Source organism: Lactuca serriola, chromosome 7 (assembly GCF_051521515.1).
Source record: "Lactuca serriola cultivar US96UC23 chromosome 7, Lser_US96UC23_V15, whole genome shotgun sequence".
NCBI classification, from domain to species: domain Eukaryota; kingdom Viridiplantae; phylum Streptophyta; class Magnoliopsida; order Asterales; family Asteraceae; genus Lactuca; species Lactuca serriola.
Window position 1 is genome coordinate 80,011,632 of NC_136414.1, and position 72,089 is coordinate 80,083,720.

The window sequence follows — 72,089 nt, forward strand, 5'->3', positions numbered from 1 at the left end:
TAGGGGTTAGACACCGCTTGCAAACGGGGTGTTTTGGTTAATTTGTTCAAAATAGATTTTGTCATATCTCAAAAACTCTACACAAATATAGGAATGTCATCCAAAAATTAAGCAAAATTCAAGTAGAGTTTTCAAAGTATGATGTCCTAATAAGAAAAAAATATCGAAAATTTAATGCTTTATCGATTTGTTTATTTTAGCATCATGTATTAAAACATTATACTTTGTTCAATCTATCTGGAATATTTTTTATAAATTATCAAGAATCATTTCATCAAATCATTAAGCTTGTATTGTTCCGGTTATATATCTATAATATTATAATAGAACTGAATTTAATTATAATGGACTTTTGGTTTGTAAAGATAAATGTGTAAAAGCAATTTCATGGTTTTAACATTCATAAAGCATGAAACCGAATATGTAATCTTTTTTTGAAAAAGAAGTTGAAAATAAAATATGAATATGTAAAAATTGAAATTCTAAGGGTGTGTTTGTTTGTGAAAAAATTTCCAGTTTTCTAGGAAAATTTTCCAATAAAAATGAAAATTTTGAAAACACGTTTGTGTAACACCCAAAGTTTTGAAGGCCAAGAAAGGAAAGAAAACCCTAACTATAAGGGGAGACTCGGCGAGTCCAAGGAGGAACTCGGCAAGTCCGAGCGGGATCCGGGTCGAGGAGTAAGTGACCGACTCGGCGAGTCGGCCAAGGGGACTCGGCGAGTCTGTTCTGTGCGAGGAAAACCCTAAATTCGGGACTTGGAGCCTATTTAAACGTCTCATTCTCTCCCCTAGGGTTCCTTTACTGCCTCTTTCACCCAGAACATCGAACCCTAAGCCCCATTGTTGCCCATTCAAACTTTCAAGCCATTTTTGAGTGATTTGAAGGAAGAAGAAAGAGAGGAATCATTGAAGCTTCAAGGACTGGCCTTAGATCTAAAGATTGGGGAAACTTTCTGAATTATTGAAGGTATTAAGTCGTTTCCCTCCTTTAGATCTATTATGGTTGTGAGTTTTGGGGGCTTTTAGCCATGATTAGCTACCCCTTTTGAGTTAGAAGCCAGATCCGAAGTTGCTACTTCAGATCTAAGCATATTATGGTCTTGAGAAGCATAAAGTACCTGCCCTTGAGTTGATTATGGAGCCTCTTTGCCTTAACTCCTAGTTTATGGTGTATTTTGCCTAGATCTCCTTCCCTACACGTAAAGTTTGCAACTTTACGTGAGGAATAGGCTTGGGAAGGGTAGATCTACAGTTTGGAGTCCATGCATGACTCAAAAGTCCTCTGCATGTATGGAGATCTGAATGGACTCGACGAGTCCTTTGAGTGGACTCGGCGAGTAGCATGAAGATTTGGAGGAACTCGACGAGTGGGATGAACAGCTCGTCGAGTCAGATGAAGTTGGGCAGAAACTCGGCGAGTTGGATGAACAACTCGGCGAGTTTGTTGAAGGTTGTCTCGGACTCGGCGAGTCAGGTCGCGAAACCCCAAACCCTTCGAGTTGAGACTCGAATCAGTGAGTCGAATGGAGACTCGGTGAGTTGGACAGGTTAGGACTCGGAAATCGGTAGACTCGGCGAGTCATGGACTGACTCGGCGAGTCGAGTTGCGAATAGAAGGACTCTGAACATATGAACTCGGCGAGTCAATAGGGTGACTCGGCGAGTAGGGTTGACCTGGAAGGTTAACTTTTACCAGGACTTGGACTTTGACCAGAGTTGACTTGGTTGTCTTTCGGGGGTCAATTAGACTCAGTGTTGCATTGATATTGGAAGCTTGGGGAGCGAGTGAAACAGGAGTTCAGAGAGTTGCCGGGCAGCAGCTAGTGGGTTCATCAGCCAGTTCAGCCAGTGCAGGTGAGTTTCCCTTTGTATGAATGGGTCTACGGCCATAATGTCGGCCCATGTAGTTATGAGTAGAAGACCCGGGGGTTAGCCCTAGGCACAGTATGCTAGTATGATATTTGGGACGAGGTTCAATGATAGAGGGCGGGTGCCCAAGGAATGGTTTATGTGATAGTTTATATTTGTTGTCTGTGTGATACTTGTATGTGCCTGGTAGGGAGGTGAGTGTGAGCGAGGTCCCGTATCTCACCAATAGCAGAGTGTGGATGGTGTTCCACATCTCAGTAGCAGCAGATCAGGGGCGAGGCCCAAGTTAGGGAAGGAGTGAGGGTGGGTTGGGCCCGTACCTCACCATCAGCAGGAGTATGGACGGGGTTCCATGACTCATCAGTAGCAGGACAAGGGCGGGGCCTAGAGATAGGCGAGGCCTTAGGACAAGATCCGTTAGTATGTGTGTAGCTTAGGTGATGTGATGTGATATGTTTATGTGCTATTATATGTTAGTGGGCGAGGCCCTGTGACAGGCGAGGCCTAAGTGAAACAGATTTGTATCCGAGCGGGGCCTGGAGCGGCGGGGCCGTTGTAGCGGGCGAGGCCCGAGGTAGGGGCGAGGCCCATGATAGCGGGCGTGGCCCAGTATGTTCAGTATGTGGTTATGCATGGTATGTGGTAGGGTGGGAAATGATGGGTTTTAGGTAAAACAAATAAACTAGAAAAACAATTCCTAAGTTCACATGCAACCTACTTTGGATTTATGTTTTATCTATTGAACATACAACTTTGAATTGCATAACAAGAACCCTAGAGGAGAGAGGCTATAATCGAAATTTACAACCTAGGGTTTAGTAATTACATACCTTTCAATTGTTATAGTAAACAATTGATAATTCCCTTGATCTTGATCTTGATCTTCTTGGAAGCTTAGCACCACAAGTGTAATGCCTCTAATGGAATCACACCCAAACTAGCAAGAAGGAAAGTAGAGGAGAGAGGGGAGCGGGAGTATGCAAAATTTCGGCCCTTAGGGTTTCTTCAAAAGAAAGAGTGACCAAAATGTGAACCAGGAGGCTCCTTATATAGTTGAGGGATCTAGGGTTTAGGAAAAACCCTAATGCTCCTTGCTTAGGGCCTAAGCAAAGCCAAAGGCCTTATCCAAGCCCCCCTTGGACGAAATCCTTAGGGTTTCCCCTATAGATTTCGTCCACCTCCTTCCAAGGAGGTTCTGGAGCCTTCCACTCAACTATTAGATAATTGCAAACTAGTCCCTGCACTTTATAATTAATTCTTTTAACCCCAAAATTAATTCTAATTAATTTCTGGCTAACAATTAATTAAACAAAATGATTTCTTATTAATATATTAATCTTTTAACATATTAATAAATTCATTTATATTAATTTATTAATCTTATAATAAATTAATATCTCTCCTTTCATAATTTCCTTGTCCGGTTGCTAGGTTTGAGGGCAACCCAAAAGGACTGTGCTGCTATCAATTCAAGTATATACCAATTATAGTTATGGGCTTAGACACCTAATCCAACAGTCTCCCACTTGGATAAGTCTGTAACTATAATTGCTAGTATGCCTTCTAAATTTGACCAGCAAATTGTAGCTTCCAAAAAGCTGCTGCCGAACTCTGACCCAGTCAGTTACGAGTCCTAAGATAAGAGATCACATGACCCTTCGTTCTACTAGATATCTCTAGACATAAGACATGGAATACAATCAATCTCTTTGTCCAGAATCTATGTTTCCCGATTTCTGATTTGTGATGATATAGGACTTCTAATCGAACACATCAATTAGTCCTGGCTGGGCCCAGCACATAAGTCAACACCAAATCATTGAGGGGCCCACAGATATCGCTTTTTCGGTTAGGGCAAAAGGAACGAATAAACATTGACTCATATGCTTGTATCTTTTACTCATCAAACCATACATGACAATACGTTTTATAACACCAAGTTACTGATGCGTTTTCGTATCACCAATGTATAGCCGACTTGCAAATTACAACTCATATATCTCTGTTTCAAGATCATAGATATTATCGTCTCAGTATTACTCGTGATGAATTCCATGAAGTAATACTCTGAGCGTGGGTTTATCCAATACTCAAATCTCAATTTCTGAGTACTCATGAACGTTGCAGCAAATCTATTGCCATGTCTATCCTTAGACAATTCTACAATCCAGTTCATGACAATCTTGATTCACTACTTACTTCCAAAAGTACGAGCGACTGTGGAGTTAGAATAATCTTATTATTCGGGAAGTCAAAACATGCAAAGTGAAACGCAATAATAATATTAATCCTATATGGCCCCAAAGCTTTTGAGCGTAAATAAAAACACTTTTATTTAAACACCATATTGATTACTCATTATTCATTGCTTACAGTTTCAGAAAATCAACTTATTACTTGAATTATAACCACAATTGTCCCATGCTCCAAGCATGCACACTTTGGTTTCCTATGGTCCATACTTTGCGAAATAGATCAATTGAAAAACCTTTCCAATGATGCTCATTTCACAATTCTCAATCCCTATTATTAGTGTTAGAACACAAGGTTCTTGCAACTACTAGAATATGCTAGATTCTAACATTTTATGCAACGATCCTTTCGCAAAGTCACAACACAAAAGTCACCAAGACTTGGCAAATGAAATTACAAAGTACTCTATCGAAAATTGTTACAAGATAATTCCATAGACGTGAAGTCTCACATTCAAAGTACATTCCTTTGAACATCCTTCTTGCATAAAAGTTTCTAATCTAGACACAGACTCTCAACATCCAACTCCCAATATGGAGACATTTCCATATTTGCCATATGACGACTTATTCTTAATAGAATCTTATCTATTCATAATAATGTCGACATGGCCCATTCATTACTATACTTCCAACTACTCAAAAGTGACAAATCCTGAGTGAACCTCCGATTTTTCCTTTGATAGTTGTTTAATTATTTTAGTCAGAACCGATTCTAGATCCTTTTTCCCTCTTAATACCCTAGGCATTTGGAAAATTTTAGAATGGTCAAATATTACAGCATATGCAATCAATCCTATACCCGAAGCGTATTGGACACAATGCATAATGTCTCACATAAAGACGTGATACTTTATCATCCTTCTGCCATAATATTTTATGTGTCCTGTTCCCACAATTCGATCTATGAAGAGGGATGCCGTGATCATAATCGAATTTGAGAATGCACTATATATCCTTGACTAAATTTATTAATGTTTCTCGATCTAAGCTTTAGAATTTTGAAACGAAGTATAATATTCTCTCCCTTAATTATAGCAAAACAACTTTTCAAACATTACAACTTTGCAAAGTGAATCTTTGTTTTCTATAATTAATATTGCTAACTCGCAATACTTTACCATAATAATCATGCTCCCACTAACATGACGATTATTTTCTTACCAGCATAACACTTATGCTCCCACTAGCTTTGACATGTATTCAGAAAACAATTAAACTTCCAGAGAACAATGCTTATTGAATTCCTTAAGTTCATATTTCTAATACCTAATGCTTTGATAAGCCTTTATCAAAGCTTCTTAAAATCATACACCTTTGCCTTAGAAAGCTCATATGTGTGTCTAGACAAATTCAGAACTTATGTCACTAAGTCCCAAATGTTCAAACTAATTGTCAAATCTCATAATTCAAACTATGGAAAGGGATGTCGTAACCATAATCGAACTTGAGAATACAATTTCCACAATCGCTATCTTCTTAAAATCTCTCTTAGTGAAAGCATTTCCTTACCGTCATTTTCATGAAGGAGGTAATCTTATGACACTTAGATTTTTGTGGTGTATAAGTTCCTATCCATGTGAATTTGTCAAAACCAAAGTTTGTGACAAATCCAAACTCATATGGACTGAACTTTCTTAATCTTGATTTCTTGCCTTATGGTAACACGAGTGCCCACCATATCTTCCAAGTGGTTTAGCAACTCATTCCTATCAATGTACTTTCCATTGATCAAGGTGCTTTGTCTTTATGCATTCACATGAGAACTCATAGAACTCACATGCATAATTAACTCAATTGGAATGGCACAGAAAAGGAGTATGTCATCCACGATAGGCTGTAAACCTCAAGTCGTGTGCTAGTGATGATTCATAAGGTTTATTCTTGATTTGTTCTTGAAACCTTTTTCAAGATCATTAAAACTCCCACTGACCTCTTGACATATATGATTCTCTTGTCAGGAAACTTTCCTCGACAAAACAAATATTCAAGAGTTAGTGTAGTTCTTATCAAGACAAAACACTTCACAAAATTTGTCCTGGTTGGTCTTTGTATTATCCAAGACATCACAACTTACCAATTTCAAATGTGCAAGAATAAAAAAAAAATTTCAAAATTCCACATTTGATGAGTGTTATAAACCTTATCGAGACTTGTCACTCAATTCACAATCTTGGAGTATAACTCTAAGACTTGATGTTGGAACGAAGTATGATTGACTTCTTGATTTTAACCATTTCCACAATTCTCTATTCCTCTTCTTAGACATGCAAATGCACTAAGACTTACTTAGAGGATCAATTGAGATATGGTTCCTAATCATTAAGACTTATCATAAAACACAATAAAAGGTACTCTCCCTTCTTCTTAGAATAGAGAAACTTTTATCTTTCTGCCTACTTGATTCTTCTTATTCGTTCTGCTATTGATTGAAACTCTTTCGATCAACTCAGAATTATACTTAATCTTATAAGTATAACCATATGTACTAAACTTTAGTAAATCATGATGAATATCTTTATCACTCTTGTGGTGGACTTGATCAATGTACAACCTAGTGTACTTGATCTCCTAGTCCTTCTCTTGACACTTTGCCAAAGAATTAGTCGAATTTCCAAGTATGAAGTTTCTCATTCATCATGCAATCTAGTTGTATGATTTCAAGTTTCTTTCCAATTGAAACTTGGGCGATGAGAATCTTTCCTTATTTGGCAAATTCTCGACATTTCCACAAATAACATAATTAAGAATCAAATCCATTCATTGTAGTAATACACACACATCAATTTTTCACAACGATTTCATTGCAAGGATATGTATATATAAATTTATTCAAACCAAAATTTCTTTTATAAAAGCAGCGGAAAACTTGTCCTTACAATGCAAAATCAACTGAAAAACTATGTATTTATTCCTAACAAATTTATCATAACTTTCTAAGCTCAAAATCAGATCTACGAATCCATGCGACGGTGATCCATTTCTTCGTGATCAGACTCATCTTGCTTTTCCATCAAGCTTCCTCTCTTTTCTCTGATCCTGCAAAACATTCAAATGTAATCTTATCACGTTATGTATTAAGAATCAATGAATAGGAACATGATGGAGTTAGATAGTGGATTTTATACCCGATGAGGAGTCATAACACTAGACTCTCCCATCTCTTAGATCTCTCAGGTAGATAGGGCAGCTTCGTCTCCAATGCCCCTTCTCTTGGCAATAAAAGCAAATGGACTCTTTTGGAATGACACAAGGAACTATCTCAGAGTTTACCTTTTCTGGATCTCCAATGTCATCATTTTCAATGTCCATTGAATTTTGGGAGTTTGATTCACCAGACAAATTTGCTTGATCAGCACGCCAAATCATTGCTGATTCAGCAGCTATAAGCAAATAGGTGAGATCAATGAGGGTCACGTCGTGATCCATCATATAGTACTCTCTAACGAACTCACTATATGATTCAGGAAGTGACTGAAGAACCCAGTCAACAACCAACTCACTTGAAATCTCGACACCAAACATGCTTAACCTATCAATGTGTGACTTCATCTCTAAGACGTGTGCACACACAGGTTTTCCATCTTCGTGTTTACTTGCCAAAAGGGCTTAAGTGAGCTTGAACTTTTCAAGCCTTCGAACTTGTAGGTTTGGGAGAACAACGGGAGGAGGTGGAGGAAGTGGAATCAAGTTAGTCCACATGGTAGGGATTGATCTTTCACCTTCATAGTGGAACAGACTTTGAGCAGGAATACTTTTTCCTTTAGATTCGGGAAGACCATGGTTAGATTCAGACATCTACAAAAACAGGAGAAAATTCAAGTTAGTTGATAAGAATCCTTGATGTAACACCCAAAAGAAACATCGAGGCTAGGATCCAACACAACATTCCACAAATTGGAAGAGGGATGCCGTAATCCAATTTGCAGAATATTTGAAGGTAGGTAAATGACGATTTACCAATTTCCACCATGAAAAACGAAAAAGAAGGTTAAGTTTTAAATGTATTGGAAACTCCTAGATTCTTTGAGATACATTGAAACTATTCAATGGCATGTTTTAATCTCGGATTATGCTCTTCTATTTGTGACTGGGATGTCGAGGATCACAAACAAGATGTGAATAACCATGCAGATGTGCTTGGTAACCTCATTGTCTTTATCATTAACTATTGATGTGCCGGTAAACCACACACGCTCCATCAAAATGACAATTATGAGATACCCTTTACTACTCTTTATTAGTACCTTTTAGTGTGCCGGTTAACCACACACGCTCCACTAACGACCAATAAAGCATTATGTGCAATTTCATGGATTAGCATACTTTTCACATTTTTTCTAAAGTAACTAGAGTTGGGATTTTATAAAATAATGTTCTAGTACTTTCTTTAATAACATTATACTTTTAATGAGATGTAGTTGTCCTATCAAATCCGTTCTGCTAACGACCCTCCACTAATCAAGGAAGCGGTGGGTGAGAGTGGACACCCATTCAACTACCATTTTATAGGCAGTTTCCTTATACCCCCTTATAGATTAGCTTCGTGAATGAGGCATACTAGCGATTTGACTGACCATATTCTTATACATATATAATATTTAACTTTTAATTATAATATATATATAAGGTGTTTTTTAAAACATTTTAAAACTCCAAGGGTTTATATAATTTTTTTGAAATTTAAACTATTAAATTTTAAATTTAAGTAAACCAATTAATTAGATTTAATATTTATCTATTAATTAACTTTTAATTAATTTATTAAATCTTTTAAGGATTATCTAATGAAATTAAACAATTAACTTAATCCTAATCCATATCCCTTCTAGATTTCGAAAATATGGGGATAGGATAATTTCCTTATTTATCTCAATAATACAATAAGGCAACTATTATCCAAAACAAATAAAAGAGGGAGCATATTTCGAAATTACAAGGGGAGGAGGCTACGGTTTTGGAAACCCTAACCCTAATTTCGACTAGGGTTCATGGAGGCTAGGGTTTTCGAAAGCCCTTTGCACCAAAACCCTAAAATCAAAAATTTTGGCCTTTATGGTTTAATGGCTATAAACCCTAATTTGCAATTCAACTATTATAGCAATTCAATTTAAAAACAACAATGGCTTTGATACCACTGATGGGTTTTAGGTAAAACAAATAAACTAGAAAAACAATTCCTAAGTTCACATGCAACCTACTTTGGATCTATGTTTTATCTATTGAACATACAACTTTGAATTGCATAACAAGAACCCTAGAGAAGAGAGGCTATAATCGAAATTTACAACCTAGGGCTTAGTAATTACATACCTTTCAATTGTTATAGTAAACAATTGATAATTCCCTTGATCTTGATCTTGATCTTCTTGGAAGCTTAGCACCACAAGTGTAATGCCTCTAATGGAATCACACCCAAACTAGCAAGAAGGAAAGTAGAGGAGAGAGGGGAGCGGGAGTATGCAAAATTTCGGCCCTTAGGGTTTCTTCAAAAGAAAGAGTGACCAAAATGTGAACCAGGAGGCTCCTTATATAGTTGAGGGATCTAGGGTTTAGGAAAAACCCTAATGCTCCTTGCTTAGGGCCTAAGCAAAGCCAAAGGCCTTATCCAAGCCCCCTTGGACGAAATCCTTAGGGTTTCCCCTATAGATTTCGTCCACCTCCTTCCAAGGAGGTTCTGGAGCCTTCCACTCAACTATTAGATAATTGCAAACTAGTCCCTGCACTTTATAATTAATTCTTTTAACCCCAAAATTAATTCTAATTAATTTCTGGCTAACAATTAATTAAACAAAATGATTTCTTATTAATATATTAATCTTTTAACATATTAATAAATTCATTTATATTAATTTATTAATCTTATAATAAATTAATATCTCTCCTTTCATAATTTCCTTGTCCGGTTGCTAGGTTTGAGGGCAACCCAAAAGGACTGTGCTGCTATCAATTCAAGTATATACCAATTATAGTTATGGGCTTAGACACCTAATCCAACAGGAAACTCACTAAGCTTCGTGCTTACGGTTTTCAGTTTTGGTTTCAGGTACTTCCGGTAGCGGAGGGAAGAGCTTGGGGTGATCGCATGGCACACACCATAGATTAGACAGCTTGGGAATGTTTTACTCTGATAATGAACATGTGTTTTGAAAATTAATACTTTGATTATATTTGGATTGATGATTTTTCTTTAAGTAATGTTTTATTAAAAGAAAATTTTTAGTCTTGAATTTTAGGATGTTACAGTTTGGTTCGTTCAATTTTCCAAAATTTTCCAAGAAAATGAAAATTTTCAGTTTTTCCAAATTGTATGTAAATTAGAAAAAGTGATTTTTACAGTTTTCTAAATTTTTAAAATGGAAAATGAAAACTCTCCTTGTTTCAATCAACCACGTTTTCTAAAATTTTCATTGAAAATTGAAAATAAAAACTCAACTCTATTTTCTAAAAACATTTTCTTAGAAAAATGAAAACAATTTTCCACAACCAAATGCACCCTAAATGTTTTTTAAGAACCATTACCCATGAAAACTGAATATGTAAATAAAATTTAGAAAACGAAGTTGGAACAAAGAATCTTGCCTCACCACCACCACTACCTTTAGAAGTCCAGATATACTATTAAAGAGAAGGCTTGTTCATACTTTGTTGTTCCGGTGAGCATTGTTCATCCGACGAGTTCACTATTATGGCAAGCATTGTTCATCCGTGGAGTTCATTGTTTCGGCGAGTATTGTTCATTCGGCGAATTCACTGTTTTGGATCAGGGCACCTTGTGTGTAACTTCCCAATAAAAAAACAGTTTAGTTTAAACAATTAAAAACCATTTTTTAAAAATAAAACATAAATATCAATTAGGTTCAAACATCATAAAAACATATCATGGAGTCAAACAAAAGTCTGAAAAACATAGTCACAACATAGATACAAAACATGCCGCTCCCTTACCCTTCTCACCCGAACAATTTGAAATTTTTTCTATATATAATGAGTAAGCACAAAGTTTAATGAGTTCTCCACTACATGTCTACACCATATATTTCATTACACGTACTTTGCATATAAAGCTTAATAAGTGGATGCATAAATTTATGATCAAAATCCTTTTCAAAACGGAAGAGATTGTCCTAATTCTAAAACTATTAAAAAAAAAACTTTTTTTTTGAACTCCAAATCTACTCTACTCCTAAACTATTCATAAATCCACATATGTTCCTAGCGGGACTTGAACCCTCGACCTCAAGGAGGGAGAGCATATAGCATATAGTATCTTAAGTAGTAAGTGCACATAACAAATCAAATCAAGGAAAAAGTTCATAGTACAAAATGTAATAGGGACATGTATTATATTCATATTCTAATAAATGAATAGTTTTACTCTCCATTTGACATGTATCACTCTAATACAATTCTTCATAAATATCATGTCACATGTCAAAGAGATATATTAGGCAACACTTTGAAATTCAAATTTACTTTTTCTAATTACATGTTAAATTTGAAGTAATTGATAAATAATTTATAAATTTTTACTATAAAAGTTTAATTTATTTTGTAACCGTGGTTCCAACGGGTTATAAACTAGTTGGATAATAAATTAATTGTAGGTTATCCTCCAAATTAGTTCTTATAAGTGATAAAAGAGACATTGGACAACTACATGATCATAATAAGCCTCATAATTAATGCTAATTAAATTCCGACATGCTAATTAGTTTTTAAAACTTAGTTAACCTATATAGATTTATTAACACTCGACACATAGAAGAAGCAACCAATTGACCACCAAAAGTCCTGATGTAAAAATATAAACGTTGTGAATTTTGACAAAAGAAAATATGGTCTATGATTTTTAATGTATAGGAAAACAAGACCCGTGTTTTTGTCAATTTTAGCACTTTGAGCAAAAACCTTAAAAAATGGTTATTTAGCTCCTTCAACTCGACTTAAATATTTATAAATCCAATTATAATGATTTAATATTATTAAATAGAGTTTGAAGATTGTTTCAAGTGCCTAATTAAATATAATTAAATTCATTAACAACACAAATATATCAAATTAAGAGATCATCCATTGAATTCCAATTTCAAACTTCAAAACATAAGATATGACTACTAAATTGAAATATTTCATATGATTTTAACTTTAGAACACATTAATCTAGTTACAAATCATAAGAGAACAAAAATTCCATAGTCACACTTTATTTTGGATAGATCAAGGATGATATACCATTGTTAGAGCTCATAAACTTCACCAAGGCTTCATAAAATCAAGTTTGACCAAATGAAAATCTCAACACATGATTTGCGTTGGTGATACACCTAAAACACAATTCTAAACCTAATACATACATAGAAATTGAATTCTACCGAATTCAATGATGAACTCATGAAACTATGGTTTTAAATACACAATTAAAGCTTTATTACTCCATTTTTATTTTTTGCCAAAGAGATAAACTTATATCATTAACTTAAAACACCATTATATCTTCAACTTTATTCCCAATCTATGTCTATATTAAAAAATGGACTATCGTGGGCTTTATAGTTATGAAATTTGAATAAGAAAAAAGAAAGAGAATTAGGTTTTAACTCAGAATTTATATAATGGCAAAATTGGTCTCGAGACTTTTAAGTTTCTCAATGTTCCCCAACTAACTCCGATTTAACCAATAAGTGTTAATACTTATACATCAACTCCAGAAAGTTAATTTTTAAGATTTTAGGTCCAAACCTAGTTAATTCAAGATCATACTTAAGTTTTTTTATATCTGACAAGTTTGGTCCCTAAATCTTAAAAGTTTTATGTTTTACTCATTTGACATGTTAGTTAACATTTTTGGTTTTATAAATTCTAATAAAAAAACTAAATGATAAAATTTCTTGCAAATAAGTCCATATCATAATTAAGTGAATGTACTCAAATTTTATTCCTTAATTCTTAATCTTAAAGATTTTTAAGTTCAACTTTCTCTTAAACCACATTAACTAACTTTTATTTAAGTTTTATAGTGCTAAGCTTTGAACATTTGAAATCTGTTGTTTTATTTATTTTTGTTTAATTAACTATTATTATTATTTATTTAAAGGTCCACCTAAAGGTTAAAACTCTAGCCCTAAGTTTGTGAGTGTTACACAACATGTGTAACCTTGGCAAATAAAAAACATATTTATAAGTTTATTGAACATGCCAACATTGTTTTGGTTCAAGGTGAAATGTAGATAAACCTCACATATGATGGAAAAAATTCACAAAAAGTTGAATTAACATTGCTTAGGCAAATGCTAATGTTGATAATGTTATAGCCATGATGAAGGCTTCTATTACAATCTTGGAAGCTCTGAAGAAGATTTCCAACAAGAAAGTAACAAAACTAAAGATGATTCTGTTGGGACAAGATGAGAAGACTTGCAGTTGGAGGGAGATGAGTTTGTCGGAAGGGGATGAAAAGATTTGTAGTTTGAAGAGAACGTGTTTTTAGATTTATTATTCATAAAACAAAGAAATAAATTGTGTTATTGTCTGTATCAGAACCAATGTGGTCATAAAATTAATAACATAAAGGGAATAAATAATTAGTAATATGTATATGTATAAACCTAAGAGTATGATATACCTGATAGATATGGGTGTTCAACTGTGACAACCCAAAATTATTTCCGTCATTATAACCCGTTTCCGTTAATGGAAATTTCTATTGTATAAAAAGTTCCGTTAAATTAGGGTCGGCAAATAAATAAATGTTTTATTTATTTGTGTTTTATGTCAGTATCGTCGTAATAAAATTAATAAAATCAAGTAAATTTACATTTCCATTTAATTGGAAAAAGTTATTTTATTTACAACCATTTATCCGGGTAAAAAGTTTAAACTTCGTTAAACATAAGTATCGGGTAGACGTATGCCGGGTGCAACACCCAAGACTTATATATAGGGAGTTGGACACTCCATAGAAACCCTTTTACCACTCTAGACCCACTTTCTCTCTCTACTCTCTCTCTCTCATCAAGTTCGATTTCGCCTCAAAACCGTGAGTTTCCGCCTCCAAAACGTAAGATCTTCTACCCTAACTTGTTCTAGACATTAATTATTGTGGTTTTAACCCAAAAATCGAACTTAAAGGTTGTAAAGGAGGAGTTTACGGCCTAAGAACCTCCTTAGGCCGTAAACCCCTAAAATGAGGCCAAAAGTCCCAAATTTCTTCCCTTTAAGCTTAGAAACGAGTTTTGGACTTAACCTAAAAGTGTTTGAACCCCAAATCATCAAGTTTTAGGGCTTAAAAGAGAGTTTACGGTCCAAGCACATGCTTAGACCGTAAACACCCTCTAACCTTGCAAACCAAGCCCAAAACACTTCCAAACCACATTTAGACTTAAGATATGGCTTAGGGACTTGCTATTGCGGACTTGGAACACCTAAGCATCAACATTTAAGGGATAAACTAGAGTTTACGGCCTAAGCATATGCTTAGACCATAAACTCCCCTAAATCATGCCAAATAAGAGTTTAAGTCCCTTAAAGAGCCTTATACCCTCACTATAACATGTTAGGATCGAGCCAAGAGCCTTAGAATCAAAGATTGGAGGTGTACAAGAGTTTACTACCGTAAACCATGGGGTTTACGGCCGTAAACTCCCAAGGAGTGGTCTTTGGACCGTAAACTCCAAGGGAGTGCACTCTTGCAACCTTAAGCACCCCTAAAACCTTGTATAATACCTTAGAACCACTTCTAAAACCACATGAGACTTGAAAACACTCAAAAACACTCCTCCCATGAGTTTACGGCCGTAAGCTCATGGGGGATAAGGTCCTCTAACCGTAAACTCGCTTAAGGTGAGTTTTAAGAGAGTAAACTCTATGGTGAGGTCTTATACTCCTTCCTTGCAATCCATTAGCCTTCTAGCACTCAACCATAAGACCTTTAATCACATTAGGATGTATATATGTGTATAAATCGGGTCTTAACCTCTAATTACTTGTAAACATATGTCTTCATATGTTACTAGGGTCATAAAGGGTGTACAAGCCTCTACTTGACACCAAACGCTCACCCGACACTTCCACCCGATCTACTCATTGCAGGTGAGTTCATACCCCTTAATGAACCTTTTTAAATGTTTTTACATGTTTTAGGGGGGGGATACAAGTATAAATTCTACAAGTTTTATTATTAAATCATATATGATTCACAAATTATCATCAAAAAGGGATTTTGTACACTTTTAGCTGCTTTCCAATAAAATTGTTTTAGTTGATTATCAAATGCATTTTAAGATTAATTTGTTATTAAACTGCTTTTAAAATTGTGTTTAAATTACTTTCCTTTTTAAAATATATCTACACTAATATATTTATATAAGTAAGACTTGAAGGACTTAGGACCGATAGCTCGCCTTACTTCTTGTTCTTGTTTGATGTGGTCCTAGGGTATCTGTTATCCGTCCGACTGTCGTTGATTTCTTAGTTATATATCATATATATTAGTGTTAGATATGAAAGTCTTCATACCATACAATACCTTTGTTATTCAAAGGCCGGAAATCATACACTCTAGTTAGCTATAATATGTATAGCTAAGACTACTACTTGTTACCTCTACTACTGTTATACTCACAATAACGACTATTACGTCAAGTTAATCACGTATAAGAGAACACTCTAAGAATTATACAAAAGACTATTATACTATAATACCGAAGAATACACGAATCCAGAGTATAACACACTATCCCTCTATAAGACACTCTACTACGCTTACCCTATGTGACCAGGGCTTTCCGGATGGAAGGCATCACTACATGTATAGATCTATACGGGAAGGACACTATTACATCCCGACTGCTAGCTACAGTTTGAACCGACTAGGCTCAGGGGTGGCACTACATCACTACACTAGGCATGACCGGGAAGGTCATCGGGTTCTCTATTACTACTTCAGTCTGGTCACCTGAGGGGTTACCCCCTTTATCCAACATAATACACTAAGACTTAAGTCTAAGCTAACATCCCGAAGTAAGTAAATATCTATTACTAATGGAAGTTTGCACCACTACTACCGATGAAAGGCATAACTTCTCTTCACATATGTTACTCACACAAGATTTATTACTGTACTTTTACAACTGAAGGTTTTCAATGAAAATACTTACACACAACTCAAGGGATTTAACTTACAAAGTACTTTTCTGGAAAATATAGGATTTTCTAGGGATTTCTACTACTTATAAACATAATTTTTCAGTTTTTATTCTATAAGTTGGAAACACTTTTATACAACAAAGTCACTAAATTCTTATGAACTCACCAGCTTTATGCTGATACTCGTTTTCAAAATAACTTATATCCTCAGGTCAAAGATAGACAGGTATAGGTGCAACTTTTGGAGAAGATGGAGCACATACAAGATCCATCTTTTATTTTGTTATACATTTTGGTGTCTATGAAACTTTACAAAACACTTTTGTAATTAAATTTACTATACATATATGCAATGGTTGTTGTCGCTTGCTTTTACTATTATGCAATTGTTATGATACTGTACATGACGTCCTCCACCCCGGAACGTATTCCGCCGTTATTGGTTTTGGGGTGTGACATCAACGTCATAACTAATTGGTGTAACTTTGAGAATAATAATAAAGTCATTTTAATGTTTCCATTAAGAGCTAAAATAGCTAGAAAATGATTTAAGATAGTGAGATAAATGGTTTATTAACTTATTACAGGTTAATAAATTAATTAGCAACTAGTTAGAATTAATTTGGTGTTAATGGAACTAATTAGAATTAATCAAAATTTATTTAAAGGTATAAAGACTGAATGTTAATTATTCAATAGTTGATCAATAGTAACATTCTAGAAACCCTAAGAAGGTGGACGATTTTGGAGAAGGTCTAGGAGCCTTCTGGAATCGTTCCTGGTAACATATAATGAAATGATTTGAATTATGATTAAATATGATTATTTCATTAATTCAAATCAATTTTATCTGTAAGTTATCTCAGCTATATAAAGACCTCACTAACCTTCAGAAATCCAATCCTACACTTTGCAAAACTAAGAACTTGGTTCTTATAGCCCTATCTCTTCTCTCTTTAATTTTCTAGGGTTTTAGACTTTTGGGTGTAAGCCTTTAAAGACATTCATATTTTGTGTGATAGATCATTCCAGAAGAAACCAAGAGTTCAAAATCTTCAAGGGAAACAAAAGTATATATGATTATACTTTAAAGCTTAGTAATCTTATCTTATTGGTAGTTTATATTTGTAGTTTTGAAAGTAGGTTGCTATAATAGTAAAACCTAGATCTAAGGTGCATGTACACTTAGGTTTATTATTAAATGCTTATGTTGCCTAAAATTCGTGTATAGATGCATACCAAAATCCTTAATCCATGCATGGGGTAAAATGACCATTCTACCCCTGGCCCAGTATGATCCAAAACTAAGGCTCAAACCTAAAACAAAAGCCCAACACTCTAATGTCCATTAGTCCTTTAATGGCCTAAATCCAGATTGGGCTCAAAACCATAATGGGCCTCCACAAATAAATATAAATCCCAAACCTGACGGCCCAACAGGGCCCCAAAACACAAAGTCTATTGCTTGGCCCAACCCGAGGCCTAAAACACACCAAACCCATAACTGATGAGTACGCGGGGCGTATTCTTCTGTACGCTAAGCGTACTGGCTGAATGGAGTGTACATTGCGCGTACCTGCATGTACGCCCAACGTATCCTCTGTTAAGCAACTTTTCCATTAAGTGCTTAATACTGCACTCCAGAAGCTACAATTGCAGATCCAAGTCCTCTTCAATGTCTTAAACCATAAAGTTGCTTACTCGATGGCTTTGCATGACCCACATAAGCTCAAACTCCAAAAATGATAATCTACTTCCATGGGAATGGTCTTAACTTATGCATGAACCCATTAAGACCTCCAAGATGGCAACTTTCTGCCTTAGGGACTCATTTAACACAGATAGTGGCAACTCTAAGCCTATGGATCGAATTTCAACCATAAAGGTTCCATCCTTGGGACCAAAATGAACTAAAACTCACAATGATAGATCTAAGAGATGAATGATCAAGATCAAAGCTTTATACCTTCATCAAGCTGAGAATAAGTCCAAAATGCCAGATCCACAAGCTCTTCCTTGATTTCCATCTTTGCAACAAACTCCATATTCTTGAAATGCACCAAAAACCACCCAAAATGCACCCACAAATCTCACAACACTCTTAGATGAAGCTACCACTCGAATTTAGGGTTTAAGGCTATGAGAATGAAAGGGAGTCGCATCCCTAGGACTTAAGGTGCTTTAAATAGTGAGCCAACCCTAAAAGTTAGGGTTTTGGAGATCCTGGGCATACGTCTTTAGCACCCGCGATTCCTTATCCAACACTACACTAGGCGTACCCCAGCTTACGCTGGGCGTACTCACCTGGCTGCCACCTTGCATGCATGGGCTAAAATGTAAACTTTTCCATTAAGGGACCAATTCTGCCAACAACTTCGAAGTACTATAACTCCTTCGTTCTAAGTCCGTTCCCTACGAACTTCATATCCACGAAAAGGTGATGAGAAACCCTACGCTCCCAGCTCCACACCCGAGCCCTACAACCTTCCGAATAAGACCCGAGACCCATAAAAGACCGAATCGTCAGATTACGCTTTACCCTTGGTCTCCGAAGACACAATCGAACACTTTCAAAACGGGGTGTTACAACTTGTGCTCATTTTTAATAACATTCAAAATCATTTAAGGGTAACAAACTTCAAATTTTGTTCATATTTAGTCATTAAACTTTTTCGTGCTTGATTTACCCCTGAATTATTTAATATTGTTTACATTTTACCTTTATGACCGGTGTTAATTATTTAATATTGTTTACATTTTACTCTTATGTAAACAATATTAAATAATTCAGGGGTAAATCAAGCACGAAAAAAAATTCAAACGACTGAATATGAGCAAAGTTGAAAGTTCGTTACCTTTACAACTCGTTGTCTCAAAAAATAACTAAATAACTAATAACTAAAAGATTAATATACGAAGATCAAACTAAGCCTGATTAAAAAAGTATCGTTACAAACTTACAATGGATTGGAAATTATCATATTTTTCATTTAAAATTTCTACCCCGGATCTCCCTCCATACCCTCCCTAAACCCTTCCCTCGCTCTACTACAGTTACTAGACTAGGTTTTCAGCACAAACCCTCCGTGGCTCCACCACGATCGATGGCAGCTCGGTCATCTTTTGCCGGTATGGAGGTTCCGATAATCGGCAGCGATTCTATCAAATGGTTCAACATCGCTGTCCCTTCAATCTCTACTTCTATGCCGCCTCCACCATCGCCTGAGCCCTTTGCTCCTCTTACTGTCGACGTATCATCATGCTGCAGTATTGGAGACCCTCCCACCTATTTCATTTGGTAAACCTAAAGCATTTTTACTGTGTTGCTGCAAAATATATACTTTCATTCGCTTTGTTTTTCTTAATAGTGTACGGCTAAACCTTGCCCCCTTGTCCCTTGCTCCTTGCATACTCTGTGTTCAGTAAAGAGATAAACATGTCGATTTGACTCCATAGCAGCTTTATGTATGCTGTCAATTCTAAAATTGGACCATGAAAAGTCAACATAACCAGTCATATAAAGATTCATACAACTTCGTTTTTGATTTAACGCTCCTAGTTGCCTTGTAACCAGATACTTTCTTAAAAGTTCATGTAGAATGATCAATAATGTTAATGCTGGTAATGTTTAGCAATCTGTTCATTGCAATTGTTGATGTTACATAGGCAAGTGGATGGAGTATAAGAGGGGAATGTTGCTCCTGATGAGTTTGATTGTACCTCACAGGTTCACATACATTTTTGCTCTAGTCAGTTCCTTCTCTTGCTATGAAGCCACAAGTTTCAACATAACCAAATTGTCATAGTAAACACTAAGCAACTATTGAGATTTTAAGTATTGGGGTACCTACTAGCAACACATACCTGCTAATAAAAGCTCCAATTTTGTTAGCATCTAGAAGTGCCTAATTGCCTATGGTTCAAATAAGATTATAATTGCAGTAGATCGTGACACATGGGTGGGACATCCATCATGAATCTATCATCAAGTTGTAATATATTATAAAGGGTACTCAATAAGAAACTTTGAATTAAAACATAATCATATAAAAACCATCAAAGTTAGTATACAAAGATAAATAGTATGCATACGTGTCTCATGCTGATGACTTGTGATATAACAGGAGAATAGACCAGAGTTATCCAAATGTCTTGGAGATAGTCGAATTCCATAGTTTTGAAGAATTTCCAAGGGTTGGATTGCGGCTTGAATTCGCTAATGCTCTATGTCCATTTGCTTTTATATGCAAAAAAGAGGTTTTTTCTTTTTCTTTTTCTTTTATATGTTTGGCAGCCCCTTTTAATTTCATTTCATACTTATGTTTTATGTGCAAATATATCATAATGATGTGATGTCTTCTTTTGTAGGTCCCTACTTCACTTGAGAACCCATACATGCTTTATGCATTGACAATTGCTGGAGTTGCATACCTTATTAGACTGACTGATATAACTAACTATGCATCATGCACTGCTTTCCCACCAAGTGATGTTGTTGAGTTTTCTATTCAAAATTATGGTGATTATGGAGCAATTACAGCCATATCAGCAACCATGGGGTGTCTTGTAATAGGTGGAAGGACTGGATTGGTTGGTTGTTTCCGACTTGGCTTTCTTGATTCTAGTGATCCAGGTTATAGGCTACTTTTCTCTAACATTCTCATTATACATATTTACATAAATTTGCTTTCAGATGTGTTTAATTATACAGTTTCCCTATATTTAGTCTTGATTTACCTTGTAATACGAAAGCCTGAAAGGATGTGCTATTGTGTGTGGTCTTGTCACATGCTACTATCTGTCATGTTGTTTATTAACTTCCATGGATTCTTATGACATGTGGAAAATTAATATAGTTTTTAACGATACTTCAATTAAATCTTAGGTTTTCTGCATGAACTACGAGATGATTCCAGTTTTGGTCGATTGTGGAGTTTAATGTCGAGGTAATTTTTAACTTCTATTGTTTAATTTTCTTTAGAAAATATGCTTTGAGACTGGTTTAGGCAATCTTTTATCTTTTTAGAATGCTGTAAAAGTTCACTGAATCATCATGATGTATCTGAATATTGGAGTTGCAGTGTTTCTGCACTCCGAGTTATATAGTAAAATATAAACTATATACTATTGTTTTCAAATTGATTAAACTGTTTTCTTAATTATCATACAGGAGGACCATAGCTCCTGTGAAGGATCTGGTATGTTTACATATTCAAGGGAAAAGGTTTCTCCTTGTGCTACATTTAGATGGAGTTTTACAATTGTGGGACCTTTTGAGCTTTAGCAGACTTCTGAGTTATACCATGAATGCTTCCACATTGGAAGGCAAGTCCTCTTATCCTTTTTTTGCAATATCAATCTTTGTTAATGGAATTTCTCAATCCATGAATTCTTTATCTGAGCAAAGGACCTTCTAAATGCAACATTATAGTTATTTTGAGCCCTTTTCTGCTTTCCAGCAAGGGCAATAGTGGAAACATGTTCTGATGTTAATCTGTTATCGTGGTTATTGTCAATCTGTCATTAATTTCTTTTTGTATGATTTTAGGAGCTACATTCATGAGGTTATGGGCAGGAGAAAATATCCATGATACAAGTATAGTACCTCTTGCAGTTCTGCATAAGCCTAAGCCGGTATTTCCAGTTCTTTTAAACTAATAACTGTCTTCAATAATGATTTCATTCTAGATATTGTTTCATCCTATTAGTGATTTTATTGCTACTTAATTCACCCTTATTATTATAATAGTAAGGGCCAGATTCAAAGTGACTTCTATATTATGTAAGTTAATTGCTTTGAGTTCTCTTTAAGGACACTTATAAACATATACATTTTTTCCCTCTTAAACTTTTAGGAAGTTGATAGAGAGGTGATATCTGTATACAATTTGCATTTTAGTCTGGGAGGGAAGACTAATTATTTTGTTGAGCCTTCAACAATGAACATTTCCATGGAAGGGGTGAGTCATATTATCAAATATCATTGCTCTAATTTAAAATTTTTGATGTAAAGTGTCTAACTCTTATCATTGGGATTTTGTTAGGGTCCACTCATTGATGTCAAACTTTCTTCAAATAAAATTTGGATACTCAAAGAACAGGGACTGGTTTTGCACAACTTGTTAAGTCCACGTGAGAGTGGGTAAGGCTTCTATTACAAAGACTTGCTAGATTTATTCATTTCTACTGTTTTTATTAGTGATTTTATTGACTTGTGTCACACTTTTGGTTTGAATTTCTATTTTTAGTTGATCATAATGTTTGATTAATTTTGCAAATGTTGTTAGGGAATTCGAGCAACGCTTTTGCTTACAGGAAACAGTTGTTGCTGAACAACTATTTCAAACTTCTAACCATGCTGCATATGATCTTCTTTGGCTTGCTCATTCACTATATTCATCCACAAAGGTGCTGTGAAGTGTGAAGTTTTTGCCATTTAATTTTTTATATACCATATTTACCCTTAATAGCAATGTATTTACAGTTTTTTTACTGATAATAGCAATATATAACAAGAAGCTTGTACAATGCTTACAAGTTTTATGTTACATCTTCTATTATGAGTAAAAAATGTATGTATTATGGTTAAAAAACACATTACATTGCCTATATTGGTAAAAAGAGTAAAGTGTGTTGCTATTTCCTGTAATTTGTCCCTGTCTTCTTTGCCATGCGGTGAAATTATGATAACTAGAAGTTATTTGTATGTTCCAACTTTTTGCAGGACCAAATTGCCCCTCATGTGTCTTCAGTCTTCATGCGTATGCTATTTCTTCCAGGCATTTTCCATAATTCTGTTATCCGAGAAACACTACAAGATCATAACAGACACTTCACTGATTCTGAGTTTCACTCTTTAACTGCTGATGGACTAAAAAAGGAGATTATTTCTCTAATTGAGCATGAGGTTTGAAGTTAAAAATATAGTTATGTTATTATTTGTTATTCTTTTTATGAAGGTAGTTTTGTTAACCATGTTCATTGTGATAGGGTGTTTCCAGGAATCCACTTTCACTTATAAACTGCTGGAGAAGCTTCTGTGAACACTATTTTTACAATTGGGATAAGAAGAATGCAGCATGTGGATTACTTCTTGATTCATCAAGTGGTGCCATTGGTTTAATAAGAAAATCATCAGTTTCTCTATTGCGTTGTTTGGAGGATATAGAGCTTCTTGCCCTTGGTATGTTTACATATAAAGTTTTTTTTTTTTTTTTATAGATTTACATATTGAGTTTTTTTTATACATTGATTACCCAAAAAAATCTAAGAGTTCAGTTAGTTTGTACTTAGGGCATGCTCTACTGTATAACCAAAAATTGGAAGAATTGCAAAACTTAGCCAATAAACTGTGAAAATATTTTTCTACATTTTGGCTTTTTAGCTTTTTTAGAAATCAAAATGTAGTTGTGATTTCAGTTAAAGCCAAAACAACACACTATTTTTAGCTTTTTTTTTTTTTTTTTTTTTTTTTGTTCTGTATGGATAAAGTGCTTTATGCATAGAGACTGCTTCCCTTTTGTACTGAATGAACTGTCTGAAGCTGAGTAAATGACCATTTTACCCTTTTGTTTATAAATAACTGTTCATTTTATATTAATAACAACACAAATCGAATTGTTTTTAATGACAAACATGATTAGTAACATAAATTTAAACACAATGTTTAATTTCTATATAACATTCTCAACATTTCCTTTGCTATATAGGATCTTTTGATGAACTTGGTGAATCTGCAAGCTCAAGGATCAACTTATCAAATGATCTTGAACAGGAATTACTTTGTGAGGTTTTGTCATGCACAAATAGTCTTAGCCAACAGCTAGGAAAAGGCACCCCTGCTTTATTTTACGAATCTTTCTTCAGTGAACAATCTATGTCCCCTGAAGACATTGTTACACGTTTCTTGAAGGTTCTAGAAACCGGATACACTTCTTCAATAGCAGCTGTTCATGTCTCAGAGTTAGGTGTTGATAATGCTTGGAAAAAGGAAATTGATGACCACAAAGCATTAAGGAAGTTCTCTGTGGATATGTTCTTATCTCTTCATGGTCTCTACAAAAAAGCTTCAACATGGGACAAAGTTGTAGATGTTGTATTGAAATACTTGAACTATTTAGTGCCTCAAAAGAATGAACAGAAATTGGGTTCTGAAGCTGTTTTTGATATTAGTACTTGCATAACAGTTCAAGCAACTTCACAAGTTGCTCAAGTGATGTTTGAATCTGCAGTGGGGATACTATTGCTGCTGAGCTACATGGTGAAGTTGGGTGGCCAGGTCAGCACTTGATGTTTTATTCTATGTTTATGCATATATACATACATACATACAAGAGTAAAGTCAAAACAAAGCTAGAATCTTATTCTTTAAACTTACATATGCAGATAAATATGTCACCTGATGATGTTTCCAGGGTGCAACTTGAATTATTTCCATTGATTCAAGAAATTATTACTGAGTGGCATATAATACATTTCTTCTCAACCACACCTTCTGAATCACCTGCCATAGAAGATTTCAGTTCTCAACTCTCCTTATTACAAATTGGTAACCATATTTTACAAACTGTTCACCTAATCATATTTTTAGTCTATATTTTTAACTTTAACATTTCATGTGCTCCATCAGATAGCAGCATTGATCGAAGATCATGGAATGACAAGCTTGGAAAATGTGACTTTACATTGGCTTTTATTCTGTTGCTTGATCATCAAAGTTTTTTCAAAGATCAAAACCGTGTTGATTCAAAACACCTTCCAAATCCCACCTCTTTCATTGCTCCAGTAAGAAACTTCATAAGCCGGATAGTTTGGGGAAGGAGTGATGACGTGTCATCTTCTTTTTCTACTCACTCAACTATGCTTGCTTTGATCTTGCTTAAACATGGGCAGTTTGATGCTGTTGAGGTTTGTTTCTTTGTGTCATTACAAACAATTTTTTATAATATCAAGAAACATAGTAAAAGTTTGTATATATCTTTGTTTTTGAAGCATCTTCTTACTATGGTGAACCAAAATATACTGAAGGAGAAAACATCTAGTGGTATTCAGGGTGTAAACAATGAATGGTGCACACTTCTTCACCTTCTTGGCTGTTGTCTTCTTTCACAAGCACATCGTCAAGCACCACGGGGTTCTACTGAAAAGAAAGTTAATGAAGCTATTTCTTGCTTTTTTAGGTATGTATTATGTGACATATCATCTATTAATGTATCATTTATCATTCATCATCTTTTAGTTTGATGGGTACAGATACAGAAGGGTCAAATGGTCATTTACTCACATTCAAACAGCTCATTCATTTAGTCAAAAAAGGGACATATATATATATATATATATATATATATATATATATATATATATATATATAGGTGTGTTTCTTTTTGACCTAACACATACAAAAGGGTAGAATGGTCATTTACTCGCATTCAGACAGTTCATTAGGGGGTGATAGTCATTTGATTTACTCACATTCAGGCAGTTCATTTAGCCTGAGAAAGGGACAGATATACAGGTCTGTTTTATTTTGACTTAATGCATAAAGAAGGGTAAAACAGTCATTTACTCGCATTCAGACAGTTCATTCAGTCCAAAAAAGGACAATACACAGGGGTGTTTCTTTTTGACTTCATATGTACAGAAGGGTAATAGGGTCATTTACTCACATTTAGATAGTTCATCCAGTCGACAAAATAGACAAATATATAGTGGTGTTTCTTTTTGACTTAATGCATTTATTCCAGACTGACATCATGCATCCATTTAGCACTTTATCCATACATCACTTAATGGTAAAAACCACTATGCTTTTAAAAAGCTGATATGTTTATTGTGTTTCTAGAGCTGCATCTTTGCAAGGGGCATCAAAGTCATTGCAGAATTTATCATATGAATCCGGAATGCCTCACCTTGGCATCTGTAAGTCTATCTAAAATTCTGGATGCTTAAAAGTGGAATATTTTGTTGATATGATACCCTATGGTTCTTATAACACACTTGTCTGCAGCTGATCACGTCTCCCCTGCAGCATGGAAACTTCATTACTATCAATGGGCAATGCAGATATTTGAGCAATATAATATGAGCGCAGGAGCATGCCAATTTGCCCTTGCTGCACTTGAACAAGTTGATGAAGTTTTGGGCCTTAAAGACACTTATTCAGGGGCAGATTTTCTCAACGAATCTCCAAATATTGCTAAAGGAAGACTTTGGGCCAATGTATTCAAGTTTACACTTGATTTGAGCAATTACCATGATGCTTATTGTGCCATTATTTCAAATCCAGATGAAGAAAGCAAATACATCTGCTTGAGGCGTTTTATCATCGTTCTTTATGAGCGTGGTGCAACTAAGGTTACTTTCATATATTTTTTGCACTTATCCATTTCTTTTGAGTCATATGAATTACAAATTTTTTACAATATCTTTTGCTTGTAGATTCTTTGTGATGGCCAATTACCATTAATTGGTTTAGCTGAGAAAGTAGAGCAGGAGCTTGCTTGGAAGGTGTGTAATACATAATTATTTTTTATTGTAATAAATCTTTTTTGGACCTTTAATAATTCAAAATGTGTTTTTTCTGCAGGCAGAGCGTTCAGATGTTTTGGTGAAACCAAACCCTTATAAGTTACTATACTCCTTTGAAATGCATCAACATAACTGGCGTAAAGCTGCAACTTATATGTACCTTCATTCACTTCAACTGAAAAATGAAGCAACTTTAAAAGATTGCCAGCTCAGATCATTGACTTTGCAAGAAAGGCTGAATTGTCTTTCTGCCACTATAAATGCACTTCATCTTGTCCATCCATCATGTGCATGGATCACTCCTTCACTTCAAGGGAAGTCTAATCATAAAGACTTATATCCAAGTAAAAAGGCGAGAATTACAGTTCAAGATCAGGGTAATTTAAAAAAAAAAACTTACTTTTACTATCTGGGAAAGTATCAGATTTATCATTTATGTATGTAATTGGTTTGTTTTTGCAGAAGCTAATGATCATGTCCCAGGTCAGAAACTGGATTCCTGTATGGATATTGAGAAACTTGAAAATGAGTTTGTGCTGACATCAGCGGAGTATTTGCTTTCGTTGGCAAATATTAAATGGACATTTACTGGTACTAACTTTGAATGATTTCTTAGACTGTTTTTTTATTACTTATTTGTGCCATGTCATCGCCAAGTCAGCAAACATTTTAAAAATGTTAATGTATCTTCGCTGTAACAAAACCTCTGTGCGTGCAGCTTATTTATGTGTGCCACCATTTTTAAGTTATATAATTTGTATTATTTTCATACAAATCAATGTATTTGAAAATAAAATAAAGAGAAAATTGCAAAAATGCTCCCTGTGCTTTCTGATTTTTTCATGTTTACTCCAAGATTGTAACCTTTTTCAAGTTTGGTCCTTATTTCAAGATTTCATATTGATTTTGGTCTTATTTCAAGGTTCCATGGACCAAAAATTGATATGAAACCTTGAAATAAGGACTGAAGTTGAAAATGGTTATAATTTTGGATTGAAAGCGGTAAAAATCAGAAAGCTAGGGACCATTTTGTAGTTTACTCTAAATTAAACTAAGTAAATAATATATATGGATTTTTTATTATTATAAAAAGAATATAAAATTATTAATTTACATCATTTTTATTCTTTTGCAGATTTGAATTTATAATTTATCATGTTATTTAAATTTATTTAAGTAATTAACAAATTAAAATGAATACATGTATGAAGAAAGTGTTGTATAGTCTTGAAGAATAGTGTGTTGTAATCTAATATTGTGTTATTGTTAAGTAAATGCCATGAAAATTAATATAGTATTTTTTTTGGTACTCTTTCAGGGATTGAGAAGCCTCCACCAAACTTAGTTGAGTTGTTGGTTCAGTCAAATCTATATGATATGGTTTTTACAGTAATTCTTAAATTCTTTAAGGGTTCAGAATTAAAGAGGTATACTGGATTTTCACTTTCTATAAATAATTCACTCTTTCCATGTGCTTCCTTTGTTACTGTTATACCTTTTTACCACTGATGAAAGAACAATAAATTCTTGCTCAGGGAACTGGAAAGAGTTTTTATTGCCATGTCACTCAAATGCTGTCCTACCAGGTTTCACTCTTTGTTTATCGTTTTAAGTATTTTGGACTAAATGCAAGAAATAGCAACTTACTATTATTTATTTGCGTTGCTATCTCTTGCATTTAACCCTTGTTTTTTTTTTCTTCTTCATGTAATTATCTATCTTTAGATGGAAGTAGGATTATAATTATTGATATTTATTCCAGGGATAATTTTAAAAAACAGAGTCTGCTTCTAACATCATCAAACAATGAGGCTGTTCATGATTCTCATGACATAGTTTCCTCAACACAATATTCAAAGGGAAATGACCAATGGGATGCACTTGAGCAATACATAGTTAGTATCTGTATCTCCTTTTACTCTTATTTTGTATCCTGGTTATTATTGCTTTGATTATCGATACTAATTGATTTAATTTAATCCTATGAATGCAGGAAAAATATAAAAGTTTTCATCCAAGGTTGCCAGTTATTGTTGCAGAAACCCTTCTATGTGCTGATCGACTGATTGAACTTCCTCTTTGGCTTGTCCAGATGTTCAAGGTATTTAGTAATTTTCCACTTCTGTTTGGGTCCTTAAAAGTATTTTTGAATTTACATTCTATTTATTAACTGAGAGTTTCCTTCCATGTAGAAATGATTATAATTAAGAAATCATTTAGATTTTAGAATTGAAAGCAGGATGTTATATTAAAGAAATGAAGTTAGTGATGTTTTATTTGCAAATGATAGGGGAAGGTGAAGGGAAGTTGGGGCATGTCTGGGGCTGAGTCAAGCCCTGCATCATTGTTCCAACTTTATGTTGATTATGGGAGATATCCAGAGGCTACCAATCTCCTGCTTCATTATATTGAATCCCTTGCATCATTGGTATGTGATGTCTTTAGTTTTTATTATAGTTTTAATGAGCTTTTACTAGGTGATGTTTTTAAAATTCAATAATTTTTATTTTTTTCTTATATTTGCCTGCAGCGACCAGCTGATGTTGTTGGTAGGAAGAGAACATCTGCAGTCTGGTTTCCATACACAACAATTGAACGCTTGTGGTGTAAGCTTGGGGACTTAATCAGTTCAGACCATATGGTTGATCAATGCGAAAAGCTAAGAAGCCTCTTGCAAACAGCTCTACTCAAGCACTTTCATCAGGTGAAGTTTTATTTTTATTTATATATATATATATATATATATATATATATATTTTTTATTGTGAAATAGGTCAACTTACAGTCTTTGTTGATGTTTTATCCAACAGCTAAAAGTAGATTCAGACGATGTGATGGCCTCTGCAACCTCTTAATTGTTCATCAGATATCTAATCACACTCTAAATGTAAAAGTTCATTGTCGTTGTAACATTACATATGACATATCCAAACAATATATCATCCTTGATTTTACAAGTTTATAGTTTCAAGGGCATGACAAACGGTTTTACATGTTTTAATATCTCATCTTTTGCTTCTTTCTATTCAATTCCATTTTATTTTTAAAATTTTTTCCCTTATGTGACGAATATACTCTTTAAGGTAAGACAATAACTTCCATTATTCTCTGCAGTAGGCTGTCTTGTAAAAATCACAATAACCAAACACATGTAATCAACCATTCAACACATAATTTAAGAAAGGAAACAACATTGAACAGATAGATATATTACTATTGGAAACAATTAAGGGTTCATTAACATGTTAGTTTGTTAAACAATATATGGGTATAAACATAGTAAACTACTAGCAGTTTAGATAAGCAGATATACTATCACATTGATCCAACACTGTAAATAATCAAAGCTTAACTTGAAAAAAAATTAACTGAAAAACCATTTGTCGAAAATGGTTTAGGGTTTAAGATGTTCCTAGTTCGTGAAACTATATCCAGGCAAATTAGCAGTTTGCCTAAGTGGATGTACAATCATATTGAGTCAATGTGTTAATTGTTAAAGCATAATTTGAAGAAAATAAACAGGAAAAAGGCCTTTTCACGAAATGATTTTAGGGTTTTTCAAAATGTTGCCATTTTGTGGTACCAAATTTGTTGTATGCTAAAAACTAGTAGTTCGGTTAAGTAAATACACTACCATATTGACCCAACATATTAAATAATTAAAGCATAACTAGAAAAAGATGAAAAAGCCATTTTGTGAAATGATATGTTTTCTGGCGCACAAAATGTTCTCTTGGTAAAAGTACAATAATTTAGGAGTTTTTATAAGTATATATACAACCATTTGACCCAACATGTTAAATAATCAAAGTATAACTTGAAAAACTTAAAAAAATCATTTCGCAAAATAAGTTTAGGGCATCACAATCTATTTCTAGTGTATGGAATGTTATCTCGGTAAAAGTACAATAAATTGGGAGTTTGGTTTGCAACATGCTAATCATCAAAAGCATAGCATGAAAGACATTTCATGAAATGAGTTTGAAATTTGGTGGCAAGAAATGGTCACAGAAAGGACGTGAAATGTGCACTCGAGAGAATTGTGGGAGAGTTTCTTTTAACTATTGAGGATGTGTCACAAAACAACAAAAGATAGATTATATAGTGAGGACTAGTGCTTTTTCTTTTCACAAAACACGGAATTCATGTTTGCGAAATATTCCGCATTAAATTTTAAAAATATGGTCAAAAAGTGATAATACAACTCCCATTTTGATCGTTTTTGTGATTATCCATCTTTTTTTTTTATTTTATTTTATTTTTAATTTATGTTAACATTTTTTTTTTTTCTGACAAATTTACAAATCAAATAGAAATATAGAAAGAAGTTGGTAAACTTGGATTTCATTTCATTTCATTGTTTGCCAACTACACGTCTAGTAAATTTTAAGACAAAACTTCAAAAATGGTCCCTATGGTTTTCAAAAATATCAAGTTTAGTCCCTAAGTTCAAAAAACCTCACAGATGGTCCCTGTGGTTTCAAAACTTTTAACAAATGGTCCTTTTCGCTAACACCGTTAACATTTAACCGTTAAGTCAGGGGCATTTTTGGTATTTTACTACACAGGGACCATTTATGAGGTTTTCAGTTACTTTTTTTTTTAAATAAATAAATAAATAAAATTTAATATACAAGGGTCCCACCCCCTCTCTCTCTCTAATATGATCGACTCCACTTTCATCTTCACCACCGCCCTACTCCTTCCACCCCCTTCAATGTCGACTTGAATTTCTTATATCCATCTTCCTTCATCCCCTCTGCATTGCCTACTTGCTTGAGTACTGATGGAATGTACTCGACCCCAAACTATCTGTTTGTTCCCTAAATAACGCTCCAAGATTGTCATAAGAAGATCTTGCCGATCCGATTGTCGCCTACCCTATCGTCTACATTGCCTCTCTCTACCGGTCATACATGACACACGAACCACCTCCAAAGACATTAAATCGACAGATCCACCGCAATCCCTTCTTGTTAGCAACCCTAAATCAGATTTGAGGATAATGGAAAGTAATTTCTCTCTCTCGGTTGTATTCCTTTCGTGTGTGCCTTTCTTCTTATCTATACGGATTATTGAATTGAATATCAAATTGCATATTGAAAACGATGATGGTGGTGTTAGTGGTTGCTTATATGTCAAGGGTGCTTGTTGTTTGCGTCTTGTGTGCAGAAAGTTAACCTGGTGGTTTGAAAGTGATGCTGAACAAGGGATGTTGTGGTGGTGTTCTTCATCACTACCAGAGAACAATGGTGGTTGTTTCGTATGTATCCCAACAACTTGAAGAAAAACGATGGTGGGAATGGAGGTAGAGGAGTGGTGATGTATGATTAAAACGATGAAGATCTGGTGAGGGATGTGATGGTGAACCCTCCCCAAATTCGTAACAAATATAACTATTGTGGTCGGAGTGCAAATTGACGGTGGTCGTAGTGCACATTGATCTGTTAACTCTTAGACGGTCGATGCCATCGTGTGATGGTTGTTGAGAAATGGAAGGAAAGACAATGGAATGGGGTCTAATAATGGTGAATGAAAGGTTGATCTCTGTGAAACAGTCTTATTTTGTCGATTTCAATAAAGGAAAACACACCCAAATTGATTTTAGAAATGAAAACACACAAGGACACACAAAGCAACAGTCTCCTATGGTGATGGCGGTTTGAGTTGCATGTTTCAGAACAAGAACAAAGGAAGGAGAGGTGGAGTATATGGTGTTTTTGCGCTTCAGAACATATTAGATGAATGATGGGTTTTTCGATCTAGTGTTGGTGATTAGAAGGCATCATGGTGGGGATGGAGAGTTATAAAGATCTCCCTAGTTTCAGAGAGAGAGAGTAGACCCTTTAATATTAAATAATTATATATATATATATATATATATATATATATATATATATATATATATATATATATATATATATATATATATATATATATTAAATTAAGGCAAACTTCATAAATGGTCCCTGTGGTGGTAAAATGACTGAAATGTCACTAACTTAACGGTTAAATGTTAACGGTGTTAGCGAAAAGGACAATTTGTTAAAAGTTTTGAAACCACAGGGACCATCTGTGAGGTTTTTTGAACTTAGGGACTAAACTTGATATTTTTGAAAACCACAGGGACCATTTTTGAATTTTGTCAAATTTTAATTCCAATTAGTCTAGTAGGTTAATATCTTCAAAAATATTGTTCATTTAATTTCCGGGCCCAGTTGACTAAAACATGCCAAAAATTGTGGATATTGGAGTGAAAAATCATCATAATTCAGTACTCCAATAAGACATTGGTGCTAGTTGCTACGATGCTGATAAAGCTTGCACGTGTTTAAGTTTCAAAATTCCGGTTATAATAGTAACAACTTATGTAATTTACGGTAAATAAATGTTCTAGATTATATAATTGGTTGTTGAAGTATTATTTTGTTGTCTGTTATTTACAATTATGATAATGGTGGTTTGTATTTCATTATTTTGGGATGCTAAATTTATTAAATAAAATTGATGTTACTTTGATGAAAGAGGGGAGTTACATTGCCCTAATGTGAAACGGACAACAATATATTGTGAACTAATATGCTTTTGAGTTTAGAAATCGGAGGCTACATAAGTTTTTACATGTTTTCATTTATAATTATGGTCGAGTTTTTTTTTTTTTTTTTTTTTTTTTTTTTTTTTTTTGAAACGGCAAATATAAATATATAATCTACTCCTAAACTAACACCTAATTCCACTTATATCCACTACGAGACTTAAACCCTCGACCTTAAAGAGGGAGGGCACCACCTGATACCGCTGGGCTAGAAGCCCTTTGGTAATTATGGTCGAGGTAATTTTGCAATGTTCTTGCTTATGTATCATATGAATATCTGGGTTAGGTATATTTAGCTTACAAAAACCCTTTATAATGAGTTTTTTTTCTTCTTTTAGGCGGTATTGTAATTTGTATATAAAAGGGTCGTTTTAACTTTCTTGGACATGCACATAAAACCTGAATCACATTTTGATTGATTAAAAAAAACATTTCATCGGTAAATGTAAGATATATGTGAAGTGCAAAATTATTTCTCCAAAAGAGCCCTTATGGAGAAAAGAGACACTCCATACATATATATTGGACCATGTCACACCAATATGAAATATACTAACAATAAAGATTTTATAAACGGATTACCCCGACTTGCTTCCAAAGCAACCACGACGGCCAACCCTAAGAGGCAAACCCTAATATCATTTATTATATAAACGGGCTATTCTCTTTGAGAAGAAACACATGAAAATTATTAGTTCTCTTTTTCTTCAATCAAACAGAGAATCCTTCTAGCAATTTGGCTTACAGTTTCTGTGCCTAGATTCGTAAATGTCCTCTTGAATTATCATAGGCTGAATTTCTTGCAACCCAGACATAAGGTAGAAATATCGGTTCGAAAAATATTCACAGAATCAAATGGGTATCCAGATCTCCAACATAAACCCTATTACATTCAACAAGCCATGGTAGGACGCTGCTTTGGATTAATGTGCAAATGTCTGCAATTCGAACAAACTTCCTCAAACATTTTGGGGATATTTGATGCCTTATATTATAATCAATTATATTTTTTGAATTGTCTTCTTTTATTGATTCTTGAGCCCATTTCGCTAAACCCCATTACTCCTCATCAAGAGTTTCATACACCGCACGTTTCCGACGTAACGTTTATATGACATGAATAATTAATCATTCAACTACAACAAGAAAAATATTTCATGGTGAAGATTTTACGGTGCAAAAATGAATAGTATAAAGTAAAAAAATAAAGGTACATCTATCATGTACCCCATTAAACAACCCAAGTCTTAGAAGTATGACATCATATTTTTTATCCATTATTTGTTATCAGAATATATTTGTTCCAAGCTCTTCAAAATTTCTTCGCTTGAAGGCCTAGCCTCAGGATCTTCAGCTACACATTTTGTTGCGAGTGCGACCCATTCAAAAGCACCTTCTAGAGGATAACTTTGATCAAGACGATGATCTATTATCTCTTTTAGCTTACTTTTGTCCTCTAGAAATGGGCTTGCCCATTTGACTAAGGTAAATCCAAAATTCGGCGCTGATGCACGTTGGCTTGTTAGGGTTTCAAACAACACCACTCCGAAACTATAGGTGTCACTCTTCACAGTCAACTCACCTGAAGCAATGAAGTTTTATTGTACATAATCACAAGATATTGATATATTAACCTTTCAAGCTACTCTATAATGTTTTATCTTCATATTAATGTGGGACACCATCACTCAATCAAATATCACTTTCATACATGGTAAGTTAACCTACCGGTAAGTTGATCCCCTCGGTCAAAAAAACGGCCCATATCCATGTTACTTCTAGTAGCATCTTTCATCTCATCTAATTCATCGATTTTAGGGTGAAATTTAGCCAAACCAAAGTAGCCGAGTTTCACATTAAAATTCTGGAATAAAAATAAATGTGTTAACTTTTATAGCATAAAACCAAAAGCATCACCACTAAAATAACTTGAAAATACCTGATCCAACAATATATTAAAGGTTTTAATACAACCGTGTATGACTTGTTCTTTTGACGAGTGCATATAAGCGAGTCCACGTGCTACACCTATCATCATCATAAGGCGTCTTTCCCATGAAAGTGGTTTAGCAATATCTATTTCATTCCAAGAATTCAACTTATTAGTAAAAATAATTCGAAAATAGTTTTTCTGGGAGAGATTCAAGTATTATTTATTACCATCAAATAAGACGTGACTTAGATTTCGGTTTTTCATTTGCATGTGTTCGTAAACAAGCAAGCAATTATCCTTTTTATCATGGGAATACCCCAAGAGATTAATAACATTCGGATGAGCCATCCGTCCAAAGCTAGTCTCTACTGTCTGAATTAAACAAAAAAATTGAATAAAATTGAAGTTATATTCGCCAAAGGATTTACAATATAAAACATCAATTTAAGGGAGAATTTCATATATGCCCCTCTTAAACCTCAAAATATCACATTTATCCAGCTTAATTTCTCAATATCATATTTATCCTTTATAAACCTTCAAAATATCATATTTGCCCAAATTCTTTTTTTATAATGTTTTTAATATTTTATAATCATTTTTTTATACCTTAGAATTATTATAATAATTAAAAAATTTAACTATATTTTTCTTACGTCTATGATAATGGAATGTGAACTTCTAAATTGTTGAAATGTCGCCCTCTTGACAAACAAAAAGATTCATCTTCAACCCTCTCTATGGAATGTATATTTTGATTGTTTAGTTTTTGTTGTTGATTATTATCATGTTGTAGATGGAGGATATTTTAGATATTACCATTGACATTTTGATGTTTAACAAGGGCATATACGATATTTTGATATTTAAGAAGGGCATATATGATATTTTGATGTTTAAAAGGACATATATGATATTTTGAAATTTTATGAATGGTAAATATGATACTTCGAAATTTTATGAAGGGTAAATATGATATTTAGAAATTAAGTTGGGTAAATATGATATTTGATGTTTAAGAAGGGCATATATGAAATTCTTCCTAAATTGGATTCCATCCATATCATAACATTTTCCATCTTTTCCCATGGTTGGAGATAAACAAACCGAACTGAAAGAAACAAAAAGAAGCAAAAAAACTCTGCTCCTGAGTTTGATTTTCTGGAGAGAGAAACGTACATTGGGGAAAAATTTGGGTAATTTTCATATAGGGTTAAATGCAAGAAATATCAATACACTTTCATTTCATTTATATTATAGCAATTTATTAACTTCTGTTTCTTAAAATTGGGCCATATTTATTTTATAGTTCCTAATTCTTGAATCATTGAATTATTTTACTCTCAACCCAACATTTTATTTAAAAAAAAGCAATACCAAATATGTAGTTTGAGCAAATCCCACACCACAAACTTCAATCAAAAAGAAAATTAAATTTTTTTTACCACATATCATGTTAATGAGCAAAAACACCATGAATTAATGTAAAAGGAGAACCAAGAGAGAGAGAGTTCAATGGTTTTCTAGGAAAATCTAATTTTAGTTTCTTTATAATAAATGGAAGTTTGTTACTTACCACCCAATGTGGAAGACCTTCACTATACTTCTTAACAGCAACAGGAATTCCAACACCCTTTGTTGATGGGGCGTATGTAATCTTGTCAACCCAACCTAAGAACACCTCCGGATAACCAAGTTCATTCCAACCAATCACTAAATCTTGGCTAAAGTTTCTTGTAGTTATTTCCAAATCAGAAAATAAAAATTCTTTTAAACTTGTAATAGGTTTTCTGGAAATTTGGTAGTCAGACCCCACCATATCACCAACATTTCTAACCTTGTCTTTGCTATTACTTGACACCACCCTCGAATCATCATGCGCTGAGATATATGAATACAAAGAAAATTAAATACAATCGCTGTTTAAATTTTCTGCTAATATAAGAATCTATAGACACAAATACCGGAGTTGCCTCCATGAAAGGGGAAGGGAAACATATCAAACATTCTTCCATATATCGTTCTCCCAGAAGAGGTACTGGTTTTTTGTTGCAAGGTCAGTGCAGAATCAAGACTCACCACAACCTCGGCCATGGTAGGACGCTGCTTTGGATTGTTTTGCAAACATCTGTTTGCAATTCGAACAAACTCCTTCAAGCATTTTGGGGATATTTGACTCTTTATACCAGAATCAATTATACTCTTTAAATTGCCTTCTTTGATAGATTCTTGAGCCCATGGCACTAAACCCCATTGCTCATCATCAAGAGTTTCATCCACCGCACGTTTCCGACACAAAACCTCCAACAAAACCACCCCAAAAGAAAACACATCAGACTTCCTGGTTAGCATTCCAGTTGTGAAATAATTTGGATCAAGATACCCAAATGTGCCTTTAACAAGTGTCTTGACGTAAGTAGATGGCTTCTTGGTTGCGCCTATTTTGGACAACCCGAAGTCTGAGATTTTAGCTGCCCAGATGTCATCTAACAGAATATTTGAACTCTTGACATCACGATGTATAACACCAAACTCGACCCCGGTACCTGTGTGGAGGTGATCTAACCCACGAGCAGTACCTATACAGATCTTGAGTCGCTGAGTCCAAGAAAGAGGGGTTCCAAGTTTATGGAGGTGGTCTTCGAGGGTTCCATTCGGCATATATTCGTAGATGAGGATCATCTCTTCTTCGTAATTACTGTAACCAAACAAAGACACAAGATGACAGTGACGCAACTTAGAAAGCATCTGAACTTCTGTCCAAAACTCCGATTCACCTTGGGAGGACATGGAATCCAACCGTTTAATGGCAGCAACGACAACGCTTGATCCATTAATAACGTTACCTTTGAAAACCTTTCCAAATCCCCCATGCCCGATTACTAATGTTTCATTGAAGTTATCGGTTGCTAAGAGAATCTCAGAAAATTCGAAGGGACGGCATGGTTGTGAGCATTGTATGGAGGAGGAGGTAGAGGGCTGAGATTCATTGCCTTCGGCCATGATTCAATAATGGTGTAGAAAGCTATTTTATTCTTCTCTAGTTCCCGCTTCTCTTCCTTTTGTTTCGTTTAACAAAACTCTCTGGGCTGTTTCTAGATACCTTGTGTTAGACAAAATTACGAAAATGGCCCTATTAAATTTTTTTGATGCAAATGCCCATGTTTTTGCAAAACTTGCACATATGACACTATTAGGGACTGAATTAGCAAGGATATTTTCGTCTTTTCAAATATAAAGGGACTGGATTCGCAACTTTGGGTAAACCATAGAGACTATTTTTGTATTTTTTCTTAATTTGAACTTGGGACTTCCTTTCCGTCTTTTATTCACCCAAAACTCTAACCAACTAGACTTTCCGTCTTTTATTCACCCAAAACTCTAACCAATTAGACTAGAGTCAAACTTATCATTTATTTTGGAAAATTAATTAATATTATATAAAAACGTAAATAATTAATAAAAAAATAAAAAAAACATATTTAAAAAAAAAAATAATAAAACAAAATATAGTTTTAGCATAATTTAAAAGAAATATTTTTTACAAAAAATATACTTGTTATTTTACGTATTTGTTTTATATAAAATATTTTTTTAATGTATTTAAAAAAATACGTTTTTCTATACTATGTTATTACATTGCTATGATCCCAAAACATATTTTTACGTTTTCATATAAAAATATGTTTTTCTCTTTCACATAGAAAAAAAAGTTTTTTTTACATATAAAATATGTTTTTTATATATTTAGAAAATACATTTTCATATAAAATGTTTTTACGTAAAAACATTAAGAATGTGATAACGTAACGTAAAAATATGTTTTAGGATCAAATCAATACGACTTATATTTTTTTACGTAAAGCAAACTAAAGACGTTAACATAATGTAAAAATGAGTTTTTTTTACGTAAAAATCCGTTTTCTTATATAAAAAAATATTTTTTACGTAAAGCAAACTAAAGACATTTTTTAACGTATGGGTGATTAGTCCCCTCACCCATATAACGTTTTTTTTACTTAAAAACGTTAACGTGATAAAATATTATATCAAAACACATTTTTACGTTATGTTAACATCTTTAGTTTGTTTTACATAAAAAATATAAGTCATTTTGATTTGATCCTAAAACATATTTTTACGTTATGTTATCACGTTCTTAATGTTTTTACGTAAAAACATTTTATACGAAAATGTATTTTTTTTAAATATAGAAAAAACATCATAAATGTAACACCGTGAATTTCAAAATAATTTTTCGCATAATATAAAAACATTTTCATTTAATTTTCATAAAACATCAAATTTAAAACTCCAATCCATATCATACAAAATCCCAAGATCACATATCATAAAAATCCCATGCGTGTGTACAGATCAAGCCGGCGCCTTCCCACGGTCATCACTAATACCTGAAACAAACAACACTAACACTGTAAGCACAAAGCTTAGTGAGTTCCCCAAAATACCACACATAACACATATTAGCCACTCGAGGCTATAACTCTGTGGGTCCGTAGACCCTACTCTGTGAACCCACTGGTTCTAACTTTGGGAACCTTCCGGTTCCAACTCTATAAACATGCACAACATAAATCACATAGAAATAATGCAGTACAACACATAACATACATATAGCATACAAATACTCTGTCACATAACTCTGATTACCTACTCAAGGTAAAGTATAGTGAGAAGACTCACCTCGCGTATCTCGATAACTCGCAAATCCCGGAAATCACTTGCGCTCGATCCTCTGAGCTATAATCCTCCTATAACACAATATACCTCTAATTAACATTTTCTCAACTAAGGTTGACTACCCCCATCAAGTCAACACTGGTCAACGGTCAACGGTTAACTTTGACCGGACTCGGCGAGTGCACTAGAGCGACTCGGCGAGTCTATACGTGTTCACTGACTCCCTAGGATCCTCTTTTGACACGTCGAGTACTCCACTGACTCGACAAGTTCCACCTGGCATGAATCACGGGGCTACCACGACTCAACTCGCCGAGTCTCAAGAACAACTCGGCGAGTTCCAGCTCGACTCAGTCCACATGTCAACCCTCTCTAACTCTCCCTGACTCACTGAGTCAACCCTTAACTCGGCAAGACCACTCGCTGAGTGGTTAAGGACAATCTTCATGCTACTCGCCGAGTCTGTTCTTCGGACTCGGCGAGTCCATGCCATGCATCAACTCAATCTCGCTTCTGAGGTCAGATTCGCTCCAACAACTCATAGATCTGGCCCTCCCAAGCACATTCATCACGTAAAGTCACAGTCTTGGCTACCATGCAACGCCTACAAGGCTTCTTTTGAAGAAATGACCTCTAAAATGGCAACCTAAGCCTCCAACTCAAAAGGAAAGGCATAAAGCATGGCATTTGGGACTCTCTGGACCTACTAAGGTCCAGATCTAGGTACCATATCCCCATGGGACCTCTCACACTCCAAATACAAGGCAAACAAGGCATGAAGAAACCCTAGATTTGACCATATCAAGAAAAACACGAGAATAAGCTCTGAATGTTACCTCAATTAGCTTCTTCTGCCGAAATGGGAGTAGATCCAAGCTCCCCAACTCTTCTAGTTTGGCCTTCCTCTTCCTTTCTTGCAATTACACACAAAAATGGTGAATAATGGCCTCTTATCTCACTCACAAGAACTCTCAGCTGCTCTGGTGCTCTCAAGGTCGAAGGTAGCCGCAATGGAGGGGTTTAAGGTCCTTTAAATAGGGCTCAAGGCCGGGAAATTAGGGTTTCATTAAACAGCACGGACTCGCCGAGTCCATTCCTTGGACTCGCCGAGTCCAGGCGCGAACCCGCATCCAAATCCGCGATCATACTCGGCGAGTCTAGGCTCCAACTCGCCGAGTCTCCTCACAAATTAACAAAATAAATAAATGAATAATACCTGGGAATCCGGGCTGTTACAATTCTCCCCCACTAGAACTAGACTTCGCCCTCGAAGTCTCGCTCTGCAAACAACTCTGGATGCTGCTCACGCATCTCACGCTCCGGTTCCCAAGTCATCTCGGACCCCTTCCGATGCTGCCACTGAACCAAAACCAGGGATACCTCCTTGTTCCTTAGAACCTTGATTTTCCGATCTATGATGGCCACTGGTCTCTCAGCATAATTCAGGCTCGCATCCACCTGAATATCCTCTAATGGAACCACTGCCGACTCGTCGGCTATACACTTCCTCAGCTGCGACACATGAAAAGTGTCGTGAATCTGCCCCAACTCTGCTGGCAAATCCAAACGATAGGCTACCCGTCCTACCCTCGCGATCACACGGAAAGGACCAATATATCGGGGTCCCAACTTGCCCCTCTTCCTGAATCGAATCACTCCTTTCCAAGGAGAGACCTTCAGGAGTACTAGGTCGCCGACCTGAAACTCAAGCTCGGATCGGCGTCTGTCTGCATAACTCTTCTGTCGGCTCTGAGCGGTCAACAATCTCTGTCTGACCTGTTGGATCTGCTCTGACGTCTGAAGCACGATCTCGGTACTGCCCATCACCCGCTATCCAACCTCTCCCCAACAAATGGGGGTCCGACACCTCCTCCCATACAACAGCTCAAAGGGTGGCATACCAATGCTCGAATGATGGCTGTTGTTGTAGGAAAACTCTGCCAAGGGCAAATACGCATCCCAGCTACCCCCGAAATCCAACACACATGCCCGGAGCATGTCCTCGAGCGTCTGAATCGTCCGCTCACTCTGACCGTTTGTCTGGGGATGATATGCGGTACTAAAATGCAGTCTAGTACCCAACTCCTCATGAAACTTCTTCCAGAATCTGGAAGTGAAGCACACATCACGGTCTGAAACAATCGAGATCGGCACCCCATGCCGAGATACCACTTCCCTCACATACACCTCCGCCAATTTCTCTGCTGAAGAACTCTCACTGATAGCAAAGAAGTGAGCGCTCTTTGTTAACCTGTCCACAATCACCCAAATCGCATCAAATCCTCTGGCAGTCCTCGGCAATTTAGTGATGAAATCCATAGTGATTTGTTCCCACTTCCATTCGGGAACCTCCAATGGCTGCAACTTACCATGCGGCCTCTGGTGCTCGACCTTCACCCTACGGCAGGTCAAGCACCTCTCAATAAACCACGCGACATCCCTCTTCATACAGGGCCACCAATACTCCTTTCTCATATCCAAATACATCTTAGTGGCCCCCGGATGGATCGAAAATTTCGACCGATGAGCCTCCTCCATCAAAATGGTACGCGTTCCTCCCACAAACGACACCCAAATTCGCCCCTGAAATGTCATAAGCCCCCGACCATCGGTAACGAACTCTGAAACCAAACCAACAACCCGTTCCCTCTTCTGCATCTCAGGTTGCACAGCCTCGGCCTGTGCCCCACGAATGGCATCCAACACTGGAGCTATCACGGTCAATCTCAAACATACATCCCGCAACGGGGTGCTCTCCGCCCTGCGGCTCAATGCATCGGCTACCACATTAGCCTTTCCTGGGTGGTACAAGATCTCACAATCATAATCCTTGACCACATCCAACCACCTTCTCTGATGCATATTTAGGTTGGGCTGATCCATCAAATACTTCAAGCTCTTATGGTCCGTGTATATCGTACACCGAACCCCATACAAGTAGTGACGCCAAATCTTGAGGGCGAACACCACTGCCCCCAATTCTAGATCATGGGTGGGATATCTCGTCTCATGAGGCTTCAGCTGCCTCGATGCATATGCTATCACATGCCCTCTCTGCATCAGCACCGCTCCCAACCCCAAAATCGATGCATCACAGTATACCACAAAGTCCTCCATCCCTTCCGGGAGGGCTAACACCGGGGCTTCGCACAACCTTTGGCGAAGTGTCTCAAAGGAGGCCTGCTGCTCGGGGCCCCATGAAAAAGCAACACCTTTCCGGGTCAATCTGGTGAGTGGCACTGCGATCTTAGAGAAATCCTTGATAAACCTCCGATAATACCCTGCCAACCCTAGGAAACTCCTGATCTCGGAGGGTGACCTCGGCACCTCCCAATTCATCACCACCTCAACCTTGGCCGGATCAACCAATATCCCTTCCTGGTTAACGAGATGTCCTAAGAACTGGACCTCCTGCAACCAGAAATCACACTTGGAGAATTTGGCATAAAGCCTCTCCGGTCTCAGAACTCTGAGAACCTTTTTCAAATGCTCCTCATGCTGCTCTCTAGATCTCGAATATACCAGAATGTCGTCGATAAACACAATCACCGACCGATCCAGCATCGGCCTACACACTCGGTTCATGAGATCCATGAACACTGCCGGGGCATTGGTGAGCCCGAAAGGCATCACCACAAACTCGTAATGCCCATAAGGCGTCCTGAATGCTGTCTTCTGGACGTCCTCATCCCGTACTCTCACCTGATGATATCCAGACCTCAAATCGATCTTGGAGAACCAAGATGCTCCCTGCAACTGATCGAACAAATCGTCGATCCTCGGCAACGGGTAACGGTTCTTGACCGTCAGCTTGTTCAACTCCCGGTAATCAATGCACATCCGGTGTGAACCATCCTTCTTCTTGACGAACAGAATAGGCGCTCCCCACGGCGAGCTGCTCGGCCGAATAAACCCCTTCCCCAGCAGCTCCTGAAGCTGCGAGGATAACTCTTGCATCTGTGGAGGTGCAAGGCGATAAGGCACCTTAGCGATAGGTACGGCCCCCGGAACCAAATCGATACTGAACTCCACTTGCCTCACAGGAGGCACACCCGACAACTCCTCGGGAAATACATCCGGGAACTCACGCACTACCGGAACCTCCCCGACTGAACTCGGCCTCTTGGAATCCACCCACGTATCCATCACATACGCCACAAAACCCTTACAGCCCTGCTGTAGACACTGCCTCGCCCTAGCGGCCGAACAAAATGCTGATCCTGAACGTGTACCCTCGTCGTACACCGAAAGAACTCCCCCACTAGGGTCTCGTATGGTTACTAGCTGTCGCTCGCAGTCGATAACCGCACCGAATCTGCTCAACCAGTCCATGCCCACAATGACACAGACATCACCCATCGCAATAGGAACCAGATCAATCAAGAACTCAACACCAAAAATCTCGACTACGCACCCTCGGAGAACCTCTGTGGCATATAACACCCTCTCATCAGCTATGGACACTCTCAGAGGCCGACTCAACGCCTCACGACTAACACTGATATGCTGACTAAAGGCCAAAGATACAAAAGACCGACTCGCACCCGAGTCAAATAACACTAAGGCAGGTACAAAATTCACAAGAAAAGTACCTACGCACAACATAATATAAGCATAATATCTCAACATCAAAATAAATACACGAAAGAATACATACCAGCCACGACATCGGGCGTTGCGCGGACCTCCTCCGCGGTCAGCTGAAAAGCTCTCCCTCGTGCCCTCGGCGCCTCGACCTTCACTGGCCGACTCTCGGTAGCTCTGATGGCGGCAGGGGCAGATCCCTGAGGTGCTCCCTGAGATGATCCTCGCAACTGCGAACACTATGCCTTCCGGTGTCCGGTTTGATTGCAGTGAAAACACACCGCAAACCCCTTGGGGCAGTCCTTGGCCATGTGCCCCTCCTTGCCACACTTGTAGCAAGATCCCGCTCTACAGACTCCATCATGACCCTTGCCACACTTCCCACAAGTGCGGCCCTTCTGGCTCCCTGGTTTAGGATCAGCGGGCTTGGCCCGCTTGGCTGCCGGCTGAGACTGTGCCGGTCGCCGATCCCTCCCCTGAGACTCCGCCTCCTCCCTGGCCTGAGTCTCTAGCTCAATCTCCCTCTTCCGGGCATTTGCCTGAAGCTCAGCAAATGTCCGATACGAGGAGTTCGCCGCGAACTCCTGAATGTCTCGCCTCAAGATACTCAGATATCGGTTCATACGTGCCTGCTCGGTAGACATGTGCTCAGGGTAGAACATCGCCCTCTCATGGAACATCCTGGTAATCGCTATAACCGACTCAGTACCCTGCTTGAGGGTTAGAAACTCCTGGGCCAAACGCTCCCTCTCCACCTGGGGAACGTACTCATCTCGGAACATGGCAGTGAACCTCTCCCAGGTCACTGCCGCAAGCTCAGCAGGCGTAAAGTGCGCTGTCACAAACTTCCACCAGTCCTTCGCTCCCAATCGAAGCTGGTTCAGCGCGAACCGAACCTTCAAATGCTCAGGAGATGAGCAAGTGAAGAAACACCCCTCTATGTCAGAAATCCACCTCATAGCTGCCACCGGGTCCTGGGTCCCATCAAACTCTGGCGGTTTTGTGTTGCTGAACTCCTGGAACAGCAACGCATCACCACCTTGCGGCCTCGTGGCAGCAATAGCCACGGTGGCCGTTGCAACAGCAGCCTCAGAAAGAGCGGCATAACGCTCGTCAAAGGTCTCAATCAGCGTGGTCTTAATAGACCCGAACATCTCTGGTATCTCTGCCCTGATGGCCGCAGCCACCTCCTCATGGATGATCCGACGGATCTCCTCATCACTGGTATCACTGCTCTCAGGCATCAAACGTGTCCTCACCATGATCTACCTCTGAAATACAACATACGATAAATTAGAACCCATTCGAGCATACTCACACTCGACAACTCATCCCTCCTTGATCCTTGGTATTCCGAAGATTCTTACTTGGGCTGAGGATTTGAGAAGTATTTTCAAAAAAGAGTAAAAGATTTTGGAAAAAAACGCAGAGCAGAGTGTGTGTACGATCGGTCCGCGCCCGAACGGTGATTTCCTAAAATACCCTCATGTTATGTGATATTGATATTGTTATGATGTATTCGCATGCTTGAGAGTGAGTAGGTAGCAGCGAGGGGCTTATGAGAGATTTATTGGAGAGTGGCTTATGCATGATAGAGTACTTGGAATTTGGGATCCGAAGAGGAGGACTTGGGACTGAATTAGCAAGGATATTTTCGTCTTTTCAAATATAAAGGGACTGGATTCGCAACTTTGGGTAAACCATAGAGACTATTTTTGTATTTTTTCTTAATTTGAACTTGGGACTTCCTTTCCGTCTTTTATTCACCCAAAACTCTAACCAACTAGACTTTCCGTCTTTTATTCACCCAAAACTCTAACCAATTAGACTAGAGTCAAACTTATCATTTATTTTGGAAAATTAATTAATATTATATAAAAACGTAAATAATTAATAAAAAAAATAAAAAAAACATATTTAAAAAAAAAAAATAATAAAACAAAATATAGTTTTAGCATAATTTAAAAGAAATATTTTTTACAAAAAATATACTTGTTATTTTACGTATTTGTTTTATATAAAATATTTTTTTAATGTATTTAAAAAAATACGTTTTTCTATACTATGTTATTACATTGCTATGATCCCAAAACATATTTTTACGTTTTCATATAAAAATATGTTTTTCTCTTTCACAAAGAAAAAAAAGTTTTTTTTACATATAAAATATGTTTTTTATATATTTAGAAAATACATTTTCATATAAAATGTTTTTACGTAAAAACATTAAGAATGTGATAACGTAACGTAAAAATATGTTTTAGGATCAAATCAATACGACTTATATTTTTTTACGTAAAGCAAACTAAAGACGTTAACATAATGTAAAAATGAGTTTTTTTTACGTAAAAATCCGTTTTCTTATATAAAAAAATATTTTTTACGTAAAGCAAACTAAAGACATTTTTTAACGTATGGGTGATTAGTCCCCTCACCCATATAACGTTTTTTTTACTTAAAAACGTTAACGTGATAAAATATTATATCAAAACACATTTTTACGTTATGTTAACATCTTTAGTTTGTTTTACATAAAAAATATAAGTCATTTTGATTTGATCCTAAAACATATTTTTACGTTATGTTATCACGTTCTTAATGTTTTTACGTAAAAACATTTTATACGAAAATGTATTTTTTTTAAATATAGAAAAAACATCATAAATGTAACACCGTGAATTTCAAAATAATTTTTCGCATAATATAAAAACATTTTCATTTAATTTTCATAAAACATCAAATTTAAAACTCCAATCCATATCATACAAAATCCCAAGATCACATATCATAAAAATCCCATGCGTGTGTACAGATCAAGCCGGCGCCTTCCCACGGTCATCACTAATACCTGAAACAAACAACACTAACACTGTAAGCACAAAGCTTAGTGAGTTCCCCAAAATACCACACATAACACATATTAGCCACTCGAGGCTATAACTCTGTGGGTCCGTAGACCCTACTCTGTGAACCCACTGGTTCTAACTTTGGGAACCTTCCGGTTCCAACTCTATAAACATGCACAACATAAATCACATAGAAATAATGCAGTACAACACATAACATACATATAGCATACAAATACTCTGTCACATAACTCTGATTACCTACTCAAGGTAAAGTATAGTGAGAAGACTCACCTCGCGTATCTCGATAACTCGCAAATCCCGGAAATCACTTGCGCTCGATCCTCTGAGCTATAATCCTCCTATAACACAATATACCTCTAATTAACATTTTCTCAACTAAGGTTGACTACCCCCATCAAGTCAACACTGGTCAACGGTCAACGGTCAACTTTGACCGGACTCGGCGAGTGCACTAGAGCGACTCGGCGAGTCTATACGTGTTCACTGACTCCCTAGGATCCTCTTTTGACACGTCGAGTACTCCACTGACTCGACAAGTTCCACCTGGCATGAATCACGGGGCTACCACGACTCAACTCGCCGAGTCTCAAGAACAACTCGGCGAGTTCCAGCTCGACTCAGTCCACATGTCAACCCTCTCTAACTCTCCCTGACTCACTGAGTCAACCCTTAACTCGGCAAGACCACTCGCTGAGTGGTTAAGGACAATCTTCATGCTACTCGCCGAGTCTGTTCTTCGGACTCGGCGAGTCCATGCCATGCATCAACTCAATCTCGCTTCTGAGGTCAGATTCGCTCCAACAACTCATAGATCTGGCCCTCCCAAGCACATTCATCACGTAAAGTCACAGTCTTGGCTACCATGCAACGCCTACAAGGCTTCTTTTGAAGAAATGACCTCTAAAATGGCAACCTAAGCCTCCAACTCAAAAGGAAAGGCATAAAGCATGGTATTTGGGACTCTCTGGACCTACTAAGGTCCAGATCTAGGTACCATATCCCCATGGGACCTCTCACACTCCAAATACAAGGCAAACAAGGCATGAAGAAACCCTAGATTTGACCATATCAAGAAAAACACGAGAATAAGCTCTGAATCTTACCTCAATTAGCTTCTTCTGCCGAAATGGGAGTAGATCCAAGTGTTGGGTTTTGAGCAATCTAACACTTCCTAAGTGTGCATGCAACCCTAATAAACCTTGGATCTATGTTTGTCTAAATACATGCAAAATAATAATTTTTCCAAGGTTCATAACCTATCTAACATGGCATGGGGTACTTTTAAACATAAAAGAATTAGATGAGATTACATACCTTTTGATGATGAGTTCAATTCCTAAGGAGTTTGAGGGCCAAGCACCAATAGTGTGAATGCCTCAAATGGAATCACAAATCACCACAAACTCTTGGAAAACTTTGAGAGAGTGTTTACACACATAGAAATCGGTCACACACAAACACACATACTCTAGTAACACTAGTCACTCTAGTGGCCATTTCAGTCAACATAAGCATGCTTATATAGTATACATGATTAGGGTGAAACCCTAATAACCCATGACCTTTCCTTTTCCAAGGATCCATGGGTTAAAAGCTCCATGGATCATCCATGGACTTCCATACAAGCCTAGCCCATTAACAAATGAGTATTAGCCCACACCATATAAAACAATAGCCCACAATTTAATTAGTCTTCCTTTTAATCTCTAAATTAATTCATAATTAATTTAAGACTAAGACTAATTAAATAACTTCATATTAATATATTATAACTTACAATATATTAATAAACATATGTGTATAACTCTCATAAAAATATCCATAAATAGTTTGGATGAAATGCAACCCAAATGGACCATGCCGGGTCGGGTCAAGTATATACCAAATAAGTTATGGACTTAGACACCTTATCCAACAGACTCCCACTTGGATAAGTCTAATAACTATATTTGCGTATGTTACTTCAGGAACCAACCAGCAATCGTAGCTCTCGAAAACTCTGTTGAACTATGAAGCGCCATTTTAGATAAGTGATCGTATAATCCTCTGTTCTCATGATATCAGCCGGAAAAATACATGGAACAATGTCGTACTTATTGTCCAGCAGTTTGTTTCCCGTTTTCCGATTTGTTTGACAAAGAACTTAATCGAACACATCAATTTAGTTCTGACCGGCCGGTACATAGGTCACAACAAAATCATCGAGGGGCCCAGATATCGCTTCAATTTCTAGAAGGAACAGATAAACTTCGACTCATATGCTTGTTCTACTACTTGTTGAATTGTACACAAAGGCACGTTTTATAACATCAAGTTACTGATGCGTTTACGTGCAATCAATGCACAACCAACTCATAGGTAACAACTCATATCTCTAGGTTTGAAGATTTATATGATATTACCGTCTCACGATCACTCGAGATAAATTCCATGAAGTGATACTAGTGAGCGTGGGTTTATTCCAATACTCATAACTTATGAGCACTCATGAATGTTGTAGCAACCATTGCTATGACTAAACCCATTTAGCCATCTACAAACTCGATTCATGACAGTCTTGATTTATACCTACTTCCAACATATGAATGACTGTGGAGTGTTTAAATAACTTAGTCATTTAGAAAGAATAACCTAGCTATTTTGGAAGTCAAAACATGCAAAGTGAAACACAATAATAATCGAATCCAATATGGTCTCAGAACCCTTTTGAATATAAATAGAACCACCTTTTATTTATCACCATATTGATTACACATTATTCATTGTATAATGTTTCAAACAATCAACTTAAGACTTGAATAAAAACAACAGTCGTCCCATGCTCCTAGCATGTCCACTTTGTTTTTCTAAACAATAGTTATGCCATACTCCAAGTATGCACACTATGTTTGTCTATGATCCTTACATTGTGATGTAGATCAATTGAACATGATTCCATTGATACTCATTTCACAATCCCAAATCCTTATTGTAAATGTGAGAATCCCCGATTCCTATCATTTACCAAAAAATCTGTTAGATTTTAAACTTTTATGCAATGTTCCTCTTGTAATGATTATGCACAAAGTTACCAAAACCTTGTCACCAATCATTACAGAGTATTCCAAAGAAGGTCAACTTCTATGGAACGAAAGTCTCATATTCAAAGTACATTGCTTTGAACATCCTTCTTGCATTAAGGTTTTCTAATCTTACATAGATTGAATAACTTCCACCTATGGAGACATTTCCATAGTCCCATTTTGACTATCACTTCCGAACAAGAATTACTTCTTTTCAGAATATGTCAATATGGTCCTTTCCGACAACTTACATCATACTTCCAACTTTCCCTGAGCAACCAATCTTTGGCGAACCTCAAATTGTCCTCGACAATTGCTTAATCATTTTAGTCATATCCAGTTCTAGACTTTTCCCTTCTCAATGCCTTAAGCATTTGGAAAATTTAGAAAAGATGAATATTATAGCACATGCAATCGTTCCTATATCCGAAGCATATGGGACACGATTCATGATGTTTGACATAAAGACATGATACTAGACCTGTCTTTTGCTACAATATTTTTTATTTGCCATGTTTTCAAAATTTAACTATGAAGAGGGATGCCGTAATCATAATCGAATTTTGAAAACGCAATATATATAGAATTTCTTCAAGTTGAACCATTCCAACATAAAATTCATATATATATATATATATATATATATATATATATATATATATATATATATATATATTCTTGACTAAAGATGATTAAAATCTCAATCTAAGCTTTTAGAATTGAAATGAAGTATAATTTCCTCTCCCTTAATTATATCAAAACAACTTTTCAACCCCTGCAACTTCACGAATTGAAACTTTGTTTTCTATAATTAACATTGTTAACTTGCAACACTAAACGTAATAATCATGATCCCCCTAACATGATGATTATTAGCATAACACTTATGCTCCCACTAGCTCTGACATATTTCTAGAAATTTGCTGGACTTCTGAAATTTAGATTCATACACCCTTTCTTAGATAGCTCACATGTGTGTCTAAACAATTTTCAGGACTATGAAAAGGGATGCCGTAATCATAGTCTCAATTGCTTAGGCAGTTGCCATTTCTCACAAGTCCATGTTAGTGTGCCGGTTAACCACACGCGCTCCACTAACGACTTTTAAAAATGCAAATAACACAATTGATATCTACGTAAAATCTACTTAGTGAAAGCGTTTCCTCACCATCATTTTCATGAATCGGAGAGAAACCTTATGACACTTAGATTTTATAGTGTACGAGTTCCTATCCATGTGAATTTGTCAAAACCATAATCACAAGATAAGGTTAATGACAAATTCAGCCTTACATGGATTAAACTTGTTCAATCTTAGTTTCTTGTCACCTTGGTAGCACGAGGCCCACCAATTCTTCCAAGTTGAACTCTGATAACTCACATACAAATTCAACTTATTTGAAGTAGGTACAGAAACAAGAATTATGTCAACACGATAGGTTGCAAACCTTAAGTCGTGTGCTAGTGATAAATTACAGGTTTTACTCTTGATTAAATCTTGAAACTCTTTCAGGATCTTTAAGGCTCCCACTGTCCCCTTGACATATAAGTTTCCCCAGTCAAGAACCATTCCTTGACAAAACAAATATTCAAGGGATAGTGCGGATTCTTATCAAGACTAACACTTCACACAATTGGTCTTAGTTGGTCTTTGTCTCATCCAATACATCACAACTTACCAATCTCAAATGTACAAGAGTAGAAAACATTTTACTCTTACATTTGACTAGTGTTAATAAATCTTCCTTTATGTCACTCAAAGTTACAATCTTGGAGTATGACTCTAAGAATTGTTTTGGAACGAAGTATGACTCATCTTCTTGATTTTAACCAATCCAACAATTCATGACCTCTCTTCTTAGCCATAACAATGCACTAAGACGTCCTTAGAGTATGAATTTGTGATATGGTTTCATAATCATTAAGATGATAATGAAATACAATACTAAAGTACTCTCCCATCCTTTCAGATTTGAGAAACTTTTATCTTTCTGCCTAATTTGATTCTTCTCATTTGTTTTGTCATACATTGTAGCCTTTCCAATGTTACAGAATTATACTTAACCTTATAAGTATAATCATATTTACCAATCTTTTGTAAATCATGACAAATCAATCTTTGTGGTGGACCTTGACCAGCGCACACCCAATGTACCTCATTCCTTAGTCCTTCAATTGACTCACATATACATGTGATCAAAGAATTAGTCTTGGTTTTCAAAGATGAAAATTCTCATTCATCATACAATACAACTTGTATGATTCCAAGTTTCTGTCCAATTGAAACTTGGGTGATGAAAAACTTTCTTCATTTGGTAAATTCAGACACTACCACAAATGAAAGAATCAAATCCACTTTCCAATATTGCTATTACTGGAAACATATAAGCAACAATTTTCCACAGATGCCATTGTAAGGATATTTTTTTAAAATAAATAAAATTAAAACCCCTTTTTTTTTCTTTTATTTTAAAACTTTGCGGAAAAACTTATCCTTACAATCCACATGAAAACCTTGTTGTTATCTATTCATAAGCAATATATTATAACTCTTAAGCAACAACTCACAATTCTGATTACCGAACCATGCGATCGAAACCCACCTTTGCAATCAGAATCAACATATACTTACTTTAAGCTTCCTATCTTTTCTTTGATTCTTAAAAACATCAACATGTGACCCATTCACATTATGTAATAAGAATCTCCAAATAGGAACTTAATAGAGTTAGACAATGGACTTTACCCGAAGTAGAGTCAAACCTCTTGACTCGATCAACCTTATGACCTTTCAGGTGAATAGGGCAGCTTCGCAACCAATGCCCCTTCCTTTGGCAACAAAACACATGGACCCTTTGGTAATGGCACATGAGACTATCTCAGACTTAGCCTTTCTCTTTACCATTTGGTCAACCGAGTTGACTATGGCCGATCCCTTTCCATTAGGAAGAGAAATCCTTTTCTAGATATCCAATGCTACCATTGTCAATGTCCATTTAAGACTTGGGAAGTTGTTCTTTTAATCAAATTTGCTTTACTGGTGTTCCAAATCATTGCTGATTCCACAACACCAAGCAAATAGATAACATCATTAAGGGTCATGTCATAGTCTGTCTCATAGTAGTCCCAAAGAGACTCACTATGTTACTAAGAAAGTGATTGAACATCCAACTTTCATGGGACTTTGATACCCAACTCTCCCGGCTTGTCAATATGTGACTTTATCTCCAAGATGTGAGCACACATAGACTATGCTTTCCAATAGGGATTGAGTAACTTTAAACTTTTCAAGAACTTGTGGGTGAGGGAGAATAATTGGAGGAGGTGGAGGAAGTGAAGCATGATGTTGAGGGACACCATCTTCAAGAGATTTGGGAAGATCATAGTTGTCTGAACCAGACATCTATAATGGGAGAAAATCAAGTTAGTTGATTCAAAGTCCTTAATATAACACCCAATATGAAATATTAAGGCTAGGACCCAACACAATATTTTATAATTTGGAAGAGGGATGCCGTAATCTAAGCTATAAAATATTTGAAGGTATGCGAATGACGATTCACCAATTTCCACCATGAAAAACGAAATAATTTATTAGGTTTTAATTGGATTTGAAATTCCTAGATCTTTTGAGATTCATTGAACTTTTCAATGGCATGTTTCAATCTCGAGTGTGCCCTCTCAAATTTTGTGACTGGGATACCGAGGATCACAAAACAAGGTGTGAATAACCATACCAATTCACTTGGTACCCTTAATATTATCACCTAATCAATGTTCCGGTTAACCACACACGCTCCATTGATCTATGACAAACATTAATTCACCCTTCGTGATCCTTACTAGTCCAAGTTAGTGTGCCGGTTAACCACACACGCTCCACCAATGACTTGGTAAGGTACAAAGTGTGAATTCCATGGGCTAGCACCAAATTCACATTATTCCTAAAGTAACTAAGATTGGGAATTAAATAAAACATTTAGTTACTTTATAATAATCATTATACTTTTAATGAGAATTTAAAGTCATTGTCCTACCCGTTCGGCTAACGACCCTCCACCAGTCAAGCAAGCGGTGGGTGAGAGTGGACACCCATTAAGTCGCCATTTTATAGGCAACAACCTTATACCCACCTTATAGACCGGCTTCGTGAATGAGGGCTACTAACGGTAAAACGACTTGTTCTTATACATATATATAATAATTAACCATTAATCTTATAATAGTATAAGGGTAGAATTTTAACTTTTAAAACTTCTAGGGTATGGAATTAAAGTTTATTAAAGTGTGTGAAACTTTTCCAAATTCCAAAACTTGAGGGCAAGTTTTGAAACTATTCAAAACTAATTAATTCCATGATTTATGTGTTTAAAGTAGTTTTAATCCAAAAACTCTTCAAGTTCCATAACTTGAGAACAAGTTATGGAAGACTTTAAACTAATAAAAGAATTACTTTTCTTTATTTTATAACTTATGGAATTAATTAAGGTTACACTTTATTTATATATTTATTAATGAAGTGACTCTTGAACCTCCATAACTTAAGGACAAGACTCTTCATCTTTTGTAACCATCCAAGACTTTTCATTTCATAACTTATGAATTAAAGGTTCATAAAAATGAAGACTCTTCATTTTCATGTAACTTATGTGTTTTAAGTGTGTGTTAAATAAAAGTGACCTTTGGATATCCATAACTTGAGGAAAAATTATGGACTCCATTAAAACACATAAATGATCAAGAATTAATTCTAAACAATTTAGCAAATAATTCCTATCATCTTCTAAATTCATAAGAACATGAACATGATCATCAAAATTTCAAGAATTATATGAACACATAAAATCATGGAATTTTGATTATAACTTTGAAATTGGTCCACCATCATCATTACCACATCAAAAACAGGTTTTATGAGTCCAAAACAGTTTAAGGTAATGATTCTAGACCAATTCCAGCACCAAAACTCGAAGATATGCTGTCTGGGGTTCCAACTCGTCGAGTGCATGAACCAACTCGCCGAGTTGGATGAGTTTTGCCTTGGACTCGTCGAGTCCCTTCATGGACTCGGTGAGTCAGCTGTGCAGACAACATAAAATCTTTGATTTTCAGCAATTTGCATCAAGTATTCAAACAAGCAAGCCTAGGCTCTGATACCACTGTTGGGTTTTGAGCAATCTAACACTTCCTAAGTGTGCATGCAACCCTAATAAACCTTGGATCTATGTTTGTCTAAATACATGCAAAATAATAATTTTTCCAAGGTTCATAACCTATCTAACATGGCATGGGGTACTTTTAAACATAAAAGAATTAGATGAGATTACATACCTTTTGATGATGAGTTCAATTCCTAAGGAGTTTGAGGGCCAAGCACCAATAGTGTGAATGCCTCAAATGGAATCACAAATCACCACAAACTCTTGGAAAACTTTGAGAGAGTGTTTACACACATAGAAATCGGTCACACACAAACACACATACTCTAGTAACACTAGTCACTCTAGTGGCCATTTCAGTCAACATAAGCATGCTTATATAGTATACATGATTAGGGTGAAACCCTAATAACCCATGACCTTTCCTTTTCCAAGGATCCATGGGTTAAAAGCTCCATGGATCATCCATGGACTTCCATACAAGCCTAGCCCATTAACAAATGAGTATTAGCCCACACCATATAAAACAATAGCCCACAATTTAATTAGTCTTCCTTTTAATCTCTAAATTAATTCATAATTAATTTAAGACTAAGACTAATTAAATAACTTCATATTAATATATTATAACTTACAATATATTAATAAACATATGTGTATAACTCTCATAAAATTATCCATAAATAGTTTGGATGAAATGCAACCCAAATGGACCATGCCGGGTCGGGTCAAGTATACACCAAATAAGTTATGGACTTAGACACCTTATCCAACACCAAGCTCCCCAAATCTTCTAGTTTGGCCTTCCTCTTCCTTTCTTGCAATTACACACAAAAATGGTGAATAATGGCCTCTTATCTCACTCACAAGAACTCTCAGCTGCTCTGGTGCTCTCAAGGTCGAAGGTAGCCGCAATGGAGGGGTTTAAGGTCCTTTAAATAGGGATCAAGGCCGGGAAATTAGGGTTTCATTAAACAGCGCGGACTCGCCGAGTCCAGGCGCGAACCCGCGTCCAAATCCGCGATCATACTCGGCGATTCTAGGCTCTAACTCGCCGAGTCTCCTCACAAATTAACAAAATAAATAAATGAATAATACCTGGGAATACGGGCTGTTACAATAAATGGTCCCTGTGTTTTCCCAGAATCTGAAGTTTAGTCCCCGTGGTTTAAAAATCTCATAAATGGTCCCTGTGCTTTCAAAACTTTTGACAGATGGTCCTTATTGCTAACCCCGTTAAGTTTTATCCCTTAATTGAAGGGCATTTTCGTCATTTCACACCACAGGGACCATTTATGAAGTTTTTCTCTTATTTCTCTCTCTCTCTCTCTCTCTCTCTCTCTCTCTCTCTCTTTGACGCCTGCTTCCCCCTCCTTTGTTTCCCTCTCTTGAGGAAATAGTCAACCAAGCCATCTTCCTCCCCTACGGCAAATCCCAAATGGAGTTCTACGCCGACGGCCTGGTTCCATGGCTAGAAAACCAGACCTCGAACCTTGCCACCGGATCCGCCAGCGCGTCAGTAACCATGACCATGGACGCGTTGGTGCCAAGCTCCAACACCCATCTACAAACGCTGCGGTCAGGTGCTAATGGCTCTGTGGTTCACCCAAATCGAAACTAGAAACCAAATTACGATACATAGTGACACTTACAGTTGGATTTTTTGGACATTTAATTTGACGCTCCCATTTAGGGTATTTTATGGTATCGTGGTGGAGAAGAAGGTTGACCGATCTCCTCCATCAATTTCATCAGGAACCACTTACGATTTCTAGGGCTATTCGAATTCATCCGGTTAGAATCTGCCTTCGATTTCATTATGAACAAGCACTCATTTGATTCTTGGATGAACACATCTTCAGATTCTGGTACTTATAACTCCACTTCCTCCCATATCGGTTTTCCGGTCACAACCAACACATTCTGGTTCTTCTTCTTCAATATAAACCCAATGGAAATCATTTGTGATCTTTATTCTCAATGGTAACTTAAGAATCAGAATCCTAAATTCGAATAAAAAACTAAAATCATGTTTGTTTTTGTTTCCGTAAATCAATTTGAGTTAGTGTGTGGGTTTTCATCCTACCATAAATTGATTTGCATGTGGATGTTTATCTCTCACTGTTCATTCAGTTGTCTTTATATGTTGGGGGTCTTGTGATTCTGGTGCTCCGGTGACTCCACATATGAGTTTGGACTCTCCATGGGAGGTCAAATAAGGAAAAAGAAGGAAAAAGAAGTTGCAGAAGGTGTTTGGACTCAAATTTTGGTGTAAATTTGGTGTTTTTCAAGTTTAATTGTATTTATGTATGTGTAGTTTAAGTTGTAGGTCAAATAAGGAAAAAGAAGTTGCAGAAGGTGTGGTGGATGGCTGGGCTGTCGCAAAACGAGAGGAGCGGTCTCTCTTTTCCGGCGACCCTTTGTGGGTCTTGTTCTAGTTGTTGGCAGCGATAAAGCGAAGGGAAGAAGAGCAGTAGTGGGTCGCAACAGAGAAATAGGGCTTAGGCTGCTGATTGTCGGAGGTATAAGGTGGGAAAATGGGTGCTGGCAGTGGTGTTTCTTGGTGGTTTACCGTGGTTGAGAGTGATTCTTCATCAGTGGCAGTTTGGTCGATTTTTTTTTTGTCAGTCATGAGTTAAGAAAGAGAGAAAGGAGGTGGCTTGGAGAGAGAGAGAGAGAGAGAGAGAGAGAGAGAGAGAGAGAGAGAGAGAGAGAGAGAGAGAGAGACAGAGAGACAGAGAGAGAGATTATATATTAAATAATTATATTTAGTTTTTTCTTTTTTCTTTTTTTTAAAAAATAACTGAAAAGATCATAAACGGTCCCTGTGGTGTGAAATGACGAAAATGCCCTTCAATTAACGGATAAAACTTAACGGAGTTAGCAATAAGGACATCTGTCAAAAGTTTTGAAAGCACAGAGACCATTTATGAGATTTTTAAACCACGGGGATTAAACTTCAGAATCTGGGAAAACACATGGACCATTTATGATGTTTTTTCTTAAATATATAAAAAACATATTTTATACGTTAAAAAAAACTTTTTTTTCTATGTGAAAAAAACGTATTTTTATATGAAAACGTAAAAATATTTTTAGGATCATAGCAATGTAATAACATAATATGCAAAAACGTTTTTTTAAATACATTAAAAAATATTTTATGTAAAACAAATACGTAAAAAAACAAGTAAATTTTTTGTAAAAAATATTTTTTACAATACGCTAAAAATATATTTTGTTTTATTAATTTTTTAAAAAAATATGTTTTATTAATTTTTATTATTATTAATTATTAACGTTTTTATATAATATTAATTAATTTTTAGAAATATATAATAAGTTTGGCTCTAGCCAAGTTGGATAGAGCTTTTGTTGAATAAGGAGGGGAAACGAGGTCTCATGTTCGAATAATCCTCCCCTCATTTTTTTTATCATTTTAAGAAAAAATTACAAAAATGGTTCGTATGGTTAACCAAAGTTACGAATCCAGTCCCTTTATACTTGAAAAGATGAAAATACCCTTGCTAATTCAGTCTCTAACGGCTGAATACTAACGCGGTTAATAAAAAGGGCCATCTGTCCTTTATTAATTTTTTTATGCGAATGGCCCCTGTGGCTTGCAAAACTTGCACAACTGACCATTTTTATTAACGTCGTTAGTATTCAGCCGTTAGAGACTGAATTAGCAATGATATTTTCATCTTTTCAAGTATAAAGGGACTGGATTCGTAACTTTTAGCAAACCACGGGGACAAAAAATGGTCCCTATGGTTAACCAAAGTTACGAATCCAGTCCTTTTATACTTGAAAAGATGAAAATACCCTTGCTAATTCAGTCTCTAACGGCTGAATACTAACGCGGTTAATAAAAAAGGCCATCTGTCCTTTATTAATTTTTTATGCGAATGGCCCCTATGGCTTGCAAAACTTGCACAACTGACCCTTTTTATTAACGTCGTTAGTATTCAGCCGTTAGAGACTGAATTAGCAATGATATTTTCATCTTTTCAAGTATAAAGGGACTGGATTCGTAACTTTTAGCAAACCACGAGGACAATTTTTGTCCCTGTGGCTTGCAAAACTTGCACAGATGACCCTTTTTATTAACGTCGTTAGTATTCAGCCGTTAGAGACTGAATTAGCAAGGGTATTTTCATCTTTTCAAGTATAAATGGACTGGATTCGTAACTTTTGGCAAACCACAGGGACTATTTTTGTAATTTTGTCCTTGTGTTATATAGGGACATGGATAATTAGTTACGGTGTATTAAAAACTAGTTTTTTGAGACTTTGTAAGTTTTTTGAGACTTTGTATTATATGAATTAATTTAAAAAAAATGTAATATAAATATAAAAGTATTTGATAATTTTGAATTTTTATAAGAAAATAAGAAAAATAATGAATTATTATAATGAAAATATTTTTTAACTTTAAATTTAAACAAATAATCTAAATAAATAAAAGATACTAATGAGCTTTAAATTTTGAAAATTTGAAATTAAAATGTAAGTTAATTAATGAAACTGATATCAATTATTACTACATTTATTGTAATTATTAAATTAAAATATTATATGGAATTTAATAAAATAAAAAAACTCATAAAATGACACGTGGAAAAAAATTAGTTAAAAAAAAACCATAAAATGACATTTGACAAATTGAATGAGAGTGTGACGAGTCACAAAAAAACCCCTTCATTTATTAAAAATGATTTAACACCAAAAAAGATAGGAAATATAAATAACAATTTAACACCAAATTATATCTAGTATCTTGATGTTGTAGACCACAGACGGTCCTGATGAATTAAATATCTTCAAAAAACTCTGACCGAGCTATTAAAAATTCATTATCGTTATTATAAGTTTTTATTTTTAAATAAACATATATAATAAAAAAATTAGGCCCAGTTGTCCCCCCTGTTGTAGACACATGAGATTATTATATCAATTGTGTCTATTTTGGAATGCTTTAGATCTAAATGAACCTAATAATCAAAAAAGCAAGCTTGATCTCCATATAAAAAACTAATAAGTTGAATTAACATAACTAACCAGATCTTTCAATAAATGTAGAAATATTTCTCTCAGACATTTTGTTAAACACCTACCCGACATCCTTTACAATCTTATTCTTTACATACCTAGAAATCAAACCATCCTAAAAAGGAGTGTTTCATTCAAGAAACACTTCAAGGTTCTCATTCAAAGTACAAGCACAACATCAAACTCCATTTGTTCAACTATAGAAAAGCATTAAAATAGAGATTTCAAGATGCTCCCGACACAACATTAAATTGAAGGAGAGAGAGAGAGAGAGGATGGATGGATGCAAGGAGAGAGAGAGAGATAAAGAGAGAGAGAGAGAGGCTATAACACACAAACACACTCTAAATCTTACTCATAAACTACACATTTGTCCACTATGAGACTTGAACCCTTAACCCCTAGAGAAGGAACATATTTTTCTAAATGTAAGGTTCATTATGACAATTAGCTAGATAAATACCAGATAATAATAATGACTAATATATACAACTATAGAATATACATGAATGTTTTTTTTGACTTAATCACGACATAATGGCTTAATGGGTTAAGCCAAAAATCCTGGCTCGAAAAGACACCAAATATTTACCTTGTAACACCCGTTGTCATGTATTTTCATTTCCAATCCCTTATGTTTTAAAAAAATTGCAAAATAGGTCCTTACGCTTGGCGTACAAAATTGTATGTCAGCCGTAAGCCAACATACTTGTGGCAGGTCAAAAATAAAGTACGCTAGGCGTACATGTGTGTCCTTCGGACGTACTCATGCATTTCCCAAACCCTAATTGTTTGGGTTGTGACCCCTATTTAAGCATCATAATCCCTCTTTGACATTCTTATGACCAACCTTCATTTCCTCCAAACCCTAAAATCAAACCCTGACCTCTGTGAGTGAGATTTGAAGCTTGAAAGTGATCCTTGAGTGTTCTTGATAGAGAAGGAATATCATTCAAGAGGTGGTGGTGCATCCTAGATTTTGGATCCAGAATCAACATCTCCTTTTCGACCTTTTTATGTTATAAAGTTCAAACCTTAGATCTTATTTTGATAGATCTTGTCTAGTCTTGGATTTGAGTTCATTTTGTCCCAAAGCATTGATCTTTGTGAGTATGGAATACTCCAGAGCTTATACGTTGTCCTTTCAGACATGTTAAGGTGTTTTGAGTCATTAAGATGTTAGATTGACCCTTTCCTTTCTCCCATGCAAAAGTTATGGAGTTTTTAGTGAAGTGAAATGTTAGGGTTTTGGGATTTAGCTCTTTGTATCCATGCAAAGGCTTAAAGTCAGAGACTTTATGGATTAAGACTGCTTCAGTTTTCTCTATCCATTAGGTTAGAGCCATGACTCCCCCAGTCCCATTAAAGGTTCTAGGTTTCCATTTGTGAAGTCCTTATAAGTACACTCCCGTGGGTGTCCATGACTTTCATTGTGATTGGAGGGATGAGCACCACTCCCAGATCCACTGGCACCGATTGTATTTATATGTGACATAGCGGCAGCCACAACTGCAGTGACCGTTGCTTGAAACATAGCAGCGTCAAACTGTGGAGGTGGTGGTGGAGGTGGTGTTGGAGCTGCATTGACATTGACACGCCTTGGATTTCTTCTTGGAGGCATCTTTATCTATAATGATTTAAGAAAATGATTATAAGTACTCTATAGTAATCATGAGTCAGGTGATATTGAATAAGACATATCTTAACTCTAATTGTATTATTCCCTGACTGACATAGTGTTCTATTAAATGATTTATAATAAATGTCTACTAATATAAGTAAACAATTGCAAATTTTTGTTTATAACAACACTTGTATTGTATAATGTATTATGTACCAAGTTCTTCTACGCTTATTTAGTGTATACAAGTTGTATGTAATTAAAATTTAAACAAACTGTTGATCATAATAGGTCTGTCTTAAGTCCACAACCAAACAAGGAACAGGGCCTAAAACGGGCCTATCATTTCTAGGTCGATAAAATTTTAATTAAATAATACTTATACATATTAAAAATTATAGATTTACCATGAATAGTCAAAATGTTATGAAAAATGTGGTAACTCCTAATGAAAATAAGATTCTTGTCATTTGATACATATTTTTGTACATACAATTGAAAATATTTAACCTTGATATAGATTTATATAATATCTATATAAGGGAGAATTTGATAGTATTACAACCTACGAGTAGTGGATTCACTTAATCGTAGGGTAGAGTTTTACATGTCCATTTTATTAAAAATAGAAGTAGTGTAAACACTACTTGCGGCGAGTACGATTCTCGGCAATGAATTCTGCAGCATGGTGCTCTCTTCCCCTCATATGCCCTTTTAGTGAAGCTTGATGCTCCCTGAGTGCTCTAATTTCATTTTGAGCAACAATCATTTCTTCATGAAGCATGTATGCTTGGTGTTTGGTTTCATCGTGATCTCCATACAAACGATGAAGATTTACGACGTTTACTTGGGAGGCAGCAGTGACTTCTAGAATTCAGTTGATCGATATTCGCGATTGATCAACCTGATGAGAAATGCGGCGTACTATAACAGGGAGGGCCTGCCAACTGAACCTCCATTGCTGATGTTATAGAAGCCTCTGTTCATTCCAAAAGGCGGGTGTTGTCCTTGCTGCTGGCTCCACCTATGTAGTTCTTCGCCCCATGCTGGTATCAATTCTTGGAAATCTTGTCTGGCTGCTGGGTTTTGATCAACTGACGGTGGATTATATATTTTTGGGTCTGAGTCTATACCTTCTAAATCCTCCTCGGGATCCTCTTCATAATCATCTTCAATCCACCCATTATTCCCTTGACCAGGGAAGTAGGGATCTCCATGTGGAGGATATCCTGCCATAAAATCTATATGAGAAATTAAAGGTAAGATGCATAGAAAGTATGTAGTTTTATAGCATTACAAAATACTCCTATAGTATTTTAAATTTGTGTTATGTTAAAGGTTCTCTATATGGTTTATCGGTATGTTTTAGACTTTTCGCGACATTACCATTACTCCCAAACACATGTTGGTCATATCTCAAATAAATATAGTTGATCAAGCTGTAACATCCCCCTCTGGCACGTATCACAATATTGTCCGCTTTGGGCCACTCGGCACGAGGACTTCCCAGGGGGTCACCCATCCTGGTACTACTCCCGCCCGAGCACGCTTAACTGCAGAGTTCTTATGGGATCTGCTGCCCTCACGGCTTTAAAACGCGTTGTGACAAGGAAGGTATCCACACCCCTTTATAAGGAAATGTTTCGTTCTCCTTCCAAGCCGATGTGGGATCAGATCTAACCCACTTTCACCCCCCATTATAGGGTTCGACGTCCCCATCGAACACATCGACCCGTGCCCTGGCTCTGATACCATTTGTAACATCCCCCTCTGGCACGTATCACAATATTGTCCGCTTTGGGCCACTCGGCACGAGGACTTCCCAGGGGGTCACCCATCCTGTTACTACTCCCGCCCGAGCACGCTTAACTGTAGAGTTCTTATGGGATCTGCTGCCCTCACGGCTTTAAAACGCGTTGTGACAAGGAAGGTATCCACACCCCTTTATAAGGAAATGTTTCGTTCTCCTTCCAAGCCGATGTGGGATCAGATCTAACCCACTTTTGGTATCAGATATAACCCACTTTTGGCATGGAAGGAGAACGAAACATTTCCTTATAAATATTAGAACGACCCAATTTTCACGTCCAAAAATTTCGTTTTAAAAAAACATTACTTTTAGAAAATATTAAAAGTTAAAACATTGTCTGATCAAATTATCACACAAGTGAACCATGTCTAAAAGCCAATTCATACATTCAATCAAAATATCAGAGTACAAATCCCAGTGAAGCTCGTAAATGCGGAAACCGGAGAGTGTGTGTGTGACGTGCCGCTACCGCGCCGGCTCCTTTCCCCTAGCTGAGGAGGTACCTGAAACCAAAACTGAAACTGTAAGCACAAAGCTTAGTGAGTTCCCCCATAATACCACATACCATGCAACATATAACAACCATTGTTCAGCTAGGAGTTACGGGCCTTGCCCACACTCGGGAAGATACGGGCCCTGCCCACACTTCGCTAGCCGGGAGATACGGGCCTCGCCCACACTTGTGAAGATACGGGCCCTGCCCACACTTCGCTATCTGGGAGATATGGGCCTAGCCCACACTCCAACCTCGGAGAGATACAGGCCCTGCCCACACTCAACCGCTAATCCATAACATACAAGTATCACGCAGACAACAAGTATAAGCAATTCTATCATATTAACACATATATCATACTTGACTAAACCCAGAGATACGGGCTCGGCCCACACTCTAGTATTAGCATCTCGTCTACACGGGTCGGCCTTGGTGCCTTAGACCCGTTCCTACTAGAAAGGAAACTCACCTCGAAATAGCTGCTGGTCTGTGTGGGAATTGATCACCTACTACTGCTGCTGCTGCTCCGGAACCCTCCGACTGCAATTCCCACGATATACTTAATCAAACACTGCTCACTGACCTTTGGGTAAAATGACCATTTTACCCCTGACCTTGCCCTAAGTCAAAGTCAGAGTCAACTTTCAGTTGACCTCGACTCGCCGAGTTGGCTTTCCAACTCGCCGAGTCCCTACGCAAACGACTGCCCTGAATCCTGGTCCTACTCGTCGAGTTAGGCGACGACTCGACGGGTTCACCTTCTTAACCAATATTCAAGTCCTTCATCCTACTCGCCGAGTTGTATGAACAACTCGTCGATTTCATCTTCATCCGATGAACACTTATGCGAAGACTCGCCGAGTTGTATGAACAACTCGTCGAGTCTGTTCTTGATCTAAGGAGATTGCCTTGAACTCGCCGAGTCAGGGCATTGACTCGCCGAGTACCTCCATAGATGAGTTAAGCTTCCGACCCACTGAGCCACACCCCGTGACTCACTGGTCACTCGACACTACGAAAAGGGGACAAACTTGGAGACTCGCGAATAGACTCGCCGAGTCATATGAACGACTCGCCGAGTCATATGAACGACTCGCCGAGTCGTTGCCATGCACCTACTGAATACACGGATTTGCTCGATTCCAGTCCATGCCATTCATAGATCTGGACTTCTGGGACACGATTCACACGTAAAGTTTCCAACTTTACGTGTGGATATTCACCAATATGGATTTTAGGGCTCAAAATGTCTCAAAAGGGTAGATCTAGGACTAACAAGCAACATGGGGCCAAAAAGCTAACAGATCTGAGCCCCTGGAGCTCAATCTTGCCTAGATCCAAAGGCCAAACGCCTTATTACAACACACAATGCACATACAAACTTGGGGATTTGACCAAGAAGGACCCAAATGAAGTTTTAAGCATAGAATCAAGGGGAAAACGGGTTATACCTCAAAGGAACTGCTGGAAGAACACAAATAATGCTTGGATGGCTTCCCTTCTTCTGGATCTACTTCCTTCCTCTTTCAAAGCCTTCAAAAACACACACTAACCTCAAACTCTCAAAGAATAGCTTAGAATGAGAGGTACAGGGCTTTAAGGGTCAATGGGGGCTGACTTGGGGCTGATAAGTCCTTTAAATAGGGTGCAAACCCCTGAAACTTAGGGTTTCATCCAACAGCTGTGACTCGCCGAGTCCAGGATATGGACTCGCCGAGTCACCAACTTAAACGTGTCCCGGGTCCCGCATCCACTCGGCGAGTCGGACCTATGACTCGCCGAGTCCAAGGCTAAAAGAAAGGAAATACTCAAATAACATTTACGTACCAGGAACCGGGTGCTACAAATCTCCCCCACTTATTTTAGACTTCGTCCTCGAAGTCTGCTGCTCGATCCTGAAACAGCTCGGGATAATGCTCCATCATCTCGTCCACCGGCTCCCAAGTCCATTCAGAACCCTTGCGGTGCTGCCATTGCACCTTCACTAGCTCCACCTTCTTGTTCCTCAAATCCTTCGACTTCCTGTCGAGGATTGCGACTGGGCGCTCAATGTAATTCAGGCTGTCATCAACCTGAATATCCTCCAACGGTACTACTGCAGAATCGTCCACTAGGCATTTTCGCAACTGAGAAACATGGAAAGTGCTGTGGATCTGGCTAAGCTCGGCTGGCAGGTCCAGCCTATATACTACCTTGCCCACCCGGGCTACGACCCTGAACGGTCCGATGAATCGCGGGCCCAACTTGCCCCGCTTCCTGAATCGGATGATGCCTTTCCATGGCGACACCTTCAGGAGAACCATATCCCCGACCTGGAACTCTAAATCGGATCGACGCTTGTCGGCATAACTTTTCTTCCGACTCTGAGCAGTCTGAAGCCTGCTCCGGACCTGCTGGATCCTCTCAGTCGTCTTGAGCACCACTTCGGTGCTCCCCATGACTCTCTGGCCAACCTCACCCCAGCATATCGGGGTCCTACACCTCCGTCCGTACAACATCTCGAAGGGAGGGCGGTCGATACTCGCGTGATAGCTGTTGTTGTAGGAGAACTCGGCCAGGGGAAGATAGGTATCCCAGCTACCACCGAAATCTAGCACGCACGCCCGCAGCATATCCTCCAGAGTCTGGATGGTCCGCTCGCTCTGCCCATCCGTCTGCGGGTGAAAAGGCAGTGCTAAAATGCAGACGAGTGCCTAACTCGTCATGGAATCTCTTCCAAAACCTGGAAGTAAAACGCACATCCCTGTCCGAGATCACCGATACTGGCACCCCATGCCGTGCCACAATCTCCCTGATATAGATGTCGGCCAATTTCTCGGCCGATATGCTCTCCTAAATCGGAATAAAGTGAGCACTCTTGGTCAATCTATCCACGATGACCCAAATCGAATCCACTCCACGTGCGGTCCTGGGAAGCTTCGTGATAAAATCCATCGTGATATCTTCCCATTTCCACAGTGGAATATCCAACGGCTGCATCTTGCCATGCGGTCTCTGATGTTCGGCCTTGAACTTCCTGCAGGTCAAACATCGCTCGACATACCATGCCACATCCCGCTTCATGCAGGGCCACCAATAGTCTAGACGAAGATCCCTATACATCTTTGTCGCCCCGGGATGAATAGAGAACCGGGACTTGTGCGCCTCCTCCATCAAAATCTGGCGCACGCCTCCGTGATACGGCACCCACACCCTACGATGTAGTGTCAAAAGTCCTCGGCTATCATAATCAAAGGAAGAAACCTGACCCACCACTCGTTCGCTCTTCCGATGCTCCTCCTTGATAGCCTCCTGTTGAGCCTCCCGAATCTGCTCCAACAGGGGGGTCACCACGGTCATCCTCATACAAACGTCCCTGATCGGCGCCGCCTTGCGGCTAAGCGCATCGGCCACCACATTGGCCTTCCCCGGGTGGTAAAGGATCTCGCAATCATAATCCTTTACCACATCCAACCACCGATGCTGCCTCATGTTCAGATTCGGCTGATCCATGAGGTACCTCAAACTCTTGTGGTCCGTGTAGATGGTACACCGAACCCCATAGAGGTAATGTCGCCAAATCTTGAGGGCAAATACCACCGCCCCCAACTCCAAATCGTGCGTTGGGTAGTTCGCCTCGTGAGGCTTGAGCTGCCTCGAAGCGTAGGCAATGACATGCCCCCTTTGCATCAGCACCGCGCCCAACCCAGAAATGGACGCATCACAATAAACCACAAAATCCTCTACGCCCTCTGGCAGGGCTAAGATCGGCGCCTCACACAATCTCTGTCTCAGCGTCTCAAATGCAGCCTGTTGCTCGGGTCCCCACCGAAAGACCACGGCCTTCTTCGTCAGCCGCGTCAGGGGCACGACTATCTTGGAGAAATCCTGGATAAATCTCCGATAGTAGCCTGCCAATCCCAGGAAACTCCGAATCTCAGATGGAGACTTCGGAACCTCCCATCTCATCACGGCCTCGACCTTGGCCGGATCGACCAGAATCCCGTTCTGGTTGACGAGGTGTCCCAGAAATTGCACCTCGCGCAACCAAAACTCACACTTGGAGAACTTGGCATACAAGCTCTCCCTCCTCAGGGTCTCTAATACCTCTCTCAGATGCTCCTCATGTTCCTCCCGGGTCTTGGAATAAACCAAGATGTTATCGATAAAGACTATCACAGACCGATCCAGCATCGGTCTGCATACGCGGTTCATGAGGTCCATGAATACGGCAGGAGCATTGGTTAGCCCAAACGGCATCACCACGAACTCATAATGGCCATAGCGCGTCCGAAACGCGGTCTTCTGCATATCTTCCTCCCTGACTCTCATCTGATGATAACCCGAACGCAAATCAATCTTGGAGAACCAAGATGCGCCCTGAAGCTGGTCAAAGAGGTCATCAATCCTCGGAAGCGGGTAACGGTTCTTCACCGTTACCTTGTTCAGCTCCCGATAATCTATACACATCCGATGCGACCCGTCCTTCTTCTTCACAAACAGAATCGGGGCTCCCCAGGGCGAACTGCTCGGACGAATAAATCCCTTGTCTAGCAGCTCCTGCAGCTGCGTAGACAACTCCTGCATCTCGGGAGGAGCCAACCGATACGGTGCCTTGGCTATCGGAGCCGCACTAGGAACAAGGTCGATCCTGAACTCCACCTGTCGCTCCGGAGGTATCCCAGGAAGCTCCTCTGGGAAGACGTCTGCAAAGTCTCGGACCACCGGAACCTCGCTCACTGTCGCCTTACCCGTCTCCCGGGTATCCATCACATACGCGACGTAACCTGCGCATCCCTGCTGAAGGTAGCGCCTAGCCCTCGCTGCTGAACATACAGCGGGTCCATACTGGGGTCTCTCACCATGAATCACTAACTCTCCCCCGCTTGGGGTCCTGACCCGCACTAGCTGCTGCGCGCAATCTATCACCGCCCCATTAGGGCTCAACCAATCCATGCCTATAATCACCTTGTTCCCACGCAACGGAATGGGAACCAAATCTACCAAATAGCGCTCTTCAAACAAACGCAGCACGCAATCTCGAAATACCGTCGATGCTCGCACCGATCGATCGTCAGCAATCTCCACCTCCAAAGGGCAATCTAACTCGCCCGATGACTCATGAAACTTCCTACTAAGCGCAAGGGAAACGAATGATCGGGATGCACCCGAATCAAATAACACCTGAACTGGGAGGCTGTTCACATGGAACGATCCTAATACATACATATACATACAGAGCACATATCAATAACATAACATCATAAAAATAAGATAGAGGGAAAGAATCATACCCGTCACCACATCGGGTGCGGCGCGTGCCTCCTCGGTAGTCAACTGAAATGCCCGGCTCCTTACCACTGGAGCCTCTGCCTTGCCCTGCCGACCATCCGTGATCCGCAGGGTCGCTGGAGCTGGCGCCTTCACTGGCGCTGAAACTGTCAACTGGGGGCAATTGGCCTTCTTGTGGCCCCTCTGGTTGCAGTGAAAACACAGCAACTCCGATGTCTGAATAGCTGAAACTGGAGCAGTACAATCCCTGCTAAAGTGCCCTGCCTTGCCGCACTTGTAGCAGCCTACTGAACCCATCCTACATGCCCCCACATGCGTCCTGCCGCATTTCCCGCAGCGGCTCGGTCCTGACTGGCCCTTCGGCCTACCATCCGATCCCTTGGGCTTCTTCCCCGAAGCCCCTCCTACCTGACCCTCCTCTAGTTTCCGTTTCCGGATGTGCTCCAAATCTATCTCCCTCTCCCTCGCCCTGGCAATCATGGAGTCCAGGGTAGGGCAAGCCGAAAAGCTAACATGCTCCCGGATGTCAGCTCGTAGCATATCATGGTAACTAGTCCTCCTCATGTACTCGTCACCAGCATACTGGGGCACCAACAAAGCCCTCTCCCGGAACTTGGCGGTGATCTCCGCCACAGTCTCCGTCGTCTGCCTCATGTCAAGAAACTCCCTGGCCAGCTGCTGAAGCTCGACCGCCGGCGCGAACTCTGCCCTGAACATGGTCACAAAGTCCGACCAGGTCATAGCCTCGATAGCTGAGGCTCCCAACGAGTCACCCACTGACTCCCACCAATCCCGGGCTCGGTCCCGTAAACATCCTGCTGCATACCTCACCTTCGACCCCTCGGGGCAGAAGCTAGTCAACTGGGCAGACTCGATGTCTGCAATCCATCGCCTGGCAACAATGGGGTCTTTCACCCCGTGGAAATCCGGCGCACCGCTGCCCCTGAAGTCCTCGAAGGACAGCGTGCGAGATCCTGACTAGCTAGATGCCATATCACTCCTGAATGCCCAAAGGCAATCCTCCATCAACTCCATGATCCCTTCCTTGATCGACCCAAAGATAATGGGAGTCGACTCAAGGATACCCCTGGTGATCTCTGACGCGATGAACTCGCGTAGCCCCTCATCAATCGGCTCAGAACCTGATCCCGAACCTGACCCCTCTCCTGAACCGCCATCTACCGGCCTCGATCGAAGCACCACCATTCTGCAATACATCACAACAATCATTAGTGATACTGATACTCCCTGAGGGATCACATCTACTTACAAGTTCCCTGGTCTTATCTTGGCCATCCTTGGTTCGGGTACGGATCCTCTGCTTTCAGTAGTACGGGCCCATACTACCTTCCACATCTATCCGTACCTTCTTCAAGGAATTCCTCGACTCCACCAGATCCCTTTCACTACTGCTGATCACTGCTATACTCATCCTAGGCTTGCCCTAGGGAAATCTCTAGTTCCACTCTAACCAGTCCTCAGCTGCTGCAGGCCTCCTTGTAATGCCAGTTAGCCATTACCCGAATACCATCACATGTGACGAGGCTCAAATAATCCTTCGAGTACCCGACTCGTCCCTACAACGGTTGGACTCAAACAAGAGCTGCGCAGTAGGATCAAATCCGGCACTCTAAGATTATTCAACTCTGGTCACACGTGACGTGACGCATTCGCCTAATGGCTAACCCCCACTATTCAGAGTCCCACGAAGCACGAAGCAAGCAACATTCAGATAAGGGTAACAATCTCAATTAACTCTATCTATTTTCAGGAACTGAGCTAGCATAAAGTACTAACTCATACTACCAGGCATAACCTAAGCAGGCTATCCTATTTATTGTTTATTCAACAATTAGCATGCAAGTTCTCATACAACTGGAACACATAAAGCAGGCACATAAGACATCACTCCTAGATCCTTAGTCCTATTCTAGCATGCTGTTCTACAAAAGCTTATAAACATAACATAAACTTGTATGGGTACTTTGGGGATACTTACTTGAGCTCGACCGGTCGCGCACATCACACACTTCGTTCTTTCTCAAAACTCTGTTCTAAATTTTAGAAAACATTTTCTTTTAGAAAATCTTTTAAATCCCTCGATTTGAGTTCAGACACTCCCAAAGGTGTGTCCGAAT

The 72,089-nt window shown here is 37.7% G+C and overlaps 2 protein-coding genes across 2 annotated transcripts; one reads left to right on the forward strand and one right to left on the reverse strand.

The window, feature by feature from the left end:
* The first annotated feature begins 19,263 nt into the window (after window positions 1–19,263).
* Window positions 19,264–29,827, forward strand: SAR1 (SUPPRESSOR OF AUXIN RESISTANCE1). Its single transcript, XM_079008620.1, has 27 exons — window positions 19,264–19,568; window positions 20,395–20,527; window positions 20,639–20,903; window positions 21,156–21,216; window positions 21,441–21,595; window positions 21,819–21,904; window positions 22,126–22,230; window positions 22,315–22,412; window positions 22,558–22,678; window positions 22,995–23,177; window positions 23,261–23,453; window positions 23,980–24,548; window positions 24,656–24,818; window positions 24,900–25,177; window positions 25,262–25,449; window positions 26,112–26,188; window positions 26,277–26,623; window positions 26,708–26,776; window positions 26,856–27,174; window positions 27,260–27,388; window positions 28,116–28,224; window positions 28,333–28,383; window positions 28,560–28,692; window positions 28,791–28,898; window positions 29,088–29,225; window positions 29,328–29,501; window positions 29,608–29,827. Exons 1-27 carry the CDS (start codon window positions 19,375–19,377, stop codon window positions 29,650–29,652), a joined length of 4,491 nt encoding a protein of 1,496 aa, XP_078864746.1. The 5' UTR covers window positions 19,264–19,374; the 3' UTR covers window positions 29,653–29,827.
* A 4,732-nt stretch (window positions 29,828–34,559) lies between these two features.
* Window positions 34,560–38,373, reverse strand: LOC145061045 (uncharacterized). The gene is made up of 6 exons (XM_079008408.1): window positions 37,290–38,373; window positions 36,902–37,206; window positions 35,553–35,697; window positions 35,332–35,468; window positions 35,121–35,256; window positions 34,560–34,974 (listed from the first exon to the last, which is right to left on the reverse strand). Exons 1-6 carry the CDS (start codon window positions 38,326–38,328, stop codon window positions 34,670–34,672), a joined length of 2,067 nt encoding a protein of 688 aa, XP_078864534.1. The 5' UTR covers window positions 38,329–38,373; the 3' UTR covers window positions 34,560–34,669.
* Window positions 38,374–72,089: the final 33,716 nt, after the last annotated feature.

Excerpts from the sequence above, each read along its gene's own strand:
- SAR1 (XM_079008620.1), top strand. The coding sequence starts at position 19,375 with ATGGCAGCTCGGTCATCTTTTGCCGGTATGGAGGTTCCGATAATCGGC. Across the intron at positions 20,528-20,638 it reads CTTTTATATGCAAAAAAGAG|GTCCCTACTTCACTTGAGAA; the intron begins GTTTTTTCTTTT and ends CTTCTTTTGTAG. Across the intron at positions 21,217-21,440 it reads TTGTGGAGTTTAATGTCGAG|GAGGACCATAGCTCCTGTGA; the intron begins GTAATTTTTAAC and ends ATTATCATACAG.
- LOC145061045 (XM_079008408.1), bottom strand. The coding sequence starts at position 38,328 with ATGGCCGAAGGCAATGAATCTCAGCCCTCTACCTCCTCCTCCATACAA. Across the intron at positions 35,698-36,901 it reads AAGGTCTTCCACATTGGGTG|ACAGTAGAGACTAGCTTTGG; the intron begins GTAAGTAACAAA and ends TGTTTAATTCAG. Across the intron at positions 35,257-35,331 it reads TTAATATATTGTTGGATCAG|AATTTTAATGTGAAACTCGG; the intron begins GTATTTTCAAGT and ends TTTTTATTCCAG.